This window comes from Symphalangus syndactylus, chromosome 9 (assembly GCF_028878055.3).
Source record: "Symphalangus syndactylus isolate Jambi chromosome 9, NHGRI_mSymSyn1-v2.1_pri, whole genome shotgun sequence".
NCBI classification, from domain to species: Eukaryota; Metazoa; Chordata; class Mammalia; order Primates; family Hylobatidae; genus Symphalangus; species Symphalangus syndactylus.
This window is the reverse complement of record NC_072431.2, coordinates 76,275,116-76,347,204: the sequence shown is the minus strand read 5'-3', so window position 1 is coordinate 76,347,204 and position 72,089 is coordinate 76,275,116. Positions and strand designations below refer to the sequence as shown.

At 36.9% G+C, this 72,089-nt stretch overlaps 1 long non-coding RNA gene and 1 other non-coding gene across 2 annotated transcripts; both read left to right on the top strand.

Moving 5' to 3' along the window:
- Positions 1–23,456: 23,456 nt before the first annotated feature.
- Positions 23,457–42,510, top strand: LOC129489139 (uncharacterized). The gene is made up of 3 exons (XR_008659912.1): positions 23,457–23,577; positions 40,334–40,405; positions 41,566–42,510. It is a non-coding gene; the product is annotated as an uncharacterized lncRNA (long non-coding RNA).
- Positions 42,511–52,660: 10,150 nt separating this feature from the next.
- Positions 52,661–52,764, top strand: LOC129490922 (small nucleolar RNA U13). The gene has a single exon (XR_008660391.1). It is a non-coding gene; the product is annotated as a small nucleolar RNA U13 (small nucleolar RNA).
- Positions 52,765–72,089: the final 19,325 nt, after the last annotated feature.

The following is a 72,089-nucleotide window of genomic DNA, read 5'->3' as shown; positions in this document are numbered from 1 at the left end:
GTTGAAGGTAAAAGCATGTTTTGCACATTTTTTTAAGATTTTCAAAAACAACTTGTTCAAAAGCAAATTTTGTATCAATATGTTTATATTTCTTAAGAACTGCTTGCTTATAATTTGGCAAAGTGGGGAGAAAACACCATCAAATAATTCCACTTGGAGGGAGGAGGTATCCTTTAAACATTCTCACACAAAGCACACATACCGCATAGCTGACCCATGTGCTTCCCTTTCCCCGGAGGAGCGCAGCTTTAATTTTCTCTCACGTTCTAATCTCCTGCCTATGTTGCTGCTAACCAGATTCAACTGGAAGCAAGAAGGGAGAACACAGCATACAGAAGTCAGCCTCCCAGGGCCGGGCTTGGGGTAAAGGATAGAGACCGGAGCAAAATGAACAAAATGAGAACACCCAGTGCGTCTCCTCAGTGTGGGATTCCAGCTGGATTCACATTTTAAGGTCAGATTGCCAATGACGAAGGAAAAAACAAATTCTAGCAAAATATTTTAAGATTTTTATTCTGAGCTAATGTGAGTGACTGTGGCTCAGGTAACACGGTCTTAAGAGATCCTAAGAAAGAGCGCCCAAGTGGTGGGGTTACAGTTTAGTTTTATACATTTCAGGGAGACAGGAATTGCAGGCAAAATCATAAATCAATACATGGAAGTTATACATTGGTTCAACTTGAAAAGGTGGGACATCTTGAAGTGGGAAGTTACAAGTCATAGGTGGGTTTTAGAATTCTTATTTGGCAATTGGTTGAAAGAGTTCAGCTTGTCTAAAGACTTGGGCTCAGTAGAAAGGAATGCGTAAGTTGAGTAAAAGGAGTCTGCTATCTGTCATGTTCTGCCATAGCAGAGTCAGGTTGGAAAGTTGTCCACGATATTCCAAGTCAAAAAACAAACGAACAAACAAACAAACAACAACAATAACAAAAACCTGTTTAATGAGATTTTATGGTATATAAGACATGATTCCCCAGACCCCTTAGAAAGGAATTTGAGCGAGAAAAAATGATCAGAGTTCAGTCCTCACCAAATTGCACTTTACTGGAATAGTTTATTCAGAATTCAAGGGTATGGAAGGACTAACCTCAAGCCACTCTTGCCAGAATTTAATATTGCACTTATAAAACTCTTCACTTACGGTGTCTGCTAACACATCCACGTATCAGCAATGGCACAGGAGGTTCAGGCAGCTCCTGCCACTTGTCCACATGATAGCAACTTCAGCGCGGGGTGGTCACTGATCCTGCCTCACAGAGCATTCCCACTGCATGTGGAAACTGCACTCTGCCTGGTCTGTCTGTGACCCAGGAGGCTTCCATCTTCTCTCAGCATTTCTGCAATTTAGCCTATTTCCAAAGCACTTGTCAGAGCTCTCTTATAAATGGAATTCTGCTTATGAATGTTTCCTAGTTCCAGAGTAAAAGGAGTTTACTGATTCTTGTGATCTTTGTTGCATGTGATTAGTTTGAGGGAACAAAAAGAAGCAGAATTAGTATTTTACTCTATTATTATCTGGGCAATCTACTATATTTTTATGTAGACATAATCTAGGTTTTATTTGCATGAAAAAATTGAAAGAAAAAAGTAATTTGTTACGAATTGTAATCATTTGGATAAAAAAATTTATAATTGACTGAGATCCCGGATTTGTTTTAAGATATACATATCCTATATGTTATGTAAATAAAATAAGTGTTGCAATATAACTGTATATGCTAATATACATGTGTGCATACTGTGTGACAATTATGGAACAAAAAGCCAATAATTATCTACAATATAGAAATACACTTAATTCTGAATTTCTGAAGTTTTTTATTATTTACAACTCAGACTTACGACTTAATTTCTGAATTTTTAGGCAAATTATTGAAAGTATTATACATAATTAGTCATTTAATTTTACTACCTTCCTCTATAAAAGTCAGATTCATTCTTTGACTAAAAACACCAAGCTTTATTCACTATAACAATAATAATAAAATGAAAGTATTGCACATCATAAGGTCTTACCTCTTTTTACATTTTAATGAGTATTTGTGCACCTTAGTGATGACTAGCATTGCTCTGAATCAAGAACCGTATATTCACAGACATTCCAAGTTTGCCTCTTAACAGAAAATTTTAATTAATACAATCCAAAAACAATGTTTGCTTCTAAATATAAAATAATTGAATATTATAATACAAATTTTAGAATCAGTATTATTTTAGAACACACCACGTAATGGATCATCTACATACTTTAGAAAGTACAATTTCCAAGTGCAATGTGCTGTTTGATGTGAAGGTGAATAATCAGGCTTCTCCAGTGGGTAGTCAGGACACATCACCTTCCACCCGGACTGGAGATTTCCAACATTAACTCTGACTGGAAAACTTGGGCTGTGTCATGAAACAACCACAGCTGTTAGTGTCTGGATAACTTGAATTTAAGGTTGATCCAGGCCTTGAGGCAAGGTATCCAAGATTTCCTGAGTAGGGTTTTACTCTCAAGCAAAGCCCTTTCATACCATCGAAAACTATGGACCCTGAATTTATCCATGATCCCAATGCTGTCTTACCCAGGAATGTCATGTTATTTTGAAGCCAGAGAAAATGTCCAGAATCATTTTGCTGCACGGTTTTGCTACTCTTACTCCCTAAATAAGGTTAGATGGAATTACAGATCCTATATCTTATTTAAATTTCTGTGATTCTTTTCTTGTTTATTTTGTATTCTCCTTAACTTTATTTTTTTCTCTCTCTCTTTTCTTTAAACTTTAGGCTTGTTGACAGTATGTGGTGTCATTGACCTCTGCTTTATAATGAAGAGAAAAAATCACAGAAATGGGAGTTTTCTTGAAGATTTCTTGCTTTCAACATTAAAAACATATCCAAGCTTGAATATAAAAGAGCTAATTTAGTTAATCCAATTAACTTCATAATGCAAGTGCAACATATCATTAATGCTATTTCCTCCCATTTGTTTAATGGATTATCTAATTGGTTTAATGTAAAAGAGTGGAACAAAATTAGAGTCAGATGTTAAGGGATTTTATTGAGAAAGCGTGGGATAGAAAAGAAATAACCCAGGATTCTGTAATGATAAAGCTAAGAGGTGAAACAAGTCTGATATTTCATAGATTTTGAACTAGATTTAATTCTAACAGAACTGAGTGGTGCCATTTACAGAAATTGCATGCAAGGCTGGTTCTAATGTGCCAGGTGCTCGTTACACATAGGTTCACAGGGCCTTAAGCCCATCTTTCCTTGAAGCTCAGGATTTAAGCAAATGTAGCTCCAAGTTACGGGGCTAGACATTGCAGCAAACTGGCTGTCTTTGCTCCATTTCCCTTGCTCTTTTGATCTACCATTAAATTAATGCTGAATTTTGAAAACTAGGCTCTTGGGAGTGCTTCTCCCCCCGCACACCAGGGTAATTGAGACATTTCTGCACTCTCTCCCTCAACTCTCTGTTTCTCTCCTTTTCCTCTTTATTTTGTTCATTTTGGAAATGCAAATACATACTTATGCAGTTTAACTTTAAGTTTTCAGAGTACAAAATATTTTAAGTCAAAATAAAAAACACATTTCTATATTCTGACAAAACAGAGAAAACTTTTCCCAAAACTTTGGAGCTAAACTATAATGGTTCATTTTGTTTTGCTTTGTTTTTTTTTGTTTGTTTAATTTTATGGGAAAAAATAATACAGGTGGTTTATTTTCTGGGCCATTACATCCCAAATATGTCCTTTTGCCTATAGCCATTTTTGCTATATATAAAGAAATATGTGAGGCTGGGTAATTTACTTTTAATAAAAGGTTGAATTGGTTCACTGTTCTGCAGGCTGTATAGGAAGTATGGTGCCAGCATCTGCTCCTGGTGAGGACTTCAGGGAACTCACAGTCATCGTGGAAGGTGAAGGGGGAGCAGCCATGTCACATGGAGAGTGAGTGGTGAGGGGGTAGTCCTAGGCTTTTGAACAACCAGATCTCACGTAAACTGAGTGAGAATTCACGTATCACCAAGGATACGGCACTAAACCATTCATGGGAGATCTGTCCCTGTGATGCAGTCACCTCCCCTTAGCAGGCCCCACCTGCAACAATGGGATCACATTTTAACATGAGATTTGGAGGGACACATATCCAAACCGTATCACCTTCTCACACTATTCTTTCTATGGTTTAAATATAATCATTGCATGTAGTGTGTGTCTCTTTTAAAAAAACTATTCAATCAGAAATTATTTGCCTTTAAACAAAGTAATTATGTACTTCTTAATTCTGCTCTTAGTTTGTCTTACATATATTTTACACTTTTACTTTTCCCATCTCTCAGCTTTTGCTAGACTACAACTATTTTTGCCTGCTCTGGATGTTATTTTTTTCTCCTAATGGATACCCTCCATGTTTTACAAATTGTTATCAGTCTTTATTTTTCTAACAATCTCTAAAAATTAGTCCAGGCAAGCAAGAGTAGAAGAATGTAGAATTATTTCCTTCCCTTATTTCATGTGAGTTTTTTTTAGTATTCTGAAATTTGAGTTCCAGATTATTACTTGTGTTTATGTCAGCAATTTGTGCATCATGCTTCTTTCACTTTATAAATATGCTTGACAAATGCATTAAGCATCACACTTATATGATCAAAAGTATGTTTCTTATACTTAAAAAAAAATCAACTCATGTGTTAGCTAATGTATACTGTAACTTGTGGTTCAGATTAAACCTAGATGACCTCTCCCAGGTGTGGTAGAAGGACGGTGCAGGGGTGTTAAAGGCAGTCGTAGTGCCTCACAGATGCCCTGCAACTTTTGGATCAAAACTCCACTTTAGTTGATTGCCAGATTCATCCAATGTAGGACTCATCTGGTCAGTCTAGGTGCAGTGCAGTTCTGTATCATGTCAAACATCAATCCCTCCGAATCTCCCACATGAGGTATTGTATCTGAGCATACTTTGCTAATTGTTTGAGTTGATAATCAGCTTGAAGTAGCCACAAAATACAGCTCTTCTAACACTCACATCTACTCACCTTCTCCCTCTTGCCCTCCTTGCATAACTTCTGCTTGGCTCCAGGCTTCATTTACCCAAGTGTCTTATAAATGCACTTCCTAAGTAATTTATAACAAGTCTTATCCTACAGGAGAAGAAACACACCAGCGGACACTTAAAAGTTTTTACCTTCCGCTTCTCTTTCCAGTCTGGTATGTACAAGAAAAAATTGTAGGATGTATGTCATAACTCATCAACACAACCCTCTACTGCTATACGTAAGAGGTAAGTATGATCAGTGTGTATTTCTTTCTCATTATTAAAATTGTACCTTGTGACTTTCCTATTTTATTATTTTTAAAATTTTTCATTATTACATTATTTACATTATTACTAAACTGAGAAATCTATTTCTGATTCCAAAATTTGTGCATTGTGGTATTCCTATTGAGTCACAATATGATTTAAACTTATACCTTAATGGAAGTTTGGCTGGGAATGTAGAATAATAAATTAAAATTATATATTTTTTCTATGAGTTCTATATAATGTTTTCATTGCCTTATTGCATTTATCCTGTGCCAAGCTAGTTGTTTTTTTGCAAGTGCTTGTTTATTTTCTTTCCTCTCTGAAAGTTTATAGGAGGTTCTCTTGGTTTTCCTTATCCTGTCAAGTGAGAATTTCCTCAATATTCAATTAACATATTCCATCTGAGTACTACATCTATTCTTAGTTCAATGAAGTTTTCTTCCCTGGCTTCTTTGATAGCATCCTTTTCTTTTGTCTTCTTTATATTTTCTCATATGTTCTTACAGTATAGAGTACTGTTATATATCTTGCATGTATCCTATATTTCCCTTCAAATTTTGTCTCCTAATTTTGAACTCTTTCTATTGTTTTAAGGTATGGTAGAATGGCCATGTTTGATATTCTTTATATCTAATCCAATTTTCAGAAATATAATTTTTATTATGTTTTTGAATTTGTGTTCCTAATATGTTAAGATGTTTTTCCCTCTCAGTTTCTTTTTAACAGTGTATTATTGCTTTTAAGTATGATGTCCTCTCAAATTTTTTTCTGAAAATACTATCTAGAAGATAACATGAGGCAACCTACTGCCCTTGGGTATGGTGCTGACATTTTAGTTACAATAATGAAGGTACAATTCATGAAAAACAAATTTGGCTGGAATTAAAATTAAAAACTTCTTCTTGAAGGATGAGAAAAAACATACAAAAGATCAATGAATCTAGTAGTTTGTTGTTTGAAGGAATAATAAGATTAATAGCCCATTAGTTACAATAACAAAGAAAAAAGAGAAGATCCAAATAAACACTATCAGAAATGACAAAGGAGACATTACCACTGACCCCATGGAGATACAAAATATCCCTCAGAAACACCTATTCACACATACTAGAAAACGTAGGAGAAATGGATAAATTCCTGGAAACATACAACCTCCCAAGATTTAATCAGGAAGAAACTGAATTCCTGAATAAACAGTAATGAGCTCTGAAATTGAATCAGTAATAAAAAGCCTACCAACCAAAAAAAGGCCAGAGCCAAATGGATTCACAGCTGAAGTCCACCAGATGTATAAAGCAGAGCTGGTTCCATTCCTACTGAAACTATTTCAAAAACTTGATGAGAAGGAACTCCTTTCTAACTCATTCTATGAGGCCAGCATCATCCCAATACCAAAACCTGGCAGACACACAACAAAAAAATCAAACTTCAGGCCAATATCCCTGATGAATGTAGAAGCGAAAATCCTCAACAAAGTACTATCAAACTGAATCCAACAGCACATCAAAAAGCTAATCTAATGCAATCAAGTAGGCTTTATGCCTGGAATGCAAGTTTGGTTCAACACATGTAAAACATGTTTTTCCCTCTCAGTTTCTCTTTAACAGTGTATTATTGCTCTTAAGTATAATGTCCTCTCAAAAATTTTACATGTGATTCATCACATAAACAGAACTAAAAACAAAACCATATGATTGTCTCAACAGATGCAGAAAAGGCTTTCAATAAAATTCAGCATGCTTCATGTTAAAAGCCCTCAACAAACCAGGCATTAAAGGAACATACCTCAAAATAATAAGATCCATCTATGACAAACCCACAGCCAACCTTATATGGAATAAGCAAAATTTTGAAGCATTTGCCTTGAGAATAAGACAAGGATGCCCCTGATCACCACTCATATTCAACATAGTACTGGAAGTCCTAGCCAGAGCAGACAGGCAAGAGAAAGAAATAAAAGGCATCCAAACAGGAAGAGAGGAAGTTAAACTATTTAGGCTTGGAGAAAATATGATTTTATATCTATAAAACTGCATACTCTGCCTAAAACCTCCTAGAGCTGAATAACTTCAGCAAAGTTTCAGGATATAAAATCAGTACACAAAAATCAGTAGCATTTCTATACAACAACATCCAAGCTGAAAGCCAAATCAAGAACAGAATGCCATTCACAATAGCTACAAAAATAATAAAATACCCAGGAATACAGCTGACCAGGGAGGTGAGAGATATCTACAACAATAATTTCAAAACACTGCTGAAAGAAATTGGACATGATACAAACAAATGAAAAAATATTCCATGCTCAATGACAGAATCAATATTGACAAATGGCCATACTGCCCAAAGTACTTCACAGATTCAGTACTATTCCTGTCAAACTACAAATGACATTCTCCACAGAATTAGAAAAAAAAAACTATTTTAAAATTCATATCAAACATAAAAAGAGCCCAAATACCCAATCCTAAGCAAAAAAAAAAAAAAAAAAAAAAAAAACTGGAGACATCACATCATTCAGCTTCAGATTATACTGTTAATACAGGCTACAGTGACCACAACAGCATAGTATTAGTAAAAAAACAGACACATAGACCAATAGAACACAATAGAGAGCCCAGAAATAAAGCCACATATTTAACAAATATCTGGTATTTGAAAAAGTCAGTACGAACAAGCAATAGAGAAAAAAACTCCCTATTCAATAAATAGTGCTGGTATAACTGGATAGCCATATGCAGAAGATTGAAACTGGGCATCTTCCTTATATCATCTACAAAAATCAACTCAAGATGAATTAAAGGCTTAAATGTAAAACCTAAAACTATTAGGTTGGTGCAAAAGTAATTGCTGGGCTGGGCCTGGTGGCTCACGCTTGTAATCCCAGCACTTTGGGAAGCTGAGGCGGGTGGATCACAAGGTCAGGAGTTCAAGACCAGCCTGGCCAAGATGGTGACATCCCCCTCTCTACTAAAACTACAAAAAGCCACGCGCAGTGGCAGGTACCTGTAATCCCAGCTACTCAGGAGGCTGAGGCAGGAGAATCACTTGAACCCGGGTGGCAGAGGCTGCAATGAGCCGAGATCATGCCACTGCACTTCAGCCTGGGCGACAGAGTGAAATGGCAAAACAGCAGTTACTTTTGCACCAACCTAATACAGAAACACTAGAAGATAACCTAGAAAATACCATTCGGGAAATAGGAACAGGCAAAGATGCCAATAGCAACTGCAAGAAAAATAAAAATTGACAAACGGGATCTTATAAAACTAAAGAGCTTCTGCACAGCAAAAGAAACCATCAACAGAGTAAACAGCCTACAGAATGAGAGAGTTGGCAGTTTCTTACAAAAATTACATACTCTTACTATACAACCCAGCAATCATGCTCCTTGGCATTTACCAAAATTAGCTGAAATTTATGTCCATGCAAAAACCTGCATATGAACGTTTATAGCAGCTTTATTCATATGTACCAAGATACCCTTCAGTAGGTGAATGGATAAAGTGTGGTACATCCAGACAATGGAATATTATTCAATGCTAAGGAGATATGAGCTATGAAGTCATGAAAACACATGGAGGAAACTTAAATACATATTGTTAAGTGAAAGAAGCAAATCTGAAAAGGCTACATACTGTATAATTTCAATTATATGCAACTGTGGAAGAGGCAAAACTATGGCGATATTACAAGGATCAATGGTGTCAGGTGCTGGGTGGGGGTTGTGTAGGTGAAACACGGAGAATTTATAGAGGAATGAAACTATTCTGTATGACACAATGGTGGATACATGTCAAACATTTATCCAGACCTCTAGAATGTGTATTACCAAGAGTGAACCCTAAAGTATGGTACATAATTTAGGCAATTCTGGTGTGTCAGTGTAGGCTCATCAATTCTGACAAATGCCCCACTCTGGTGGGGGATGTTGATAATGGAATAGGCTATGCATAGAGGAGTTAGAGGGATATGGGAAACCTCTGTACCTTCTGCTCAATTTTGTTGTGAACCTAAAACTGGGCTAAAAAACTAAGATCTATAAGAAATAATATTAATAATTTTAAAATAAATGTCATGAAAAGACATGGATGAATCTTAAATGCATATTGCTTAGTGAAACAGCCAGTCTGAAAAGGCTACACACTGTGTGATTACAACTCTATGACATTCTGGAAAACACAAAATTACAGAGACAGTAAATAGATCAGTTGTTTCAAGCGATTTGGGAGGGTGGAGTTAAGTATGTGAAGGACAGGAGATTCTTTGAGATTGTAAAACTATTCTACATGATATCATGATGAATATAATACATTAAGTGTCAAAATCCATAAATATTTTTTGTTTTCTTCACTATCATTTATTTTTATTTATTTATATTTCAATATAGATATATTTAAATATTTTATTTATTTGTATTATTTCATTTTTCATTGTGGTATAAGCACATAACATGAATTCTACACACTTAAAAAATTTGTAAGTACACAGTATAATATTGTTGAATCTAGGCCCAGTGTCATACAGTTCTCCAGAACTTATTCATCTTCATACCCATGGAACATCAACTCCCCATTTCCCCTCTTACCTGTTCCTGGCTACTACCATCCTACTCTGTTTCTATGAGTCTGACTATTTAAGATACCTCATACAAATTAAATCATGCAGTATTTGTCCTTCTGTAACTGGTTTATTTCACTTGAAATGATGTCTTCCAGGTTCATCCATGGCATTGCATATGGCAGAATTTCTTTCTCTTTTTTTTTTTTTGAGACCGAGTCTCCCTCCATCGCCCAGGCTGGAGTGCAGTGGCACGATGTCGGCTCACTGCAAGCTCCACCTCCCGGGTTTAGGCCATTCTCCTGCCTCAGCCTCCCAAGTAGCTGGGACTACAGGTGCCTGCTACCACACCCGGCTAATTTTTTGTATTTTTAGTAGAGACGGGGTTTCACCGTGTTAGCCAAGATGGTCTCGATCTCCTGATCTCGTGATCTGCCCGCCTCGGCCTCCCAAAGTGCTGGGATTACAGGCTCTTTCTCTTTTTAAGACTGAATATTATTCCATTGTATCTGTGTATGACATTTTCTTCCCTCCATTCACACATCAGGGAACATTTATGTTGTTGCCATATCTCGACTATTGTGAATAATTTTGCGGTGAACATGGGAGTGCAGATATCTTTCCAAGATATATGTTTGTATACATCTTCTCAGATATGTATACACACGTACATTTCTTTATTCCGTCAGCTGACAAGGCCTGGAAACAATACCCTGGAGACAGTCTAGTGCCTTGATCTTGGTTTCTAACATATTTCTCCGATAAAAAATATCAGGAATCCTTGGAGAAATGGCTGATTCTAGTACTGTAGTAGGAAAGCCACAAGATGAATCTGGATTACCTTGTTGCGCCAGAAAGTAAAATAGTGCTAACAAACAAACAGAAAAGACCCACAAAGATACAAGCATATCGAAGGAACTGAGAAGCAAACTGAAGAGCTCCAAGGGGCCAAATTTGAAACAATTGGCGCAAGAAAACAAAGTAGTATTTGTAGTATAACGTTAAATATAAAATAAATATCCATATGTCAATATAGATATAAATAAATGGTTAAATAAATAAATAAATAAAAATGGAGAAAGGAGAAATCTTTTTTTATTATACTTTAAGCTTTAGGGTACATGTGCACAAAGTGCAGGTTTGTTACATATATATACATGTGCCATGTTGCTGTGCTGCACCCATTAATTCATCATTTAACATTAGGTATATTTCCTAATGCTATCCTCCCCCCTCCTCCCACTCCACAACAGGCCCTAGTGTGTGATGTTCCCCTTCCTGTGTCCATGTGTTCTCATTGTTCAATTCCCACTTGTGAGTGAGAACATGTGGTGTTTAGTTTTTTGTCCTTGCAATAGTTTGCTGAGAATGATGGATTCCAGCTTCAACCAGGTCCCCAAAAAGGACATGAACTCATCCTTTTTATGGCTGCATAGTATTCCACGGTGTATATGTGCCACATTTTCTTACTCCAGTTTATCCTTGTTGGACATTTGGCTTGTTTCCAAGTCTTTGCTATTGTGAATAGTGCCGCAATAAACATACGTGTGCATGTGTCTTTATAGCAGCATGATTTATAATCCTTTGGGTATATACCCAGTAATGGGATGCCTGGGTCAAATGGTATTCCTAGTTCTAGATCCCTGAGGAATCGCCACACTGACTTCCACAATGGTTGAACTAGTTTACAGTCCCACCAACAGTGTAAAAGTGTTCCTATTTCTCCACACGGTCTCCAGCACCTGTTTTTTCCTGACTTTTTAATGATTGCCATTCTAACTGGTGTGAGATGGTATCTCACTGTGGTTTTGATTTGCATTTCTCTGATGGCCAGTGATGATGAGCATTTTTTGATGTGTCTTTTGGCTACATAAACATCTTCTTTTGAGAAGTGTCTGTTCATATCCTTCACCCACTTGTTGATAAGGTTGTTTGTTTTTTTCTTCAAATTTGTTTGAGTTTATTGTAGATTCTGGATATTAGCCCTTTGTCAGATGAGTGGGTTGCAAAAATTTTCTCCCATTCTGTAGGTTGCCTGTTCACTCTGATGGTAGTTTCTTTTACTGTGCAGAAGCTCTTTAGTTTAATTAGATCCCATTTGTCAATTTTGGCTTTTGTTGCCATTGCTTTTGGTGTTTTAGACATGAAGTCCTTCCCCATGCCTATGTCCTCAATCGTAATGCCTAGGTTTTCTTCTAGGGCTTTTATGGTTTTAGGTCTAACATGTAAGTCATTAATCCATCTTGAATTAATTTTTGTATAAGGTGTAAGGAAGGGATCCAGTTTCAGCTTTCTACATATGGCTAGCCAGTTTTCCCAGCACCATTTATTAAATAGGGAATCCTTTCCCCATTTCTTGTTTTTGTCAGGTTTGTCAAAGATCAGATGGTTGTAGATATGTGGTATTATTTCTGAGGGCTTTTCTCTGTTCCATTGGTCTAATCTCTGTTTTGGTACCAGTACCATGCTGTTTTGGTTACTGTAGCATTGTAGAATAGTTTGAAGTCAGGTAGTGTGATGCCTCCAGCTTTGTTCTTTTGGCTTAGGATTGACTTGGCAATGCGGACTCTTTTTTGGTTCCATATGAACTTTAAAGTAGCTTTTTCCAATCCTGTGAAGAAAGTGATTGGTAGCTTGATGGGGATGGCATTGAATCTATAAATTACCTTGGGCAGTATGGCCATTTTCATGATATTGATTCTTCCTATCCATGAGCATGGAATGTTCTTCCATTTGTTTGTGTTCTCTTTTATTTCGTTGAGCAGTGGTTTGTAGTTCTCCTTGAAGAGGTCTTTCACGTCCCTTGTAAGTTGGATTCCTAGGTATTTTATTCTCTTTGAAGCAATTGTGAATGGGAGTTCACTCATGATTTGGCTCTCTGTTTGTCTGTTATTGGTATATAAGAATGCTTGTGATTTTTGCACATTGATTTTGTATCCAGAGACTTTGCTGAAGTTGCGTATGAGCTTAAGGAGATTTTGGGCTGAGACAGTGGGGTTTTCTAGATATACAATCATGTCCTCTGCACACAGGGACAATTTGACTTCCTCTTTGCCTAATTGAATATCCTTTATTTCTTTCTCCTGCCTGATTGCCCTGGCCAGAACTTCCAACACTATGTTGAATAGGAGTGGTGAGAGAGGGCATCCCTGTCTTGTGCCAGTTTTCAAAGGGAATGCTTCCAGTTTTTGCCCATTCAGTATGATATTGGCTGTGGGTTTGTCATAAGTAGCTCTTATTATGTTGAGATACATCCCATCAATACCTAATTTTTGAAAGTTTTTAGCATGAAAGTTGTTGAATTTTGTTGAAGGCCTTTTCTGCATCTATTGAGATAATCATGTGGTTTTTGTTGTTGGTTCTGTTTATATGTTGGATTGCGTTTATTGATTTGCATATGTTGAACCAGCCTTGCATCCCAGGGATGAAGCCCACTTGATCATGGTGGATAAGCTTTTTGATGTGCTGCTGGATTTGGTTTGCCAGTATTTTATTGAGGAGTTTTGCATCGGTATTCATCAGGGATATTGGTCTAAAATTCTCTTTTTTTGTTGTGTCCCTGCCAGGCTTTGGTATCAGGATGATGCTGGCCTCACAAAATCAGTTAGGGAGGATTCACTCTTTTTCTATTGATTGGAATAGTTTCAGAAGGAATGGTAGCAGCTCCTCCTTGTACCTCTGGTAGAATTCAGCTGTGAATCCATCTGGTCCTGGACTTCTTTTGGTTGGTAAGCTCTTAATTATTGCCACAATTTCAGAACCTGTTATTGGTCTATTCAGAGATTCAACTTCTTCCTGGTTTAGTCTTGGGAGAATGTTATGTGTCAAGGAATTTATCCATTTCTTCTATGTTTCCTAGTTTATTTGCATAGAGATGTTTATAGTATTCTCTGATGGTAGTTTGTATTTCTGTGGGATCAGTGGTGATATCCCCTTTATCATTTTTTATTGTGTCTGTTTGATTCTTCTCTCTTTTCTTCTTTATTAGTCTTGCTAGCAGTCTATCAATTTTGTTGATCTTTTCAAAAAACCAGCTCCTGGATTCATTAATTTTTTGAAGGGTTTTTTGTGTCTCTATTTCCTTCAGTTCTGCTCCGCTCTTAGTTATTTCTAGCCTTCTGCTAGCTTTTGAATGTGTTTACTCTTGCTTCTCTAGTTCTTTTAATTGTGATGTTAGGGTGTCAATTTTAGATCTTTCCTGCTTTCTCTTGTGGGCATTTAGTACTATAAATTTCCCTCTACACATTGCTTTGAATGTGTCCCAGAGATTCTGGTGTGTTGTATCTCTGTTCTCATCAATTTCAAAGAACATCTTTATTTCTGCCTTCATTTTGTTATGTACCCAGTAGTCATTCAGGAGCAGGTTGTTCAGTTTCCATGTAGTTGAGTGGTTTTGAGTGAGTTTCTTAATCCTGAGTTCTAGTTTGATTGCACTGTGGTCTGAGAGACAATTTGTTATAATTTCTTTTCTTTTACATTTGCTGAGGAGTGCTTTACTTCCAACTATGTGGTCAGTTTTGGAATAGGTGTAGTGTGGTGCTGAAAAGAATGTATATTCTCTTGATTTGGAGTGGAGAGTTTTGTAGATATCTATTAGGTCCACTTGGTGCAGAGCTGAGTTCAGTTCCTGGGTATCCTTGTTAACTTTCTGTCTCATTGAGCTGTCTAATGTTGACAGTGGGGTGTTAAAGTCTCCCATTATTATTGTGTGGGAGTATAAATCTCTTTGTAGATCTCTAAGGACTTGCTTTATGAATCTCAGTGCTCCTGTATTGGGTGCATATATATTTAGGATAGTTAGCTCTTCTTGTTGAATTGATCCCTTTACCATTATGTAATGGCCTTCTTTGTCTCTTTTGATCTTTGTAGGTTTAAAGTATGTTTTATCAGAGACTAAGATTGCAACCCCTGCCTTTTTTTGTTTTCCATTTGCTTGGTAGATCTTCCTCCATCCCTTTATTTTGAGCCTATATGTGTCTCTGCACGTGAGATGGGTTTCCTGAATACAGCACACTGATGGGTCTTGACTCTTGATCTAATTTGCCAGTCTGTGTCTTTTAATTGGAGCATTTAGCCCATTTACATTTAAGGTTAATATTGTTATGTGTGAGTTTAATCCTGCCATTATGATGTTAGCTGTTTATTTTGCTCATTAGTTGATGCAGTTTCTTCCTAGCCTTGATGGTCTTTACAATGTGCCATGTTTTTGCAGGGGCTGGTACCAGTTGTTCCCTTCCATGTTTAGTGTTTCCTTCAGAAGCTCTTTTAGGGCAGGCCTGGCAGACAAGCATTTGCTTGTCTGTAAAGGATTTTATTTCTCCTTCACTGATGAAGCTTAGTTTGGCTGGATATGAAATTCTGGGTTGAAAATCCTTTTCTTTAAGAATGTTGAATATTGGCCCCCACTCTCTTCTGGCTTGTAGAGTTTCTGCCGAGAGATCAGCTGCTGGTCTGATGGGCTTCTGTTTGTGGGTAACCCCACCTTTCTCTCTGGCTGCCCTTAACATTTTTTCCTTCATTTCAACTTTGGTGAATCTGACATTTATGTGTCTTGGAGTTGCTCTTCTCGAGGGGTATCTTTGTGGCATTCTCTGTATTTCCTGAATTTGAATGTTGGCCTGCCTTGCTAGATTGGGGAAGGTCTCCTGGATAATATCCTGTAGAGTGTTTTCCAACTTGGTTCCGTTCTCCCCATCACTTTCAGGTACACCAATCAGACATAGATTTGGTCTTTTCACACAGTCCCATATTTCTTGGATGCTTTGTTCATATCTTTTTATTCTTTTTTCTCTAAACTTCTCACTTCGTTTCATTCATTTGATCTTCCATCACTGGTACCCTTTCTTCCAGTTGTTTGAATCAGCTACTGAGGCTTGTGCATTCATCACGTAGTTCTTGTGCCTTGGTTTTCAGCTCCATCAGGTCCTCCAAGGACTTCTCTGCATTGGTTATTCTAGTTAGCCATTCATCTAATCCTTTCTCAAAGTTTTTAACTTCTTTGCCATGGGTTTGAACTTCCTCCTTTAGCTTGGAGAAGTTTGATCATCTGTAGCCTTCTTCTCTCAACTCGTCAAAGTCATTCTCCATCCAGCTTTGTTCCATTGCTGGTCAGGAGCTGCGTTCCTTTGGAGGAGGAGAGGTGCTCTGAATTTTTGGAATTTTCAGTTTTTCTGCTCGTTTTTTCCCCGTCTTTGTGGTTATATCTACCTTTGGTCTTTGATGATGGTGACGTACAGATAGGGTTTTGGTGTGGATGTCCTTTCTGTTTCTTAGTTTTCCTTCTAACAGTCAGTACCCTCAGCTGCAGGTCTGTTGGAGTTTGCTGGAGGTCCACGCCAGACCCTGTTTGCCTGGGTGTCAGCAGCGGAGGCTGCGGAACATCAGATATTGGTGAGCAGCAAATGTTGCTGCCTGATCGTTCCTCTGGAAGTTTTGTCTCAGAGGAGTACCCGGCCGTGTGATGTGTCAGTCTGCCCCTACGGGGGGGTGCCTCCCAGTTAGGCTACTTGGGGTTCAGGGACCCACTTGAGGAGGCAGTCTGTCAGTTCTCAGATCTCCAGCTGTGTGCTGGGAAAACCACTACTCTATTCATAGCTGTCAGATACGGACATTTAAGTCTGCAGAGGATTCTGCTGCCTTTTGTTTGGCTATGCCCTGCCCCCAGAGGTGGAGTCTACAGAGGCAGGCAGGCCTCTTTGAGCTGCGGTGGGCTTCACCCAGATCAAGCTTCCTGGCCACTTTGTTTACCTACTCAAGCCCGAGCAATGGCGGGTGCCCCTCTCCCAGCTTCGCTGCCACCTTGCAGTTTGATCTCAGACTGCTGTGCTAGCAATGAGCTAGGCTCTGTGGGCGTAGGACCCTCTGAGCCAGGTGTGGTATATAATCTCCTGGTGTGCCATTTGCTAAGACTGTCAGAAAAGTGCAATATTAGGGTGGGAGTGACCCAATTTTCCAGGTGCTGTCTGTCACCCCTTTCCTTGGCTAGGAAAGGGAATTCCCTGACCTCTTGCGCTTCCTGGGTGAGGCAATGCCTCGCCCTGCTTTGGCTCAGGCCCAGTGCACTGCACCCACTGTCCTGCACCCACTGTCCAACAATCCCCAGTGACATGCACCTAGTACCTCAGTTGGAAATGTAGAAATCATTCGTCTTCTGCATCGCTCACACTGAGAGCTGTAGACTGGAGCTGTTCCTATTCGGCCATCTTGGCTCCACCCCCTGGAGGAAACTTCTATGCAAAGAAAAATTTCAAATGCATACTCCCTCTTCTTAAGTGTGGGCTGACCATGGTGACTTATTTCAAAGAGTACAATATAGAAAATTAATTGTTTTTTAAATGTTACTATGCAGAGAAGAGAACTGACAAGAACTACTTCAAGCTATGTGATAAAGTTTAGCACCAGCAATCATGAATCATATTGATAAGAGGTATTCTTGATACAATGTGATGAGGATGACATTTTTTCTCTGTTCTTCCTCCAATAAACACATTAGCCCAGTGTAATCATGAGAAAAACATCAGACAAATTTCATTATGGGGACATTCTACAAAATACCTGACCATTATTCCTCAAAACTGTCAAAGTAATCAAATACAAGAAAAGTCTGAGAAATTGTCATAGTCAAGAGAAGCTTAATGCCACATGATAACTAAATGTTATGTGGCATCGTAGGTGGGACCCTATAACAGAAAAAGGACATTATGAAAAAGGCTGAGGAAATCTGAATTAAGGAATTTTAATTAAAATTAAATAGTCCATTAGTTGTGACAAATGTATCATCCTTATATAAGATGTTACTACGGGGGGAAGTTGGTATAGGGTATATGGAAATTCTCTACTATCTTTACAATAATTTTGCAAATCAAACCTTTTTTTAAAAAATTAATAAAAAACAAAAAACAGAGTAACTTGGAGAGTGAGCAATAGGACATACTATTAATGTTGAGTTGTCAAGAAGGTCCTTGATGATAGGGTGGCGTTTGAGCAAAGTGCTTAGAGGAAGCAATGGATGGTTCTTAGTGAAAAAGCACACAAATCTGAGTTACATTTTCAGGAGGTCACTCACACAGCTGATGGGAGGAGGTGACAGAAGGGGTAGGACCACAGGGTTTACAGCAGGGCACCCAGTGAGGAGGTTACTTGGATAATCCAAACAAGAGATCGCATCAGCCTGCACCAAGGTAGTGACTTCAGTGGTAAGAAGAAATTCTCAGATTTTTGGTGTATTTGAGGGTAAAACCAACAGGCTTTGCTTATGTTTTGGATATAGAATGTGAGTGAAAAGAGTCAAGGATGACTCAATAGATAATTGAGCCAAACAATTGGTGAATGGGTGTTGTCTGGCCTGAGATGAGGAGCACGCCCAGAGAAGCTCTTTGGAATGGAGATTATAAGAATATAAAAGGAAGGCTGATTTGCACCGGAAATTGAGGTGCCTTTCTGATCATGAATATAAGGAATGAACCCATAAAGTAAAATATTGATATCTTTGACTAGTTAAATTAAAAACTAATATTTGACCCCCACATTGAAAGGTAAACAAATTGTAAAACATTTGCAACACATTGATAGAAGCAAAATCTTGCATTCCCCCTGTAATCCATGTTTTATGTTTTTTCTTTTTCTTTTATACACTTTGTTTTCTTAGGATTGCACTGTTTCACCCAGTGCTGACAAATGAGATTTCGTACAGAGGCTTGAGACCACAGGCTCTCCTAATTAGCAGCTGCTTGTGAGAGAATCTCAGAACAGACAGGACAGAAAAAAAGAGTTGTTGATTCTGTTGGATGAAATAGGATTTTAAATAAAGCACACTGAAAGAAATAATTTAATAGAGTTTAAAAAATGAAGCATTACATATATAAGAATATTCTTTTTCAGCATGTAATAATCATAAAATACTTATCCTTGAATCTTTAATCTTTAAGGGAATTTTCCCCTTAATCATGATGAGTAATATTCAAATTTATAAATTTGTGTATATATTAGAAGATATATAGATGACAATTTCTCTTCTCTAAGAGAATCTTATCTTTTCTTCTCCTCCATTATGACAAGAAAAGAAATAAATTGATGCTGCCTTGTTTTAAAATAATAGGTATGCATGATGATTGTCACATCATCAGTGACACATAAGGAATTAATAGCTTCAGACACATCGTTCTACTTCAGAACATTCTATTTATAAGGAATAACATTAAAGGATCTGTAACATTACTGGCTTTTTATTGACCTTTGATTCCATAGAGAGTAATCCTAATAACATTTCTATACATATGGAATCTATAATATGGGAGTAATATGTAGACGGGCCAATTAAACCCTTCTGCTCCGATAAAATATTGCTGATACTCTGGTGTCATCCCCTTCTCACTATAATTTGTTTTTAAATTACCTAAAAATCTTTTGAATGAAGGCTGGCTACAATGTTAAAAGAACTGTTTGCAAAGTATATATGTAAATGATAGAGAAAGCCCCAGATGTGTGAGTCTGAGAATTGTATACACCTGCTGTTTTGTTCTTGAGCTCTTTTCCTATTCTACAATACTTTTTAAACACCAACATTGTAAGAGAGAAGATTGAGGTCAGTAGAGCATGAAGAAAAACAAAAGACCACCTAGTTCTCTGGTTGCTATACTTCTAGGACACCTCTATTTTGGCAAAAAGCTCTGTCCACTTGAGCTATCTAATTCACAAGCTCTATATTGGAATCTGCAGCCAAAGCCCAGCGGTGTTTTAAAAAAAGGATCATGTTCTTGTCTTTGTCTTGTGTACATGCATTTTCTTTCTGAGAACAAAGATGATGAAACTCATGTCTTCTTGAGTTGTAAAATGTTTTTTTTTTACATCACTCCTTTCTTTTATGTTAAAAAAAAGCCCTATACATAAATTTACTCTGTGATTCCATTGAAAATACAGTGTATAATCGCTGACTCACCATCACCCACTATTTAAGAGAAGCTCAGTTGAGACATGCTTTTCGAAGACAAGGTTTTGAAAGAAAGTTCAACCCATCTGCATTTGCACTGTATCCTAAAATTTACTTTTTTACATACCTGTCTTTAGAGACCAAAAGCAATATGGGCAATTTGAGAAAACTACATAGACCTTCTGGAAAATTAATTTTATGGAATTACATTTAAACTTGTTTCCAGCACTCCATATTCATGATTTTTAAAAGAAACCACCCAATAAAAACTGCTTGTATCAATAATAAATATGTATAATCATTTTTAGCTTCTTTAGAAAGATTACCTTCTAAGAATTCCTATTGAATTTCTGTCTCTGGCATCATAAATTATATTGTCATAAGGTTGCCCTGTGCCATTTGTTGCTTGCTAGCAAGTTTAGAACCAAATTAATGCCCATTTGGTTAATGGGCTCATTAGGCCTAATTTCTAAATTGACTGTGCCTTTTTGCTTTTAATATACAGTAGACGTCGTTTTTGGTGTTCAGTAGAGGTTGATGAAATGACCAATTTCTTGATGAAATTGTATGCTATTATGTGTAGGTGTGCACATGTGTAAGACAACATGTTAATATATATAAAAATTCTTTAAAATGTTCATGCACTTTGATTCAATAATTTAATATCTCAAGACACAGCCTAAGTATTGAATATGCACAGGATAATTTATGAACCATGATTAATTTCATATTATTGAAAGTTGTTAAAACTGTAAAATAGCATCATAATCCAGTAAGAGGAGAATTCTTAGTTAAATTCTGTGCAAAACTAGCTCTTGTGATATATAAATACAGGGGAAAGTTCTCATGCTATGTTGTTGTATGAATAAAGCTGAATATAGACATGAAATTACAAGGTACTGTGAGAGCCATGTGTATTTTAAAGGGAGAAAAACTGAAAAGCTCTAAACAAAATGTTTTCAGAGGTTCTCTGAGTGAAGGGATTTTGGATAAAAATGTTGGCTTATTATATTTTCTTTATTTTCTAATCTTTCCAAAATAAATGTGTGTTATATTTTATAAACAGAAGTAAGAGTATATTTAAATGATAATTTTGCAGGGACAAAGAAAAAGAAAGAAAGAGAACAAAAGAATAAAACAAGTATTTGGCAGTTATCTCATGTATTGAATGATTACATTGCTACAAAACAGTCATAAATTATTTATGAATTTTTAGTATATTTTACAAATTTCCCACTTGGTAAAACATTTTCTCGGAGCTGCACATAGATTCAAAGTATAAAATCAATCATAATTAGGAAAATAACCAAGAAGAAAAAACATAGGATTGAAACATTACCATTTGGACAACTGACCGGGCAGGGCAAATAAAGCTAAAATATTATGTTTTTGAATTGGAGATTAACAGTTGACTTCAATGATACCAGTGTAAGAATAAGAATCACTTAACTCTGTCTCACTCACCTTCAGAAAGTCAACAAATCTGCACATAAAGTGATTTGTCTGGAGGTTATGGTGGAAGGCAGTGTCCACCAGCCCAGCCTTTACCCTACGACGTGCTCTTGGCCATAGCCACTTCCAGGTTCCAGGAGTCATGAACTCCAGTCTGCAAAACCTGTTCTCAGCATACAGGATGCTATACAAAAGGATATGTGAGAGCCAAGTAACAGAATACACCACATCCTATACTTTAGCCTTAATGGCAAAAAGCAACCACAAATGTACAAACAAAAGCTTATACCTTTCTTGTTAAAACAATGAAGTGCATATCCACTCATGCAAATTCATAACAGTTTTTACACTAATGCCTTTTCTTTTATATCTATTTTCATGTGTTTCATAAATAAATAAGCACAGATGAAAATAGAATAAATATATAAAGCCTCTTTAGAAGTATATAGTACTTTAAAAAAGTGTTTTACAAGGAAGATTCGGAGAATTCACTTTATCACTGGTAAACTCACAAAAAATACAGGAAAGAAGAAAGATAACTAAGGTAAAACAAAAATCTTGTTTTTTATTTTTATTTTAAAACCCATACATTTTGTTGTTTTCCATTTGTAAACAAATGTTTATTATACACATGGTAAAATTACTGTATTACACGTCTCTAAACAGTTATAAATATAATCATAGGTCAATATACAAATTATTTAGACATAAAATTTGCTTTAGTATAACTAGAAACTATATTTATTTATTTTGTACAGAGCGAAGTACAAATAATTAAAATGAGAGCTCTATTACAAGATTGAATGGCAGTTAGAACTCACTTATAATAAACGCAATCTAAAATACTCTTGAGTCACTGACACTTAATATTCCACATAATGCTAAACATTTCAACTGAGGGGTTACTTAAGTTCAACAGTGTAGGAAATACACCCCAAATTAAAAATCACTTCAAGTGTATTTCTGTGTGATGATAACATGCCCAGCTCTGTCATGGGTGTCTGATTAGGTGTCAGCAATATGCTCTCCTGAAAATCGGGGACATCAGTCTGCTATTCTCCAAACCCCACCTGTCAGTGTTCTTTTGGATTATTAAAATTATTGCTCAGTGAAAAGAACAGATTCTACATGTTCTGTTTTTTAACCACAGATTCCTCTAAAACGAGTACACGTGTTTTAGATGGCCTTATAATTATGCATACAACAGAAACTTAGGGAAATGCTCACAAGGCATGACTCTCATAGTCCCTGTCTAAAGTTTCCTGAGGGATGGCAGGATCGATTGTCTGAGACAGCAGAGAGGCAGAAGAAATATTGGATGGCACTTAACTTTTTCACATAGAGCTGGTCTATATAGTTGACATTTAATTTAATTCAGGGGTTCAGAAGAAACATAGGAAAAATTTCAATGAAATAACACGTCTACGCATTCATACTAAATTAATTTGAAGAAAAAAACACACAGAAAACCTGTTTCTCCCCCTACATTCTTACACAGTCAATCACACTCAATGCAACACTTTACCTGGTTACCAAAATGTATGTGAGGGTTTCTCCCACCAGCACAGGCAATGCTTCTGTGAACACCAGCGTGGTGTCCTGTGATTCAGTTCAATTCTGACTCTATCTACCTGGAGGAAGCTCCAGACCCCACAAGTGAGGGCTAAGCCCCAGAAGGTTGCCCCCACTTCAGGTGACAGTCCCAAGCTTGTGACTGACCAGCTATAAACCTGGGTTCCCAGGACCCTTCCTTGGGTTCCATTAATTTGCTAGAGCAACTCAGAGAACTCAGCTAAACACTTACTTACATTTTCCCATTTATCATAAAGGACATTGCAAAGGATTCAGGTGCCAGAGAGACAGATGAGATGCACAGGGCAAGAAATGTGGGGAGAAGCAGAGCTTCCATGCCCTTTTTTGAATTGGAGCCAACCCCAGGCATCTCTATGTGTTCAGCAATCTGGAAGCTTTCTGAACTCAGCCTTTTGGGTTTTTATGGAGGTTTCATTATGCAGTCATAGTTGGTTAAATCATTGTCCACTGATGATCAACTCAACCTTCAGTTCCTCTCCCCTTCCTAGAGATTAGAAGGTGGGGCTGGAAGTTCCAACCCCCTCATTACACAGGTGGTTTGTTCCCTGGGAAGCCAGCCCTCACTCTAAGGCTATCCAGGAGCCCACTGAGAGCCACCCTGTTAGAACAAAAGATGCTTTTGTCACTCAGTACATTACAAAGGAGCTCTGTGTCAGAAACTAGGATTAAAGAACAAATACAGAACAAATGATTCCTCCAGCACCCCTACTGCAAGGATTTTAAGAACTCTATCTCAGGATAAAGACCTGAGGGTAAAGACCACTATATATATTTCTTACTACAGATACCAAGAAAATAACACATTAATGGTAAATTAATACTCAAAAATTATATAAAAATAGCAAAGAACTGTCACTTTAAATATATTAAAGTTAGAAAGGTAGAAATATAAATACTCATATAAAATCTTTAGCCTGAAGCAAAATCTTTTTAAGGTATTTTATATGTAAAAAATACTTTTATTTTATATGTATTTACATATATTTTATATGTGTATGCTATATTTATGTTTGTATATATGTCATTTATGTATCTATTATATTTACATTCATATTTATATGTTTGTTATATATTACATATCTATGTTACATTTTAAATTTAAATTACTTTATTCTGTCATTATGCATATATATACACATATTCAAATACAGAAATACACATACAGATATCTACCTACAAGATTTAAACATTATTTTCCAATTGAAGTTTTACAAGCAGTAGAGTTTAGTAATTGTAAATAAATAAGAAGAATTTTCTTCTACTAAAGTTCATCATTTCCATATAGAAAGGATCAAAATCCTCATTTTTTTCTAAATACAGCTAAGAAAAAATTATTGTTTAATAGCTAAGCATTTCGAAAGTTTGATGTTAAGCCAACTTAGAAGTTACATTAGTACATCAGCTAAGGCTGTAATGAGCTGACTATGCCTGTCTCCTTTGACTGATGGTAGCCATTTGAACAAACAAACAAAGCCTCAAGGCAGCTGTTGAAGTAGACACAGTAACCCATTACATTATTTTAAGGTAAAACCATAGTAAATGTTTCAGACCATAGATTGTTCACATAAGATTTCTCTTCTTTTGTTTTAACCAGAAGAAAATCACATACTTCAAACCATTATGTTAAGAACATAGTTTTCATTAAATCCTGATTTTATTTTGGACCAATTAGCAAGCTGAAAAGCAGGAACCAAAGCTAAGTGCTAATCACTGAAAAATTAATATATGTGAAAATGAATAAATTCTGAAACTAATATTTTAATTGTTAATACAAATAGTTTGTGATTTTATAAGCATATTATGTTGAAATACAAAACAAATTGTTCATTCAAAATCTGCATCACATTGTCAATAGCTGGCTTGTAATGCCAAAAGTGCACCATATTTTTCTTAGTAACTTGACATGAGATTCTATTCCAGGAAACTCTGAGATTCTGCCATTTTAATTACAGGTGCAAGAGCAAATGCTCATTCTCTTGTCCCACCTTAACCTACCTTGAAGCACACATATAAAACCAAATGATTACTTGGGACATTTCAAACTAAACTGCTTTCACTTCAGGCTCTCTCTCAGGAATACCTCATTTACTACTCCATATCTCTAAAATCATTTTAGAAATTGTCTTCGGGGCAATAAGAATAAAAAAGGAATGAAGGCCCATAAGCTGCAGATATTTAACACATAAATATGCTATTTATAAGCAACAAGTTTTTGCACTCCAGAATTTTAAGGTATGTAATGGCTTATGAGGAGAGATACGCATTTAAGCTGAAGGACCCAAATGCTTTAAGGGACATAATACTCCAGAATGTTCTGCTTCAGAGAACACTGTTTCTAAAAATCACTTTCAGGGAAAGGGCCTATTTTGGCTCACTGTTAAATGATTGCATTTCTATCCAGTTCATTCATTTGACATCCACTGGAATTCTCTGTAGAGTCAGAGATTGAAGCAAGCTTCAGTTAATATCTCAGAAGACACATAAGATGTGGATGTCAATTGGGCCCATTCAAATCTACGAATATGACCAGGAATATTTGGAAATTGTCTATCATGCCAAGAAAGATAATAGCTTTCTGAAAGCAAATAGTTTAAATGCTTAGAGTACAACATGGAGGAAATAAAGGAAGTATTTATCTGTGAGAGAGGACACAGTTAATCCACTTAATTTGAATTTGAATTAAAACCACTCTGCAAAGATATTCCAAATTGTTCAGCCAATTGTATAAGCAAAACATTTTTTATTTGTCTTTACTTTTGAAGAAATTAAAAATACTTTGAATTTCAGAACATGAATGACTAAGGAGCCATCGTAATAATATCATAATGACATATGGAATAACTGTCTAAATTGCTTCCTTCAAATGTCCTCTAGCTTTTATTATTTCTTAATTATTAAATATATCAAAATTACAAAATATTTTATCTAGTATATTTTAAGCTTAAAGAATGGTGCTAAAACCAATGTATCCATCTAAAGAAATGATGTCACCAGTTCTTTTAAAACCTGCCCTGCACGCCTTACATCACATCACCTCCCCACCCCCACCCTGAGGCAAATAGCTGCTAGCCTAGGTTCCTCTGAAATACTCCCCTGAATTTCCTTAAAGGTTTTACCACCTATAAATGATTCTCTAAACAATATGTTGTTCAGATTTGCCTGGTTTGACCTTACAATAAAGCAGTCATTTTGTATGTTTTCTTTTCAAGTCGGGATCTTGCTGTGTCACCCAGGCCAGGCTGGAGTGCAGTGGCACAATCAGGACTCCCTGCAGCCTTGACCTCCTGGGCTCAAACAATCTTCCCCAATTTAGCTTCCTGAATAGCTAGGACTACAGGGCATGCCACCATGCCCGGCTAATTTTTTGTATTTTTTTGTAAAGAAGGGATCTTGCTATGTGGCCCATGATGGTCTCGAATTTCTGGGCTCAAGCAATCTGTCTCCCTCAGCCTCCCAAAGTGCTGGGACTACCATGCCCAGCCCTTCTGTGACTTTCTTTTTCTGTTCCCCAGCATTAGATTTCTGAGCTTGTCCAGGCTGATGTCTAGCTTTGATTCACCATTTTCCACTCTGGATATATTATGTCAATAAGCCAAAATTTATTCATCGGTTGTTAGACATTTGAACTGTTTCACCTTGAGGCCATGGCAACCAATGTTGCCACAAATATTCTTTTATATTTCTACTGGGACACAGACATAATAAATGCCTCACACTAAGTACCTAAGGGTGGCATCTTTTATATTCATAAAATTGCTGAGTATTTTTGTTTCTATTCTCTGGAAGAATTTACATAAAATTCTAAGTATTTGCGTGTTGGATGTTTGGTTAAAAAAATCACCTATAAAACCATCTGGGCAGGGTATTTGTTTTGGGAAGAATTTTAACTTTGTTTTCTATTTTGATAATTGTGCTGTTTGAATCTAAAGTTGAGGTTCTTGCAAAGCGGACTCAGTTACATTCCCAGTGGATATGAGGTGTCTGGCCCCTGCTTCTAATGTCCAGCACAGCTGAATTGGGGCAAACCACAACAATTGCAGGGTTGAGGCCCATTTCCCAGCTCATATGTGGAGGATGCATTTCTCATTTGATGTCTCTCCCTTCTCTGGGGCCCCTGGCTGTCATCACTACTGGATAACAAACCTCTTTTCCAGAACCCACATAGAGGCATGCTACCTCAGTATGGGATTGTGAGCAGCCACAGCAATGGCTTGATTTAGCATGTATTATTGATTTCCCATCTAAATGTTTCAGATATTCTCACATTGTAATAAAGGGCAATTTTTTTGTCATATAGCTTTTTCTAAAAATTTCAATTTAATTTTTTCTGCAGTAATGAGTTATTCACAATTTGACTCAATTATTCCTCTGTTAGTGATTTGCTATGTAGTTATTTCTAATGCCTAATAGAGCCAATGAGCCATTGTTAGAGAAATCTGTAGTTTTTAAATGAGATTTTAAAAAAAATCAGTTGTTGATTCTTTTTCCTCATATTTCCTTTTTTTCTGTTTTCCACCTTCTGTTCTGAATACTAAGTATGTTTGCTAAGTTAATCATCACCACATTCTTTGGAGATAGGAACTAATACTACCTTATACAGATATTAAGACTAAGACTCAGAATGGTCAAGGAATTTTTCAAAATCACCTCACTAGTAAGTGGAAGGGTCAGAATTTAATTCTGTGGGCAGAGGTTGTACACAGGACTTTCCTCTGAGGCAGCTGTAAGGATATTCTATTTTCGGTGTATCTATGGGTTTTTCTTTACGGTTGAGCTTCATAGAAGGTTTTTGAGTGATCAGTTATAGATTATGCAGTAAGATTCCTTAATATGACTTTTAAATGAACAAAGGTTTTGATTAAAAATGAAAAGGCAGACTAGGAATAGAGCATAGCAGAATGTCTAGCAATATAATAAACAGCATCTGAGACAATTACTGAACTGGAAGTTAGAGTTGAAGAAATTATGTAGAAGGCAACCAAAATATAAGGAAATAAACATATAAAAGACAGGTGGAAAGGTATAGGAGAGAAAATGAAAAGGTCAAACATACTACTGATCCGAGTTTTAGGAGGAGAGAAAAAGGTTAGGGGTGGAGTGGGATCATAGTCTAAGAGGTAACACGTGAGAATTGTTTAGAATTAATGAGCAAAATGAATCTTTAAATTCAGGAGAGCTAACAAACATCACACCAGGTACATGAAAGAACAGAATAAAACTACAAAACAAGCAAAGCAAAGAAAATCATTTAAAACAGCCAAGAGAACAGAGATTTTCCGTAAAAGAATGGCGATTAGACCAACAATGAGCTTCCCAATATACTAACGGAAGCCAGAGACAGCAAGATAGTATTTTCTGAATTCCTGGAGCACATGGCTGCCAGCTGAGAATTACTCAGTGAGATACCCTAGGGATGTTTTGCACAAGTGCATCGGGGGCATGTACCAGGGTATTTATTGCAGCATGGACTTAAGCAAAGTACTATATCATTTAAAAATGCATTGAAGGTATGTGGTAACAGCTACATATGAAGATAAAGGTAAATGGTTAAATTTGGAGATGACAAATAGGAAAGATTCAAAGACATTGCCAGGGATTCAAGAAATTTAGAACAGTTGGTTCCTTGACAGAAAATGAGGCCATGTCACCAATAGAAGAAAATGAGAAAGAACCTTGAAATAGAGTTTTAAAGGACAAATTTTCAAAGAAAGAAAAGATGATTTCAGAGATTATCTGGAAAGAAAATTTTACTTAGAACGTATGCTACTGAAATTACAACCAAACTGAAAGTTCCAGTTATTTTGTTAGAGAACAAAGTATTCTTTACCATTACTTTGTGACAAGGCCTGAGCATGCTCTAGAGTTTTCAAATTTGATCTTCGTCACCTGATTCTTTTATGCCAATGTTATAGTAAAACTAATATGGCTAGAAATTTATAAGCCAAGAAATAACCATTCTGTTTTTATGTCAGGTATATGTGTGTGTAAATCTATTCACTTTTTTCCACACCACTTCTAAGTACCTAGAGCAAATAGCCACTATCTTTCACAGAAACTACACAGTAGCTTCTTAATTGTTCCTTGTAGTTTCAATCTTGCTTTGTGACAGTTAATCAATCCTCCACATAGCAAACATAATTATGTTATAATATAACTAAGATCATGTCGTACCCCAGGTTAGCACATCTCATAAAATCCAACGCACCAACATCCCATCACCTAAAAGTCCTCGCGGGAACTGAATCGACCTCCTTCTCTAGCTTGCCCTGGGCTCCTTTTCTCTATCTCACAGCTTCTTTCTATTTCAGTGTCTCTCATGAGGCAAAATGCATGGTACTTGACACATTCTCTTACTTCTGCTCACAACACTCTTCATAGCTCTCCATCTGGCTAACTGATGCATCCTTCCAGTCTCATCCTAAATACCCTTCCCTGGAGAGGCCCTCCCTAGCCACCCAATTTAAATTACTTCTAGCTGTTTAACTCTCCTATAACACCTTGCACATTTTCTTGTGTTAAAGGAATATTATAATACAGAGACGTTCTATTTTACATGTTTCATATGTGTATTAGAGCATTATATTCCTAATTCCTCCCTCCCATGCCATGTATCACTACCCTCATTCATTTCACTTACACATAAGCTATAATCATAGAATATATCAGTTATTATTATTTTGAACAAACTGTTGTCTGTTAGCTCAATTGAAAATAAGGAAATAGAAGATTTTATTTTATCTTCACTTATTTCTTCCCTAAAGTTTCCCTTTCTTTATGTAGCTCCAAGTTTCTGATCTGTATAATATTTTTTCTCTCTAAAGAATGTTTTTAAAAACCACTTTTTGCACGGCAGGTCTACTGACAATACATTCCCTCAGTTTTTGTTTGTCTGAGAAAGTTTTTATTTCTCTTTCACTTTTGAAGGGTAATTTTGCATGGTACAGAATTACAGGCTGGTGGTTTTTCCTCAATACTTTGAATTTTTCACTCTCTCTCTTCTTGCTTGCCTGGTTTCTGAGACGTCAGATGTAATTCTTATAATTACTCCTCTATAAATAAGATGTTTTTCCCTCTGGCTTCAGTCAGTATGTTTTCTTTATTTTGGATTTTCCACAGTTTGAATATTATATGCCTGAATATAAGTGTAGGGCTTTTTCCTTCTCTCTTTTTGTACTTTTTTTCTTCTTGGCATTTATCCTACTTGGTATTCTCTCCACTTCCTGAAATTGTGGTTTGGTGTCACATTAATTGGTGAAGTTCTTAGTCATTATTATTTCAAATATTTCTTCTGTTCCTTTTTCTCTTTCTTTCTTCTTGCATTCCCTGTGTTTGTGTGTTACGCCTTTTGTAATTGTCTCAAATCCTTTAATATTCTATTTTTTTTTTCAGTCTTTTTTTTGCTTTGCTTTTCAATTTCGGAAGTTTTTACTGACATATCTTCAAGTATGAAAATTCTCTCCTCAGCCATGTCCAGCCCATTAAAAGCATTTAAAATTTTTCTGTGACAGTGTTTTTGATTCTAGAATTTATTTAATTCTGTCTTAGAATGTCCAACTCTCTGCTTCCATTGCCCATCTGTTCTTGGATGTTGCCTACTTTTTCCAACAAAGCCTTTAACATTATTCTTTCATGTTCCTAATCTTATAATTCCCACACCCCTGCCATATCTGAGTCTGGTTCTGATGCTTGTTCTGCCTTTTCAAGCTGTATGTTTTGCCTTTTAGTATGCCTTGTAATTTTTTGTTGAAAGTATAATGTGAAGTACCTGGTACTGTTTCCTACAGAGATTTCCGCTTTGCTATGCTGTGATTCACATTACTTGTTTGTCTGTTTCTCCACTTTCAGCATAGTGGTTTGTCCTGAGACCTCACTTTTCTGTGGGTCTAAGAAGGGCTGTTGATTTTCAGTTCATTCAGCTTTTCACTTGTTGTTAGGATGGAGTAACAGCTTCCCAGCTTATTCCCAGCCAGGCCAAAGGACAGAATCAAATTTCCTTTTAAGTACACAGTTTATAAACAGTTATATTTGTGACTTTGTTTCTGTTCTTTTTAGCTTTCTAGGATAGACATTCAAAAAATAATCATCCTTACACTTAGCAACTTATTTGTAGTACTATTCTCATTCTCAAGTACATAGTAGAAAATCTGTCAATATTTCAGATTTAAGGAAAAAGAATTAGGTCCTAAATATATTTAGTCACTGCAGCAGATATGTGCTACTATTTTTGTGATCATCATTCTGCTTAAACATTCTCTATTGAGTTACAGCTTTTAAAAACTCCTAACTACTAGTTAAAACTAAGAAACTTTTATTTGTGCTTAAATGCGCTTTGATCTCCAGTGGGTGTTCACATGAATAACAAGTCATTTTTGAAATTCATGTGCCAAATTACTCTCTCTTAGATGGTATTTACTTGTAAGAACACCAGGCAATATGTTGTAGTCATTGCCTTAAGGTTTACAGTGGGTTTGACTTCTATAAACATTAATGAGAATCACTTGGCTGCTTCTATGCATAAAGTACTAGAATCCGGTCCCTAGATTATGTCACTTTTGCATCTGTATGGCTAACGCACGTCATTAAGCCATAATGGTAAACATAACTACTTAGAAGTCATGTTTCACCTTTTCCTCCTGTGGATCCCAAATCAAATTGTGAACAATTAATTGTGGATTACAACACCACTGCAGAGTAATTTTCAATAGGAATATATTAAGAGAGCCTACACCATTTCTGAAGTTTCAACTGATAAGAAGTGACAACTCTTAGAAAGGCAGTCCTTACAAATCCACAATATACAAGGGTAGGAAAAGTAAATACGATCTTCAATATAATTAGACAAAGAAATTGGCAGATATATTTAACTCTTAAAAGTTCTGCCAGGACCCTATGCTTAAAAACTGTGGGGTAATTTAAAGTATTCCAATCAAGTTTGGATTCCATTTTTGTGGCTGATCATCAGCAAGTACATTTTTCCTAAATAAAGAAATAATATTTGTAGAACTTTAAAATATCATCTCTTCTTTCCTGGCTTTCATGTGCTCTGTGATAACTTGATTAGGCCAGGGAAGAAGAAGAGATATTTGAGTGGCCTGGACATGGCATGTAAAAATGACTCAGCCAACAGCTGGAAAGAAGCTGCTGGCCTTCAGGTCAGTATTTACTGGGGTGTGGTGAATTAAAACCAGATGTGCAAGCATGGACAGCTGCAGAGGAAATGCTTCTCAGTGCTATTTGCCAGCTGTGTTCCACAAAGTGGAGATAAAAGTGGTGGCAGTCAGGCAAGATCCCTGTTCTCATGATCCTTACCTTCTAATGGGGAGAGACAGCATATTTGGCCAGTGAGCACTGCTCCAACTCCTTGGACTGAGGGCCACTTTATACTCTTAAAAATTGAGATCTCATCAAAACTTTTGTTTATGTGAGTTATATCCACTGATGTTTACTGTAGTCAGAATTAACACTGTGGCATTTTAAGATTTTATTTATTTATTTCTACATAACAGGAAAGTAATTACACATTAACATGAAAATATTTTTATGAAAAAATAACTCCATTTAAAAAATTAAAACAATGAAAAGAGTGTTTTTGTTTTACATTTTTGCAAATCTTTGTAACATCTACTTTCATTGAAAATGGCTGGATTCTCATATCTGTGTTGGCGTTAAATATTGTTACATGTTGTTTTGGATGAAGTGTATAAAGAAGATCTACCATGGAAAAGGTAGGCATATTTTAATAGCCTTTCAGCTATTCTTTGATATTACACTGAAGGGAGGCAGCTTCATAAAAATGAATTGCAATGTGGGATCTGAAGTCATATCTTTCCAGACTCTGTTATATACAAATCCTTTCATCTGGCACTTTGAATGGATCTTTTACCCATTCATGATTCTGTAATATCATGTATTAGTCATCTGCAAAATAATGAATCACAGGTTTATGAAGATCTTCCAAATGTTGACACATTTGATTACACTATATATAATCGCATTTGTTAGTATCATCTCAAATATCATCAAAAAGACTTTAAATCTTGGGAAGCTGTCAATGGTAGCAGATACAAAGCTTTAATTTTATTATTGGCAACAAAATACCATCAGTTTTATGATAGGCTCATTTTATTCATTCTCAAGAAATAAAGAATCTTGGCTTTATTCAAGCCAAGATAATTTTTTATGAAAAAGTCTCTAGTCCAGCTCACAACTTAATTTCACAAGCACTTTTCCTCGAGAATTCCATCATACTCTGGTATGCTGTGGAAGTACTTAACATAGACTTCCTATTTCATAGAACAGAACATTAATAATACAGGTACTAATAGCTCAAAATACAGTGAAATTAACTTTTTGTGCTTCATCAAGAGACATTCTTTTGTTTTTTTGTTTTTTTTGGTTTTTTTTTGAGACAGAGTCTTGCTCTGTCATCCAGGCTGGAGTGCAGTGGTACAATCTCATCTCACCACAAAGTCCACCTCCCAGGTTCAAGCGATTCTCCTGCCTCAGCCTCCCAAGTAGCTGGGATTACAGGTGCATGCCACCATGCCTGGCTAATTTTTGTATTTTTAGAGTTTGCCATGTTGGTCAGGCTGGTCTCGAACTCCTGACCTCAGGTGATCCACTTGTCTCGGCCTCCCAAAGTGCTGGGATTACAGGCGTGAGCCACCACTCACAGCCAACAGACATTCTTAAGTAAAACTGGTTTTATGTATTTATTTGTTTGTTTTACTGCTAGTATTGCCAATGAAGAGTTCAATGACCTGCTAGTACAGCTTGCTGCCACTGCACTGACATGCACTGAGCCATCGCAGACTGTGATGGCTTAGTATAATTAAAAATTGTTTTCAATTTTTGTAAACCTATAGAAAGTGTTATGAATACATGGGATACACTTTGAGAACGACTGGAGTAAACAAATAAATTATCAAGATAATCACAGATATGATAAGGGATGCAATTATAATAAAATATGATGGGGGATGATTGATCACTGGAATATAACTTACTAAAGAGTTCTTTCTTCACTTCCCCATCAAAGCTAGTAATATGTCGGCTAAGTAACCTGGATGACTATTACTTGTCTTGATTAGTCTTGATTAGAACTCTCCACAATTCAAATTATTTATCAGAATAGTGACTGAAAATTTAGTTTTGTGTGTAAAAAAATTATAAGCTCCATGAATGCATATTTTGTTCTGTTAAACTTTTATTCTTAATAAATCATTCTGGATCTGACTTAAGTTATATATGTGTGCACGTGTGCATTCATGTGTGTGTGTGTGTGTTTGTGTAGAATGAATAAATTATTGAGACCAGAGAGGACATAAATTTGAGAGAAAGAATTGGGCATGATGAGTTCTGTTTCTCCATTACGAACATGAAAGGGGTCTTGGCTGTCTACTTGGCAGATGGCTAATGCAAGGTGGAATATGTGGGGCTGGTCCTTAGCAGGGAATCTGGGCTGGAGATAAAGATGTGGACACTCTCAGCTTATAGCTGCCAATTAAGACTAATCTCACACAAGACTTGCTGATAGTCTGTAAAGGGAAAATGGCCAGGGATAAGATCCTGAGGCACACTGACATTTGGAGAGTAAGTGAGAAACCTAGAGAAAAAAATTGAGAAGTGCTCCCCTACACACCTGCCCTAACCCAAAACTATCACTTTTCCTATACTAATTATTATTTTGCATATTTATCTAATTCTTCAAAGAACAGATTTTAATCTATTTTATTTTACAGGTTTAACAGATTTTAAAATGAGTTTATTTTAATCATCTTTGTATCCTTAGCAACTAGTACAAAATACCCATCAATTTCGATTCATTTTTTGAGTTACTATTTCAATAAATGTAAGTTTATCATTTAAATTTTGGGAGTGTTTTTCACTCAGATTTTCTTTCATTCCTGTTAGGAAACAACCAAGATAAGATTGTTGTTGTAATAGGATTATCTCCAATCATCGGATTGATTAAATGTTCTCTAACCTGTACCTTGCAGTGTTTCTTGAAAAACATCCTTCCTTAGTCCTTGATTTCTGAAAAAAAAAAAATGGATTTTAGTCAGTGAGCATTAGGAGTTGAAGAAAATGAGTTCATCTTTGGCTGACAAGTCAATAGGATTCTGCTGCTTACTTTTTTTTTAATGCCTCTAAAGCTTTCATTCTCAAAATGCATGGGAATAAGCCATTGAGAAAGTGCATCAATAACAAAATCATATAGGGCTGTGTATACACATACTCGGTAAAATCTACCTATGATTTTCGAAAATATTTATTAAATTCCAAAACCTAATTCTCTAAAGGTATAAGGCCAATATTAATAACTTTTATTTGATATCAAGAAACACCTTATATCAAACTTGATAAAGGAGTTACTCTCTGAACTAGGAAAATCAAATCTAATTTTCAGTTACCTAAAATTAAGAAAAAAATAGATCACCATTAGCACTAAGTTTGTGTAAAATACAAAATGTCAAATGTATGAATCAGCCTGATATAATTAAGACCTCTGCTCCATGGAACTATTAAAATAGAAATACACAAACATAAGTCAACAAGCAAATTGTACAATGTAAACTATACATACCCATGTAAACCATACACACCCATGCATACACACGCACTCATAAAACAATGTTCCAGAGAAAAACACAAGCTTCAATAAACAGCAAATCATAAAATTTAGTTTGCTTTTTCAGTAGCAAATGAAAATATATAGAACTTCAGGAAATGAGAAAGCTGGAGGATTCTTGAAGAGGACTTGAGCTGTCTTTTAGGATGAATCATCTCCCAAATTCATGAACACAGAAATACCCCATGGATTTTTACTCACAGTCTGCTGGCCACACAGGGAAGAGGAGATATGAGATCATAGGATAGTAGCAGGTACAAAACTGGTACAGGTTGAATAGCCCAAATCCAAAAATCCCAAGTCTGAAATGTTACAAAATTCTAAACTTTTCGAGTACTGACAAGACGATCTCAAAAAAAGTACTCATTGGAACAATTCAGATTTTGGATTTTTGGATTCAGAATACCCAACCAGGAAGTATAATGCAAACATCCCAAAATAAAAAAAAAATCCAAAATTCAAAATGCTTCTGGTCTTAAGCATTTTGGATAAGAGACAATCTTTCCTTTACATTTAATAATGGCAAATAAAATGTTTCATCTAAATTGCCTAGTATTGTTGTACATTATTTTAAATCTGCCATTTCAGTGTGGCCTAACGTCCTCAAGCCAAGGTTGATAAAAATGCTAAATATTAACTTAAATTACAAAATACATTACAGATAGAGTCAATGTCCACATCATGTCTCTGCAGAAGCGAGCTGTTAACAGGCACTGGTGGGATGCCTTGCCGTTAAGAGGCTATAGTCTGATGTGAGTTGCTTTATTCTCATCCCGCAAACATCCAATCCTCTCCAGACACACGTACTCAGGGCTGTGTCTAGGTTTAGCGGGTCCGCCAAAGCTTACACAATTTAAAGAAAACAGCTTCAAACTGGTCAACAAAATTATAACACATGTTAAAATATGTCGCCTTTTGAAACCTATCTTCTGGCTGCGTGCATTTCCAGCTTTGTGACTCCTCTGCCCCACATCCATCCAGCCCCAGCCCTGCAGGACACATCCTCACTGCCACGCCATCTTCGTTTCCTGACCCCGTGACACCAGCTTACCCTCTCTTAGTCATTTGATCTCCTCTTCAGCTTTGCCTCAAACTTACACAGACAATTCTGGACTTCCAGATATTTGGATTTTAGAGTTTTGCACATTAGAACCCACAGATGCCACCAGCCTACCTTCTGTCTTCTGTTGTGGATTTCACACGACTTCCTGGGGACCTGACGACCAGACTCCCCTCTGATGGAAAGCAACTGACCTCAATTGACTGAGCAGGAATGTCTGCACCTGGCAGGATAGAACATGTGGCCCGAATGCTGAGCACATCCTCTGCATACGTCCTCTGCATGTGGCTTGTGAATAATGCTGTTTGGGATTTGATCTACTTACTGGTTGTTCCATATGAGTATATGCAGTTTTCCTTCTCTGAACCTGATGTCATTACTTCACTGTCATAGCTTTACCTGGCTGGCTGCCTCCTGTCACACTAGCCCATGCACTGGTCACAGAAATACATTTGGGCTGGAAAAAAACCAAGACCTTGAGTGAGCAATTGCTCCATTGGCTAAATCTTGGGCAAGGCTTTCTCCTGGGACTTATTGCTGGAAAATTACACCAAATCTTCTCTACTTAGGTTTGAAAACATTCTTTTGATTTTCATTTTTACCACTATTTAATAAAAATTCTGCCCCAAACCAAAGCAACTCAGTTTTAACAATCTGTTAGTACTGAAAACTCGTATACTTTTAAAATGTCCAAAGTTACCTCTTTTATGAGTCAGGCAATATCAAAAAGTGTGTATCTCAATATAATCAAATATGTTCTTTAAAGAATTTTAGAAAAGTTAGTGGAACAAACAAACAAATGCTGTTTTCAATAACATTGTAATGGAAGTTGAACATTTTTATAGTTTCTTTTTTTCTAATAGTGATTCCATCAATAGCATCCGTGTATATCATCTAACTTAATCTTCACCTCAACTCTGGGACTCAGTGAAGGATGATACAACCTCCAATAACATCATTCTCTTGATATTTCGAGAATAATATTTTGGAGGTATTATCTGTGCAGTTCAACAGCTTTAGCAAAAGATTTATCTCTTTCAGCAGAGCAGAAATTTAGCCTGACAAAAGTGGGGAGGTAGAGAATTGGCGTCGAAAAAGTTTCCCCTTTCCTGTCTCAGTTGAAAGGAAAGGTCACAGAATATGGGTCTGAATGAGACTTACATAGTTTTGAACTTCATGTGGAGCCCCAAACACCACAAGCTGTATACCCTTCAATCAAAATGAAAATTATAGCTCTGAGCTGCATTTCTATCAGAGAAAAGCAAATGTTGTGATTTTTGCACTGAAATCAAATTTAACTGGAATGATTCAATAAAATGATGGTGTCATTTTGAATGTTGCACTCTTTCTTAAAGTTTGATTAGTCTAGACACCTGAGTTGAGAAATGACTGTTGCCTGATACTTCAAAGCACACTTGACAACTTTGATTAAATATTTATGTTAAATGTACATGACTTAAAATGAAATGTGTTCCAATCAAGACACTAGCAAGCAGAACATACGTAACTCGTCAGCGTTAGAGCTCTGGTTTCGGGCAGTTTGATTTGAGGTTCAGCCAACTCCAGAGGTGCAGCTCTCCAACTTCCACTACTTAAATGGGGGTCACAGCAAGTCTGCATTTCACATGGTAGTATCCAAGCAACTCAATATCCAGTAATTCCCTGGAATTGTTGAAAAGAATAAAAAGTAAGCAAGGAGCAGCTTGTTGTATTCTCTCTTCCCTCCTCGTATTACAACCATAAACCCCCATAATTTTAGAGCACTGTCGAGGGCAACTCTCTTAATCTTTTTTTTTTTTTTTTTTGAGACGGAGTCTCACTCTGTCACCCAGGCTGGAGTGCAGTGGCGCGATCTCGGCTCACTGCAAGCTCCGCCTCCCGGGTTCACGCCATTCTCCTGCCTCAGCCTCCGGAGTAGCTGGGACTACAGGCGCCCGCCACCGCGCCCGGCTAATTTTTTGTATTTTTAGTAGAGACGGGGTTTCACCGTGTTAACCAGGATGGTCTCGATCTCCCGACCTTGTGATCCACCCGCCTCGGCCTCCCAAAGTGCTGGGATTACAGGCGTGAGCCACCGCGCCCGGCCGACTCTCTTAATCTTTTAAAACGTTTTAAAAACGTTTGTAATTCCGGTTCTTATTCCTAATTACTTGAGAATTTATATGTGTTTGTTCAATTCAAAACAACCCTATTGCATTTTCTTTTGAAGTAAGCTATCCATAACATATTTGCATTTGCATTTATCTTCTGAGAGAAATAATTAATATCAGCTTAATTGCTGAAGTCAGGAACTTGGACGCCATGTTTAGCTTCCGTTTGTCATTCCTCCCACACTCTAGCTGGTGGAAAGCATCATTAAGCCTAGCTGACGTGCTTTGTATCTGTCATCCTCCAGACAAGCCCAGAACCAAGACTGGCTCTCCATGGCCTTGCGTCACCCTAGGCTGTGGCACCAATTCTAACTCACGCCTCGGCTTGTGTGCATCTCTACACCACCACAATCTAGCCACACATTCCAGAAAGATGTTAAGTAAATCTAATCTGACATTCTGGTTGCTTTGAATCTACATTCATTAATTCTAAAGGCATTGCTTACATTTTATCACGTGATTTTTTTACTTTTTATCTTTGTATCATATTTTACAGAGATAAGTATGCAATTTTTGTTTTGATTATATTTACTGAAAAAATGCATGCTTACTTCACAGAAAATCCAATGACAATTATTTTTAAAAGTGAAACCTGGGCTGGGCACAGTGGCTCACGCCTGTAATACCAGCACTTTGGGAGGCTGAGGCAGGTGAATCACTTGAGGTTAGGAGTTTGAGACCAGCCTGGCCAACATGGTGAAACCCGGTCACTACCAAAAATACAAAAAATTAGCCGGGCGTGGTGGTGGGCACCTGTAGTCCTAGCTACTCAGGAGGCTGAAGCAGGAGAATCGCTTGAACCCAGGAGGCAGAGGTTGCAGTGAGCAAGGTTTTGCCATTGCACTCCAGCCTGGGTGACAAGAACAAAAGTCTGTCTCAAAAAAAAAATTAAATTAAATAAGTAAATAGGTTAATAAATAAATAAATAAAATTTTTTAAAAGTGAAAACTGAATGACCTCTTCCTTGTACTCACTCAAGATTAATCAGTGTTAACAGAGTATTGTCTATCTCCCAGATATTAGAATGTATTCAATGGCTTCCCATTGCTGACAGCATAAATCATACCCTCCTTAGAATTCTTTTTTGGACCTTCCCTCTCTTTTTCCTTGCAAAGTGGAGCACAGACTGGAATGGGAGGAAAATGCACAATGTGTTTGAAATTTTGCCTCTGTTTACTGCACCCATTTATTTCTCAAACTTGACATTAAACAACACTTCCTCTAGCAAACTTTTCCTATTGGCTTCTCTTAGGGCTTTTTGTTTGAAAGAAAAGCAGATACTCAAGCCATCACTAGTTGGGTACTAGCAGTTGCTTTCAGGATATACAAGTTATTTGAAAATAAAGCTTCAATTACGATAGATTTCATGGAAGCTGCAATTAGCATTGAGACAGCATCATCATCCTTTTTCCTGGTGTCTCCATTTTTATCTTATGTCATTTCTGAGGCTCTTTGAAGCCAGGCCCTTTTCAGTAGTTGAAAACCTTTTATTTGCTGCTTTCTCATAATGCTGATTGTTACGTAAGTTTGATTGTCTTGGCCCTGGCTTAAAGTTACAAAGCCTTCTGCCTTTTGCCTTCCTGGTTGTTTACCCAGCTTTCGTATTTCCGAATTGGATATTACTGCAAAAAATACTTTGGGTACAATATATATTTTTTTCCTTTTAGGTCACAAGATGTACATCGCTGGCCCCAGCTGGATTTTCCCAGGGTCAGGTGCCCATTCCCACCTAATCAAAGGTAAGGATGGAGTTGGCTCTCTGTGTGAGCCGGTTGGGGAGGGGATGCAATGGTTAATTTCATGTGTCAACTTGTCCAGGTTATGGTATCAAGTTCTTTGGTCAAATACTAAACCAAATGCTGCTCTGAAGGTATTTTATAAATGCTACAATCAATTGACTTTAAGTAAAATAAAAGTCATCCTTGATAATACAGATGAGCTTCATTCAATCAGTCAAAGACCTTAAGAGAATGATATCTGCCTCCAGACCTTACCACAGAAATCCTGCTGAGTTCCCAGATGCCAGGCTACCTTACAGATGTGGGACTTGCCAGCCCCACAACCGCATAAGCCAATCTGATCCTTAAAATATCTATCTATCATCTATCTATCTATCTATCTATCTATCTATCTATCTATCTATATCATCTATCTATCTATCTATCATCTATCTATCTATCTATCATCTATCTATCTATCTATGTATCATCTATCTATCTATCTGTCTCTATTTGTCTGTCTGTCTATCTATCTATCTGTCTGTCTCTGTGTCTATTTGTCTATCTGTCTATTGTCTTTCTATATCTATCTATCTCTACCTATCTGTGTCTATCTGTCTATATCTATCTATCTATCTCTGTCTGTCTGTCTATCTATCTGTCTCATTGTCTATCTATCTCTCTGTCTGTCTGTAGTCTGGACATCTGTGTCTAGTTGTCTATCTATCTATCTATCTATCTTTCTGTCTATCTATGAAGATCACATCTATCCTACTGCTACTGTTTCTCTGGAGACCTCTGACTGATATGTAAATTAATCTCTATTTCAAGGCAATAGTGGGTTGGCACCATAGAGCATTCCTTTGACAGTGTTCTGTTGTGTTAACAAGGTAATGTTAACTGCCATTACAAAATAACCCAAAAGGTCAGCTCCAACAATGGAGATGAATGCCTTGCACACATAGGGCCACTGCATGTGTTCCTGGTGAGGAGTTGGCTTCCACACACTGTGAGGTGCTCAGGCCTCTCCCATCACAGGGCTTTGCCTTCTCCTAAAGGCTCGGTATCCTTCCATCCGGCTGTTGGGTGAGGAAAGAGAGTGGATGGGTGCCTCTTCCATTAGGCTCCCTGGTGCAGAAGTGAAACACTTCAATTCTCTTCATGTTCCATTGATGTAACAGGTCATGAGTCCTCACACGTTTTCAAGAGTTTGGAAAATGATCTCCCTTGCCAGGTTGCCAATCTTCAAAGGGAGGTCTATACTGTGGAAGAAAAAGAAAAAATTTATGTGCATTTACCCTGTTTAATACACTCATCATATATAGTATTTTTGCAACAGCAACAATAACATTCTTAATTTAGTACATAATTATACATGTCATATACTTAATATACAAAATATTTTCCTTGCTAACCTGTATGATTTCAAATGCCTGGAACAATAAATAATTCATGTCATTACTTGAGAGTATGTAAATTTTAATATGTTAAGATATACTGGCAAAGTTCTAAAAGTTGCAATTTTATGGGAGGCCAAATTATGTACATATTAGTTTGTCTGAAGACTTGAGCCAAAAGGAAACTAACAGACTTTTGAGCTACAATATGGACATAATGTCATGAAGCAGGAACGTTATGCTCCATTGCAGGACACTTCTGCTGACCTGCACCTAGAATACCCTATTCTGTGCCGATGACTCAGATGTAGGAATGATGATGTGCAACGGTTGGCATGCAGAGAACAATGAGAAAAAGAACTGAGTTGTGCAAAGACATGAGGAAAGGACATGAGGCTCTTAATAACAGCTGCCAAGTATTGCAGTCTGGAATCTGGAGCAAAGTGATTCAATTCTGACCACTGCCTGTGAGTAAACGGGATTTTATTTTTCAATACTTTTGTTTAATAGTACCTCCTTCATTACATGTGAACAGCACTCCAGGATAGTAAATCATGAACTGGGAATAAAGCCTGTAATTTTAATTAACATATTTTAAAATGCTTCTAATTTGTATGCATTCGATCAAATTTTCATTTGCATTGAACTATTTTTTCTTTCTCATGTAATGTTTGACATTACCATTTCTTTCTTTAATGAAATACTAATATTTAATAAAATATATTACATTCTTAATGTGACTTGTCAGGAATTTGTCTTCCTTAAATATTTGTGTAATGAAAATGAAACCTCACTGCACGTGGAATCTCAGCCGACAAGTAAAAAGAAGCATTTTTGTATCAGCGTTTTCTTGTTTCCTCTTACAATGTTTCCTTCCTCTCACCTCCATGTGGCCAAAATAAATGACCAGAGTGGCTCATCCTCACTACTGTCTCCCTTGCAGTGCAGCCTCTATAACCATGCTCTGGGCAAGCGGGTACTTATCGGGGGACAGGCTCCAGTAATGGAGCATGCAATGCAAAAACTGGCATTAAAACTATGTTGGGCACGGCGTCTCACACTTGTAATCCCTGCACTTTAGGAGGCAGAGGGGCGGACCACCTGAGGTCAGGAGTTCGAGACCAGCCTGACCAATATGGTGAAATCCCATCTCTACTAAAAATACAAAATCAGCAGGGTGTGGTGGCAGGTGCCTATAATCCCAGCTACTTGGGAGGCTAAGGCAGGAGAATCATTTGAATCTGGGAAGCGGAGTTTGCAGTGAGCCGAGATCGCATCACTGCACTCCAGCCTGGACAACAAGAGCAAAACTCTATCTGAAAAGAAAAACCAAAACCAAAAACAAACAAACAAACAAAAACTACATCACCTGCAGAGATGCTTTCTAAATATTCTTTTTTTTTTTTTTTGGTCAGATATAAAACACATGTATCTGCTCATTTCATTGCAAATAGAGGTTCTAATTGGTCTTGACTCTGTGCTCGATGCCCACAAAGCCATTCTGCACTCTTCTGTGCACAGGCGTCAACTCCTCATTCAGTCAGCCAGCCAGGCATGTGAACAGATAGCTTACCAAACCACCCAAACAACATGCAACACAGTGTCCCCACCAGGAGATCTCTATGAGCAAGGATCATGTTGAATTTTGTTAGTATTCCTTGCACTTTATGGGAGCTCAATTAATGCCTTTTTGCCATAAGTGGTAGTTAATAAATGCACCTAAAATTTCAGTATAGAAAAACTACTATTCTTAGGCTTTTAGTCATGAGCTTCCTCAACAAACCTTCCCTCCCATCAGTGAGTGCTTCCCTTCGATCTACACCTCCCAGTGTCTTGAAAGGAAAAAGAGACTGACTAATTGCCCCCATCCGAAAGTCTCTCCTCATTTCATCTCACTTAACATTTCTGCAGAGTTTGCCAAATGCAACTATTCCTTTTCCCAAAGCAGGATACGGGAGGGGACGTAAAGAGAGATTAGAAAGAAGAAAAATATTATTACCATGTTGGGGGCCTGGATTTATGTGAAATCCAAAGTGAATCAGTCATTACAGGGCTTGGCACATAGTAATTTTTCCAAAAATGTTACCACTATTAGTGTTTTGTGATCATTAAAGATGCCAAAAACGTGTATGCCTCCTTGCTTTTAGCCATGTGGTTGCTAGCGCTTGAGATGTACTTTTGCTTACATTTTACGTATCAAAAATATGCTTCTCTTTAAAGGAACAATTGAAATGTCACTTCCTTTGATTACTTCCTTCATCCCCTTTATGGGGAAAATTATTGGTTTCTTCCTTAACTCTGTTGTTTCCAATGGAAATAATAATGCTAAACCTTCAGCCATGAGAAGTGAGGTATAAAGTCATGGTGATTTACAACATCTGTCTTCTCTCTATACGAGCATTAACTGCAGGAGGCACTAAGTCTGGCAGGGAGGCAGACTTGGTCTCCCAGTTGCTGAAACACAAAATGTTGAGGTAAGATTACAATTTTTATTTTTAAAAAGTCAGAATTTTGCTTTGTTTTTACATTACATGATGCCGTATGTTCAATGCATAAGTAAGAAAAATGCAAAATTTTAATTTTCAATTTTTAATGTCTTTAGATTTATTTTTAATCTCATTGCAATTGTATGTATATGTGTATGTATATGTATTAGGTATGTACATATGAAATACACATTATACATTTGTATTTATTATGCATATGCAATTTATATATACATATACTATATATGAGATATATATACATTCGTGTACTATATACTGTACATATCTTGTACATGTATATTATATGTATATGCTCATGCATATTTGTATGTGCACCAACAGCATATTCTCTACATTTCTGCATGAGCTTTTAAAACCAATTATTATGGGTCGGGGGCGGTGGCTCACGCCTGTAATCCCAACACTGAGAGGCTGAGGTGGACAGATCACGAGGTCAGGAGATTGAGACCATCCTGGCCAAGTTGGTGAAACCCCGTCTCACTAAAAATACAAAAATTAGCTGGGAGTGGTGGCAGGTGCCTGTAATCCCAGCTACTCAGGAGGCTGAGGCAGGAGAAACTGGTTTTCCACGTGGATGTTGTGCAAGTCTCCTTCTGGTTTTTAGTGGCTGGGTTGGTGGTGGGCACACTGGGTGAGAAGGACGACAGGCAGGTCTACCAGCCACCCAGGGATACTCATCTCCGCGTGGTTTCCCAGTGGAAGTCCGTGTATTTGCCAATTAATCTTCTACTGATCCATTGATACATCTTCGTTGAGTCCTGTTCTCTATGCTAAAAAATTAGCACTGAATAAGACAATCTCTTCTTTCGGAGAATTTATTTGAGAATTACGTAAAGTGAGTACTGTGAATAAAAGTAAATACAAACAAGCAAAATAATTTTAGATAGAAGCAAAGGCCATGAAGGAAATGGTTTCATGGACCATTATCACCCCATGGTGATAAGGTGAGAACTAAAATGTATTGCGAACAAGTGTTTTAAATAACATATTTTTAAATATTTTTTTAAAGGCTAATTCTACCTGCTAGGTTACAGCTTATGGTGAAAATTGCATGCAGATAGCAGAAGAGAACTCAAAGAATATCACCAGTACAGAAAGCAAATAGTGTTCACCCTTCTGGGCTGTTGTCAGGATGTCTGGTTAAGTGAAGCCTGTGTCCTCTGGACTGTGGACCACGGAAGACAGGAGGACCTGTGAGTTGCAAATAAAACCCTTGTCCCCCGCCCATTGAATGGGCTCCCTCTTGACCAAAGGGATCCCATAGAGACCTTAAAAACTGAGTTCCCAGCCATGATGGGAAGGGAGGTTGGATACAGCTCATTATAACCCCTCCCTGATGGAGTTTAGACAAAACTGCCCAGAATTAATGTTACAATAGATATTATAAGACAAACAGAATGGATTTCATGTGACAATAAGATACCAAATTATAACCAAGACGTAAGGTGATGCCAGACCAGGGTAAGTCCTGCCTGCAGGCCATCAGTCCGGCTAAACAAGGCATTTTGACCCAGCATCTTGTGGCTGACTCTGACATAGCATCCTAATCTTAGATATTCCTTTCTGCTGACAGTAAGTTTTAGAGAGAGCCTTACTCCTTTAACCAGCTGAAAATTAAAGAATTTCTGAATCCACTTATAACCTGTAAGCCCCCACTTTAAGGTATCCTACCTTTTTAGGCCGAGCTAATGTATACATTCTACCTACTGACTTACATCCTTGCCTGTCACTCCTGCTTCCCTGAAATGTATAAAACCAAACTGTAATCTGACCACCATATTTTAAATATGTGTATTTAAAAGAGGTTTAAAATAAACTTTTCTAAAATATTTTGAAGTATAGCTTTTCTGTTAACAGATCTCACCAACGAGGAAAACTAAGGAGGTAAGCATTGCGATGATGATTCAATTTGCTCAAGTTCCTACAGACAGCTCTGTGTATGTTAAAGCTGACAAAATTCTGTCAGCCCCACCATGGCTTAGTGCAGGCAATAAGCATTTCATTTTGAATTTAAACTTGTACTTAGAAAAATATATGTATTCGGTTGACCATATGAAGTTTCCATTACTGTAGGTCAAAATCGGCCCAATACTGGTCACTTCATGTGACTCAACCTCATGTATTTGCATTTAAATGGCTCCACTGCCTACTCGGAATGGTATCCCCTAGCAAAGGCCGAATCCTTTGGCTTCATAAGTAAGCCCTATATTTCCTAGTTACTCCCACTTTTTGAAGATATCGCTAAATAGGGCTGGAAGAATGCAAAATTTAGAGCTGGAGACCAAAACATAGTTTAAATTGCCCTTCTTTGGAAAGAAGAAAATCTGCATGGAGTTGGCGAGGGAAGAATAGGAAATGAAAGAGATGGGTCTAGAAGGCTCTGACGGCTTTTCCCTGAATCCAGAGGGAGAAAGATGACAGAACTGGTGGCTAAGAAGCTGAAAGGAGCAACTGTGGAGAAGAAAGACTCCTAAAGGAGATGTGAGAGGAGAGGCGCTGTGGTAGTTGTGAGGTTAACCCCCCTCCTTCCACCCTTCGAGATCTGTACTCAGTTCTGCATGATCAGGGATGCTCTTGTGCAGGCTGAGCCTGGTTAGGAGAAATGGAAAGAGAAGGTGGCATGGCCATGTGAGAAACACACATAGAAAGAGGGATTCACTTGCACGGACAGAGTATCTGTCTTTTCCTGCCCCTACCAACGAAATATGGGATCGATAGTTTTGAGAGTGCCTAATTTTTTGCCTCCTGGGACATTCGCATATCAGAGTCAGTACAGTTTTAAGGAAAAAGATACAAGCCCCTTTACTTAACATTTTAAACCAAATGTCTAAACATGCATTAATTAATAAAAAGGGGAATTGACTAGGCTTGTTTTTCATATATCTAGAAAAATAGATAATTAACATTTTGGAATGAACTGGGATTTTATTCGAGTAATTACTTATTCACAATGCATTATACATCCTGGAAGTAATAGCTCCATAAAAGCAGTTCATTTCCGTTTTTCCCTAGCCATGTGACTGGCTGGCTGGTGTTTCCAGTGGGCGTGGGTGTGTCTGGATGCTCATATGTGGAGAAGGCTGCTCATAACTCGGGAGATGCCTCAGCTCCCTCCTCCTTCTTCCCTCTTACTTTCCCTTTCCCTTTCCCTGTGTTTCTCTTCTCCCTCTTTTACACTTAAAGCAGCCACTACTATTCTTCTAACTTCTTGTACAAAGTATCTATGAGCGTTTTGTATCTCTGTGTTTTATTTATTTGTTGCCGGTTCAGAGGAAATGAGAGAACTTTGTTGATGTTCGTGTCTCTGTTTTATCTTCATTTAATCATATTAACCAGTGAAGAGTGTTTGGTTTTTTTTTTTCAGGGCCATTTGATTATGAAAAAAAGTAATGACATGATTTCACCTATTCTGTATTCAGGGCCACATTTACTTCCCCACTTGCATTGCTATTTTTGAAAAAAGTTTGATAATTTTAAATTATTCCTTGTATTGGAGAAATATCAACAATATATAATTTTTTATTCGGCAAACAGCATTTAAGTTTTTATCTAACCAAGAATGTAAGAGATGATTACAAAAATCTTAGTAACTGAAAAGGGATGTGCTATTATATCAGTGATCCTAGGGACAATATTGTGTTTTCAATGGCTATGGTACCTTACTGCATATAAAATGTTATTACTCTTTATTAAAAGTTACAAAGGGTGTGTTCAGTTGAAAGCATTATCAACTATCCTTTGACAAATCTGGTGGATCATACCAGTATTTTGCAGTGTGTCATGCTTGACACAAGGGGCCAAACAGAAGTTAAAATATAAAGATATGTTAATCTCTATTAGTGTAAAGGAGGTGCAAAATAAAACAATTTATTGAATAAGTTAGCCTAAATGAAGTAGTCTGAAAGCAATCCAATAACCCCTGGAATTTATATGTTCCCGATTTATTAAGTAGTTCACAAGGTCTGATATTTAAGAAAATGTAATATAATTATTAGCATTCTGAGATATCTGCATTTTAGTTATTATAAATCAAATGTATTCAGAGTGGTAATCAAATAATTAAAATATGACTGCATAAGTGGGGACTATTTCAGGACTTAAGATACTGGTTTGAAAATGTACATATATGAATACCATAGTCTCTAAAATATAAGACATTGAACTACTAAATCATTCATTCATACATACACACATTGATTCTGTGGAGTGTGTCTAGGTACTAAAGAAGCTATGGTGAGCAAACTGTACATTCTCTGCCTTCATAAGGCTCACAGATTTATTATGGAGACAGTAATTTAATAGTGCTATAAATAGTAATGCTACAAAAGAGAAGTATATGGTGCTGCAAGAACACATAGTGGAACCTCCTACTCATGCCATGCAGCCTACCAGACACCTCCAGCTTAGCTCAAAGAAGGAAACCTTTAAGTTCTATATTTCATATACCCATTACAGTATTCAGTCACTCAAACCTCATTGTTGAGACAACACTGTAACAACCCACAACCCATCAGAAGCAGTGGGAGGATAGTCAGAAGAATCAGAACAAGTCTTCAGCCTTTACTGGCAACTGGGAGGAATTGTAACTGGAATTTCCAGCCACAGTTTTGCCATGATCTCGTAGGCTCCTGGGAATCTTATGAGATGTAGCATTTGTCCACTAATAGTGAGAAAGTTTTCAGATGGATCTTAAATATGACCTAGATCTAAATATATATCACCCCAAATGCCACAAGAATACACAAATTTGAAGAATCTCAGCTGAGACTGTAAGCCTCCGTGATCTTTGTAAATGGAAGTAATAAAAATTGTTTAAGACAAAAGAAGATGCTTGATATCCCTGGAAGGTAGACATATGGACCATGATGAAGACTACCTCCTTGACAAAGAGGAGGGAAGAAGACTGATGGCTGCAGTAACCAGAGGCAGCCGCTGGACCAGTGTTCCTGAGTTGCACACAGGAAAATGCCCTGAAATTCCACTCTAGCACTTTTGTTATCAAGCTTCCCCAACAGAAAGCACTGTTCTGGGAGAACATACCACAACCGTTTTTCTTTATAGAGGACATCTGCCAAAGGTTGACCTTGTCAGAGGCTACATTTTGAAAAATAATTAAGATAGAGAAAGCTTCCTCCACTTATATAGAGATAGCAAGTAAAAAATTCTTGCTAAAATTATAAATTGCTGATCTCTTCTCCTACCAAGTTAAGCCATTAGTGTATTTACCACAGCTTTATATATTTTCCCCCAATTTATCAGATTGTGTGTGTGCAGTGTGTGTGTTCAGGGGGGATCTGTCAGCATACCTTGTTAGTCAAGAAGTTTTACTGTCAACTCAGACAAGTTCCAAACATTGTACAGATTCACAGAGAAGCAAATTGGTTTTCTGGCCCCAGAAGACTCCCTGGGTTGTATTATATGAGTACAGGCAAGGCAAGCTCAGGTTGATCAATTAGTGGGCGATTGCAGGGGCACTTCTGTAGTGCAGACTAAAGCAAGAACCTTCCTAGAATGGCAGGGAGCTTGTGAATCAAGTCTTCCTGGATTAAAAGTCATCACAGACTATAAATTCCCAGGACCAATTCAAATATGTGAATATCATATAATTCATTAGAAATGACTACTGGGTCATGTGGTTTTATGGGTGCCATGTTAGTTAGGAAGGTACAGTTTAAGAGGAAGATGAAAGTATATATCAATTTCTTCATTTATTAATAAAATAAAATTTGCAAAAAGTTACAATATTGTATGTTATATATTAGTCGTTGAGTACCCAATAAAAGAAAATTTTCAAAAAAAATAACTTTTTACAAGTAGAAACAGACTTTATTTGGAAACATGAAATACATACATTTTGTCTCTTACCTGGAAGTATTATCAATATTTAAAGATAGCATTTAAAAATGTTGTGTATGGTACCTACTTTCTCAAAGTAAAGGTGTTTGCAAGAAAAACACTACTTATTAGGCAGGCTCTAAAGAGTAAAAATCAAACAAGTAAACAGATAACACAATTATGCTGAAAAACAAAAGGTATCCAGTAAAAGAGAATAACTAGGTATTGTATTCAGTCTTATTCAGATTAGTGAGTAGATAGTTTTGTTTTCAATTATTCAATGATATAATAAAATAATAATCATGTGTGTTTTACATGCCATTTCCAATAATATGTGTGTTTTACATGCCATTTCCAATAATATGAACATTGACAGAGTTAATATAGAATATAGTTAATATAGTTAATATAGAAACATAAAATATAGTTAATATAGAAATTTCTCTCAAGCTATGCTTACTGGAGATGGAGTAATATGGAGAACAAGTGCATTTATTATACTCACGAGATTAAATTCTTCAAGCCCTAAACCTACCGCAAAAAGCCCTTATGTTTTATTCCTGGTTATAGTTCAAATCAATTAAACTAGTGGATAAATAATTAATGCTTCTTGTAAATAATGCAAGGGATTTATTTGGCTAGTATCACATTTCTTCTATGTGAGTGATTCTCTATATTGTTGCTTACATGCCCAAAATCTAACATCTCAAAAGAACAAAACACTTCTAGAGATGTACCTATTAAAAATAATTCAAGTTATCCTGTCAAATATGTATAAACTTGTATATTTTTCTTCATTAAAGCATTTATTAAGCGAATACCTCTACATATATAAATGAACAGTTTTAAAGACAAATATCTATCTGTAGGAATGTACGTGTAATTGATTTACTTCAAAGAAAACAAAAAATAATTCTGTGCAAATTTGTTATACCTATATTTTAATTTGTGATAAAAAAAAATCCAACTTCATTGATCCCCTAAAAACCACCTCTTTTTTATGTTTTTATCATGTGAAAATTTGATAAAGAAAGTATTACTTGACTACAAATCAGATACACACTTGGATTTAAGAAGGGGAGAATGGAAACAATTGCAATCCAGGGAAAATAAATTGTATAAACAACAACATGGGAGAGCATACAGGTGGATACATTCAGGAGCTGCTGCATAATAACTGTCATGGAGTCTTGGGCTGCCAGTTGATTCCAAAGCCTGTGGAAGGAATGTCCCAGCTTGATCTCCTCGTAGGAGGGCTTGAGTGCTGTCTGCTCACTGGAAAGCATCCAGAGGAGAAGCATTCTTAGGACCCATCAGTCACAAATAAGCTCTGCCTCGGAAACCTGCAGGAGGTGGATTCCATGAAAGAGAGTGACATTAGCTAAAGGAGGTCAGAAGGACCCTAGGTGAGATAAGTGGCTTCAAGCATCTCAGGCCTAGTGTAGGGATCTGATTTCAAAAATAGATAGATAGAGTATATATTATAAAGGCTTTTCCAGGGTAAGTACAATTCCTTCTCCCAGGATTGCAACTGTAGCGACAAAGAAATACATGATTCTTAGTCTTAGTTTGGTTCATTTTTATTTTTATTTATTTATTTATTTTTGAGACAGGATCTTGCTCTGCCACCACCCCATGGTGCCCTTATGCCTCACTGCAGCCTTGACCTCCCAGCTCAAGAGATCCTCCCACCTCAGCCTCTTAAGTAGCTGGGACCAGAGGTGCATGCCACCACAACTGGCTAACTTTTGTAATTTTTGTTGAGCTGGGGATCTTCCATGTTTCCCAGGATAGTCTCAAACTCCTGGGCTCAAGCGATCCGCCTACCTCAGCCTCCAAAGTGCTGGGACTACAAGCATGAGTCACTGCACCTGGCTCTAGTCTGAAAACTAGGGTGTAGACAACCAACTGTGGCTTTCATGTCAACAAAGCTCTTCATTAGTTGAACAGCTAACAACCAACAACACAGTTGGTTGTCTACACAGTAGCCATCTTCTCCTGTCTTCAGCAACTGAACTCTGGTTTTCTTCATCTTCCTCTGGGTACTCATGTCCTTTGTGGAAAGCTGGAATCCTCCCAGAGCCAGGAGCTGCTTACTTATTAGCCTTGGCCAATTCTGAATGTCTCCTTCCTCAGTCTAGGTGTGTGGTCTGTGTGAAACACATTCTGCCTAATAGATACTAAGGAAAGTTTGCTGGAAGGCTCAGAGATGGTTTGTCTCATTTGTGGTAATAGACATAAGATGGGTTTTCTCTATTCTGCCCCTTTGGTAGGTGACCATTAGAAGGGGAAGCAACCATTCCTGGACTATTAAGGGAACACCAAGAGAATTGCAGAGAAAGTAAACAGTCATTGCCCTCTTATTTTCATACTTCCTTTCTGTGATGTAATCAAGTCTTCATTGTTGATGCCACTTTTAATAAGCCATCTGCAGTTTATAGACGAGGCATTCTCGGATGTATATTAGGAGGTCAGATGCAAGATGTAAAGACATTAAAGGCAGGTTGAGACAAGATTATCAAGGAGGCAGAAGTCTGATCCTTTTGTAGTTTATAAGCGTGATGATTGGGTTTTCATGCTCATGTGTGAGAAGTGCCTTCCTCAAACCTTGTTATGCTGTTGGTGCATTACTCATGTGACGAGAAAAAAAAGGAGGCAGAAGTCAGACCAAGGGGTATAGGCTTTCCTTGATCAACAGTGGGGAGTCACTGATGGGGTTTGAGAAGAGGAGGGACATGATCAGCACTGCACTTCAAAGCATTATTTTAAACGTTGTGAGTGGGAAGGATTTAAGACAAAGCTCAGAACATTTTGCCACTTGGAACGCATTGTTGAATATTCATAAAAAACTAGTTTATGGCTCAGCATAAATAATTTTTAAACACAAAGTAAAATACAGTATGTGTTGCCATGGAAGTGACAGAGCCTAGGAAGATAATGACAAGCAGAAAAAAAACTGTGCCATTGTAATTTAAATCACTATAAAGCTTTCTAGAATTTAAGTGTGTTTTCAGTCAGAGTATTTTGAATACACAAGGAAAAGATGATGGTTATTTTATCGTTCTTGCTGAGAAAGGAAAGAACAAAAGAGGGGTGTTTCCTTTTTGCACATGAGACCTATAAAGCTAAACAAAATCAAGTTCATGCAATCAAAAAGCTGACTAGGGTTTGAAAGACTGAATGAGTCAATTAACAGTGAAGCTCCAGTGCAGAGCACAGACTGGTGAGGTGCCATTGTTAGCACTGGCTGCAGTCCCCTCATGATGATAAAAACGGCTAACAGGCATTGTCTCTGATTACATGCTAAGCTCTGCACTGACACACAGGCACGAGGCCTCTCTGTATCCTTCACCATCAATCACATGTGCTAATGGTGATGAAGTGTGATGTGGGTAAAGAAGACATTGCTGAATTCAGAGATATGATAAACACAAGTAAATAAAAAATAAAGCCATAGAAGACATAAATGGTTAATGCCAGAATTTCCAAAAGTATGAATTAATAAAGTGTATGAAAAGATGATGGGTATATAGATATTAATATAAAGGAGATAAGTTTTTCAGAGCTTAAAATTGAAAGAAGTGTTAAGCAATTATTTACGGGGAAATTACTTTATGTAAGAGGGAGAGAGAGGTTATACCAGCAAAAAAAAATTCCTCAAATAAACTGAGTGCACATAACAAATGTTATATTAAGTCAATGCAAGTGAGATTTGAAAGTAGATAGAGAAGAACAAACACACCAAAAAAAAAAAAATCAAACTTCTTCAAACGTATAATTGAAGACAGTAACCTCCCAAAACTATCATGGCAAGAAGCCTCACCTGTCTTAGACTCACCCACTACTATTTCTTGTATGGATGGCAGTGTGGGTGCACTTTGCATATCTCCCTTTATGAAACAGCAATAAGTGAACTCAAGGCATTAAAACTTGGGAAGGAAACTCCATCAGGGATGAGGGCCTTTCTGACTATAGTCAGCCTATTTCTGTAAACCTGAAAGACTGTTCTAGGACAGGGATTCTTTAGGCTCCGCCCCCAGAGGTTCTGATCAGTAGGTCTGAGGCAGAGCCTAAGAATTTTCATTTCAACAAGTTTCCAGGTGATGCTGCTGCTGCTTCTGCACACTGAAAACGATTGCACAGTGTTAGAGGACTCCGAAGCTCCCTGTGTCACCCTCCAAATAACCAGTGGCTGCTCAAACTCCCTCTGGCTTTCACAGTCAAGCTTCTCAAAAGGGCTGTTTAATAACAGAACATCCAGTTCCTTACTCCCATTCCCTCTTCGGGCCACTTGAATTTGGTTTAAGCTTTGGACTTGCATCAGAAGCTCTAGTCAGAGTTACCAAGCTCTCCAACATCTAGTTAACCTCTTGATCTCAAGGTGCCTTGCTGACCACTCGATTTTCTGGCTCTCAGTAAGGCATACTCTTCTTGTTTTGTTTCCTGATGCCAGTGCACTGCTTTTCAGTCTCTTTTGTTGACCCAAGATCTTCACTGGTTATGATGTTGTAGCTATATTTACTTGTAAAAATTTCAAAGAGATGATAGGAATGTCCTGTTTAAGTCTTTAAATGGCTTCTCCCGTCACTTAGGATCCTTTCATTGTACTGCATTCACAGGACCCCTACAGTTAACCACCAATCATTCTTCAGATCAATCTCCCTGTGGAAAGCAGTCCTTGCTCCTTCTAAGAGCACCTTGAACTTTGCATTGGCTTGCTAGGGGTGCCATACAAAAGTGCTACAGATGGATTACTCAAATACAGAAAGTACCCCAGCTCTAGAGGCTGGAAGTCCAAGATCAAAGATGTCAGCAGGTTTGATTTCTCCCAAGGCTTCTTTCCTTGGCTTCCAAATAGCCTTTTCTCTATATGTGAGCATCCCTGGTTTCTCTCAGGATGTCCATATCAATTCTTTTTATGAAGACTTCAATCAGATTGGATTAAGTCCCCTCCAAATAGCACCATTTTAATTTTACCTCTTTAAAGACCCAGTCTCCAAATACAGTCACATTCTGAGGTGTTAGAGGTTAAATTAAGCCTTCAACACATGAATTTTGGGGGAACAGAATACAGTCCATAATACACTTCTGCATTGCAACTTTTATCAGATAGAATTATAATTAAGTTATTGCTGAACTTCCCTGCACTCCCCGCTGGGGTGCTCAACACTGAGCCTGCAGCACCTGCCATGTGTCTGCCCCATGGAAGGTCAAGGTTCACTTGTTTCCCATTGAACGAAAGAATCATGGTCAGAGAAAACCAAGGATACAATGAACTTGGAACCAGTTTTCCCACCACTTGCCTGGAGATTCCCAAATACAGACTCAGCAAACAAAATGCCTGCGATCCACATGGCTTAGCAGTAACCTCGCCTCTCCCCAGAAACTGGGTGGCTAGTCTGATGCAAAGGGCAATGCCCTACCCCTATCAGGGGACAGATGCAATTCCAAGGCAGAAAAATCAAGCAATTCAAGGGAAAGTGTTCAGAATCTAAAAATCCACTTGCTGGGCTATGTGAAGTTGATGACCAAACACAATTCTCTCCCCAGTTCACCTTCTCCAGCAGCTAAATCCAAAAATGCAAATAATCAATATCCAATCTCGTAGTCCAGGTTCTCATTATTGGATCTAATAATGCCAAAGTAAACATGGGTACAAGGAAAATCTATTCCTTCTGTGCTGCTGCATCCTTTCTTCTGCCCTTGGTCAGGCTGAACAAGACACACTTCCTTATGTGCAGGCTGTTGTCCAGCACCAGGTTGTTAGACATTATGTAGCAATCATATAAAATTAATTTAACTTTTTACTTTATGGTTAAACACAATTACTGTTCTTTGGAAAAAAAGAAACTTTACACAAATGCATATAGAGTAAAAAATGTTGTCATTCAGAAAACTGGCCCATGTGTGTCTAATTTTATATGCATACATTAAAATACGCATGCATAGTTTATGCAAACATACACATTAAATGAAAAGGCAAGTACTCTAGTCATTGATTTTTCAGGTGCTTTATCTTTATAGTGATCTTTCTACTTGTGAGAAACCCTTTAGATCTTTTAGGTTTCACTGTTAGATCTATCTCTTTTGTCCATGTAGAACTGGTTTTGGTATATTCTGTAATGTAAAGAATATAATTATTCTTTCTTTTTCTATCTTTTTAAAATTACAAAAACTCTTCCTTTAAACATTTAAAATAAAACATTGCTTATTTAAAAATATCAAGAGATTCGATGAACTTTTGAGTAAAATGAGATGACGATCCATTGTTTCTTCTTTCCTCATACCCTCAACCCACCCCTCAGAGGTCATTACAGGTTACATTTTTCATGTAGATTTACAGACATTCTTCTTTCATACCTCATTAGTAGGCTAGTGTCATAGTCCCATTCAGGCTGCTATATAACAAAGTGTCTTAGATTGAGTAACTTATAAACAATGGAATTCATTGCCCACAGTTCTGGAGGTTGGAAAGTCCAAGATCACGGCCCAGCAGATTTGTGTCAGGTGAGGGTTCTCTGCTTCAGGTGTGGTCCCTGCTAGCTGTGCCTTCACGTGGTGGAAGGAGCCCTTGGGCCTCATTTATAAGGGCACTAGTCCTATTGTTGAGTGTCCTTACGACCTAATCATCTCCCAAAGGCCCCACCTCTTGATACTGTTGCATTAAGAATTAGGTTTCAGCATATAAATTTTAGGTGGACACAAATCAGATCATAGCAGCTAGTTACACCTCTTCTTTTTTAATCAAATTTCAGTAATAGGTAATGCTGTAACTTGCTTTTTCATACTTAACACTTGCTTGGTCATTTCATGTTTCCAATGTAATTTATTTCATTTTTATTTAAAGTTACATAATATTCCAGCATTATAGTGAATTTAACCGTGCAGCCATAGATTGGTATTAAATTTGTTCCTCGTTGTTGTTTTTTTTACTATTATAAATCATATTGCAACAAATATTTCTGTGTGTGCTTCATTTTACACAGAAGCAATGATATATGCTGGACTAAATTCTAAGATTTGAATTATCAATTAAATTTTGAAAAAGGCTTCCAAACTGGCTCCAAAAAATTTGTATCAACCTACATTCCCACCAATAGTGTATGAGAGTAACCTTTTTTCCTACCTCATCTCAATTTAGCATATTTAAAGTTTTCTTTATTTTTTCAGAACTAATGAACAAAATAGTATCAATTGTATACTTTCCAATGTACCAATGTTTTCTTCTTAGAGTTTTGAATTCTTTGTTTTATATTTGTATTACATATTCTTATTTCATCTTATTTAAATTAGGTTTTCAGCTTTAAATTATTTTTCAACTTATTTGAAGTCTTTATATTCATTTGTTCACGTTTTGTTGAAAGTTGAAATCTTTTTCCTGCTTTATTGATGGCAAATACTTTCACCTATATATTGTTGCCTATTTACCTTCATTTAAAATTATTTTCACTTTTTATGTAGTTCAGCTTCTTAATTTCATTCTTTGCTTAAGAAAGTCCCACTGTAAGATATATATACATCCCAACATACTTTTGTCTCGTAGTTTAGAACTTGTAATTTAAGTTTAGACTTTTTATCAAGTTGGACGTGGCTCTCTTTGCCATGTATGAGTCCAGATGGACCTGCAGTCAGGGAGAGGTCACGCCTGCTCACCCAAGGCCTCTCCTCCCCTTCATGAATCCACTCTAGTCAGGTCTACCAGCTTCTCCAAGGATCTCAACATTGCCTAATCCTATGGTTGCATTTTAATTCCCCTCACATTCTGCTTGATAGGTGTCTTTGATATTGGCATCATTCCTTTTTCCTGGAACACTTTTTCACTTAGTGTCTGGAGCAGCACTCTCTCCATTCTGGCCACTGCTCTTAGTCTCCTTGGCTAGTCATTGGCCCAACCTCTAAACATTCACATGCACAGGGCTCAGTCCTGGACCTTTTCTCTGTGTCTACATGCTCTTCCTATGTGAGTTCATCCAGCAAAATATCTGGTCTTGGCATATCCAAAAACATATTTATTTTGCCTTCACATTTGAATTATAGTTTCACCTACATAAATGCATTTTCCTCAAGCCAGTCCAAAGCATAGACTTTGGAATCAGGCTTTCTGAACTTGAATCCTTTTCCACCACTTACCAGCTGTGTCTGTGGGCAAGTTATTTAACATCTTTGCATCTAAACTTCCTTCCCTGAAAAAAAAAAAAGAGGCTAATAATAAATATCTACCTCATTGAGTTGTTAAGAAAATTCAAAGAGAAACATGTACAAAGAAGTTAGAACAAAGACTGGGCTAAATATGTTAGCTATCATTATTATTTGATGACATTATGCTTTAAAATAGCTGGTTCTATTCTGTGCATTGCTACTTTATAAGTAACCTTTCCAAGATTTTCTACTTGGAAAGATTTTAGCATTCTTTCTTGAAACACAGACATTTCACTAGGATGGCTCCAAGTGTGAATCTTTTTTCTCCCAAAATATTTCACCTGGGCATTTGATAAGCCTTTGGATCTAAAAACCTGTCTTTCCTTGGTTCTTGAAATGTTGGCGAAATTGTTAAAAATCAATTCTTTGAATTTTGTTTGTTCTCTACCCCTATGGTTCTTCCTACAGAACTCCTATTATGTAGATATTGAAGCTGCTTGACAGATGTTCCATGCCACTTACCTCACTTTTCTCATGCAGTTTCTTCTCTTTTTCCTTTTACACTCTGTTTTTGAATACCTTTCACCTTAATCATCCAGATCACCAACATGTAAGTACTGCCTTTGAATTATATTCTTTTGGAAATTTTACTTATGATTTCTTAAATAATTTAGGTTGCTTTTTACACATTACTCTGCTCATTCATTATACAGAAAAACATTCATATTTTCCTTAAAGCCTCTGCTTTTCTGTTGTCAAAAATGTACCAGGTAATTAAGGAGATGACTTGATTAAGACTACTGTAATGGACAAAAGTTTCATTAATAAGGAATCTCTCAGAATAAAAGAAAGAAGATCTAGGATTTTGTGGAGACAGATAAATGAGTGAGTCTTGAGAAATGATGAAGGCAGGTCTTATGTCAAAATACAGAGTGGTCTTTTTAGGTTAGCCATCTCTCAGAACACAAGAGGGTGGGAAAATTTCTTAACTTTTGCTGCTGCTTTCCAGGAGCAAATGACTGAGATAACATTGAACACTGTCAACCATACTCATTTTGGTTTTTTGTTTATTTCACACAAGTGAGTTACCATACATTTATGATAATTCTTTCGTCTATGTCCACTGTGTGTACTTGTGTAAAATGAGAAAATGCTTATAACGTCATACCTTTCAGCTATTTTCATCAGTCACACAGATCATCATAGTTGCTGCCACACTTTCCCACACAAATAATATGTCTGGCCAGCATTGATATTTTCATCAGTGTCTTCATTTCTTAACTTTGTCACAGTTTCTCTTGCTGAGCCCATTCCAGTGTTTCTGTAACAGCCTCCAGTGCTGAAAGTACTGCCAAGCTAGCAGCTCAGTGGATCATAGAAATTATGAGATCCTTCTCTTCCTGTTCCTTTTAATTTGAGTGGTCGTATGTTGTTAGTGAAGTGGAATAGAGATAGAACTTTCCAGATGTCTTTTTAAAAATGCATTAAAACACCATATACACGACCCCATTAGTACTGTTCATCAAGCAGGTTGAAGGAGCTCAACTGCATAAATAATAGTCTTAATTTGGTTTCCAGCTTATTTTAGTATTCAAATAAAGACACTCAAAGATTTCAGGGAGTCATCCTGCCTAATTGCCTCCACCCTATCTAGTATCTGAAGGATAGAGATTGTAGACTTCTGTTAATCTCACAGTAGTTCTAAAGGTTGGACTTGTTTAAAACCATGATGACCAGGAGCACATTATATGTTTATATTTACAGGTGGGCATCCCAATAATTAGTTTCTTGGAAGTGAGTTAGGGAAATTACACTGCTTCTCACAGATGAAGAGCCCACCTGGGAGCCTCCAGGATCAGAATACCCATATTGATTTTTTTGGTTGTGGCAATCTAATACTTCTGTTAAAAACAACTTTCAAATCCAGATGAAATGCACAGAGAAAAACTTGTCTGAGGGCATTGGAGAGATATTGAACCCGCCAGCACCTAAAAGCACAAAATTCTAGAACAGGAAACTTCCAGAGAGGTAAGGCAGCATTCCTTCAGGGCATTTGCCAATTCTAGGCCTAGTGAAAAAAAACTGAGATCCAAAAATAAGGAGAAGAACCAGAGAAACCTGAAAAACGTTTACAGTGTTGCAGAGCTAGAGGGAGGGGTTAGAAAAAAACACTGGAGAAGACAGGATTCTAGAAAGAAAGAGGAAGGTCAGAGAACTCAACACTTCACCCACTCCACAATCTCATTTTCATGTCTGAAGCTGCTTGTTACAGAAGGCCAAGAAGTTAAAGAAACAACCTGACATTCTTGAGAACTAAGGAAAAAAGGATTAGCACAATTCAGGATCACCTGAGGGGGATAAATCCCCAGAAATGGGAGAAAATTAGAGAGTGATAGAGTGCTATAAAACCTTGCATTAACTCAGGTTCGAATTGGATTAGGGTAGTTAACTCTATTGTATCTACAAGAAGAAAACACTTTATAAATCTCTACAATTTTTCTAATATAACGCACAGCATTTAGAATACAAGTCGCTCCAATAAATAGGATCAAAGGATCAAAAAAGAAGTATAAAAAACAATTTCAGAAGTGGTCTAGTTTGTGATTGGAGTGTTGAACAAAGATTTTTAAAAGATATGTATTATACATTCAGAAAATAGAAGAAAAGATTTTTTAATTTCTTTAAAAATATATAGCTAACAATCTAATGGAGGAGTAATGTTGCATAAAATATCTCTTGATGAATCTAATAGAAGAAAAATGAAAAAAGACAAATGGTTCAAATATAAAATAAATATAAGTTGATAAAAAGACAAATATATCAGTAATTATATTAAATGAAATGCCCTAGTTTAATTAGAAGACTAATACTGTCAGCTAGATTATTTTCATAACAATGCGCTGCTTCCAAGAAACATACTTTATAAGATTAAAAATGATAAAAGTTTAAGTAAAGATTATAAAATTTAAGTAAGTTTGAAGTAAAGATAAAACTATACCACGCAAGAACTAACAAAAAGAAAGCACACGATGCTTTGCTACTGCTAGTAAATAGATATTTTAATGATAAGAGTCCATGCACAAGGGAGATATTATAATTCTAAACTGATATTAACCCAAAAAAAAGCCTTAATACACACACACACACACAGAGAGAGAGAGAGAGAGAGAGAGAGAATATATAAAACTAGTAGAATGCACCTAAACATTTGTTGTTTAGGAAAAGTTTATTTTTAAATACAATATGAGAAATTAAAGAAAGTTAGAAATCAATTATCAAACTCTGTCTCAAAAACTTAGAAAACAGCAGTAAATTCAATCCAAAGAAAATACAAGGAAGAAAATTGTGTGTAAGCTTTTGTTTTAAAAAAAGAAAACACATAATATAGAAAAATCCAGAAAACCAAACCTGTTTTTTCTTAAGACTAATAGAATGTATAGGCTTATATATAACAAAACTGAATTATTTAAAGCATAAATTATCAATAGCAAGAGTAAAATCAAAACATCATTAGAGATCCACTGACATTATACAATTAATAAGAGACTATTATGAACATTATTTGAGCAAACACAGTTTACAAAACCTGAAATTGGAAGGAATGAAAATATAAATAGACATCTTTATTTAAAGTAATTAAATTTGTAATTAAAGAACTATTCATCTCATGAAGAAATCTATAGGCCCAGATGACCTCATTGGTCCATTCCTTCAAGCATTAAAATTTAAAAAAAATACACAAACTTTTATGACAATGAAAACGAGGGCAGTTCAGCATTCTATGAGGTTGGAACAAACTTGACACAAGAGATTATCGAGGACATAACAGAAAAATTATAGATCAATTTTTGTTATGAACACAGAAGCAAAAATATATGTACATAACATTGGAAATCAAATTTAGCAATATAAATATAAGATAATACATCATGACCAAATGGAGTTTATTCCAGGAATACAAGGTCAGCCAACAGTTGAAATTCAGTTTATTTCCACATGAAAAGTAAAATTTTTTAAAAAAAGAAAAAATACACAATTATTTCAATATATGTAGTAATATTTCTAACATCCATTTATGACTAAAACAAAAACTCTTAGCAAACTGGAACTAAAAGTTGTCCCTTAGTTTGATAAAAATATTTATAAAATGTCTGCACAAATATACTTCATGGTGAAACAGTGAAAGCTTCCCCCTGGAATTAGGAACAATTGAAGGAGGCTCACTATGACTGCTTCTATTCTATTCTGCAGGAAATTGTAGCCAATGCAATAAGACAAAGAAATAGCAGATGTTGCTTACAAAGAAGGAATTAAGCTATTCCTATTTGCAGAGTTTGTGATGGTACATATACAAAATTCAAAAGACACTGAAAATAGGCAATTAAAATTAAATGTAACTAGGTGGCTGGACACAAGATCAACACACAAAAATTAATCAATATATCAATGTATTTATATATATTAGTGACAAACATAAGGAAAAGTTTTCTTCTAGATATCAATTTTAGTAATAGGAAAATATCAGAAATATCTAATGCAAATTTATTTTAACGTATAAGACTATTACTTTAAAATTACAAGACAGTATTAAAAGAAACTTTAAAAAAGCTAAATAAATGAAAGGATATGCCAAATTCATGTTTGAAAGGTGGGTGGCAAGAGTGGCCTGGGCTGAGATGCCCCAAGAATACTGTAAACATATGCTTTGCCCCAAACTTATCTATTAATTCAACTTAACTTTAATTACAATCGCAGCAGGTAGTTTTTGTTGAAGTTGGCAAGCAGATTCTTAAACCTATATGAAACAAAAAAGAGCCAAGGCCACCTAAGACCAATGTGTGGAAGAATAAAAGTAGATATTTTCCAATGCCGTATACTGAAACATCCTAAGGTATAGAATAGATAAATCCATACTAAATTTTTTTTTTTTTTTTTTTTTTTGAGACGGAGTCTTGCTCTGTCGCCCAGGCTGGAGTGCAGTGGCGCAATCTCGGCTCACTGCAAGCTCCGCCTCCCGGGTTCACGCCATTCTCCTGCCTCAGCCTCTCCGAGTAGCTGGGACTACAGGCGCCCGCCACCACGCCCGGCTAATTTTTTGTATTTTTAGTAGAGACGGGGTTTCACCGTGGTCTCGATCTCCTGACCTCGTGATTCGCCCGCCTCGGCCTCCCGAAGTGCTGGGATTACAAGCGTGAGCCACCGCGCCCGGCCTAGAATAGATAAATCCATACTAAATTTTACATCATACTATTGGTGCATTTATAGACAAAAAGACCAATGAAACAGAACAAGGACCCCAAGAACAGAACTTGTATATACATGGTCACTAGATTTATAGCAAAGTGACCCTTCAGTGTAATGGGAAATGATTTTTTTAAAAATGTAACTAGGTCTACTAGATATTAATATGAAAGAAATGAATCTTGATCCTTCATATCATATGCATAATAAAAACTACAAAGAAAATTTAGATCTTCAGATTTAAAAATATAAAGTTTTACAAGGAACGAAGATAATATTTTCATATCTTAGAGTAGACATATATTTTTCAAACAATGCACAAAAAGCACTTACCAGAGATGAAAATCTTGACAAATTGTATTAGACTAAATTTAAGAGCACTCGTTTATCAAAAAAGCACCATTAAGAGAGCAAATCAGAGTGGGCAAGATCTTTGTAATACACATATCTAACCAAGGACTCATATCCATAATATATGCACAAAATATCTACAAAAGAATAAGAAAAGGATATTTAATCGAAAAATGGCAAAAGATTTGAACAGATTTTCACAAAAATGGACATCCATATGAATAATAAACCTAAAAAAATTGTTCAACTTCATTAGTAGTCATTAATAGCCACTAGACAACCATTAGAATGGTTAAAATGAAAAATGCAGATAATACCAAGTGCTGACAAGGATGTGCAGTGACTAGCATGCTTGTGCACTCCTTGTAGGAGTGTGTATTGATGCAACCTCAAATTGATGCAATTTGGTAACAGCCTCTACACCAAGTGTGTGGAAATCCTGTTATCCAGTGGTTTCTCTTCTAGCTGTGTTCTCAACAAAATGCATGTAGCAGTTATTTAAAAGGCCTGCACAAGAATGTTCATAATGACACCACTTATAAAACACCCAAATTTGAAATATCCTAAATGTTCAATGGCAATGGAATGAATAAATGAGTACTGGAATATTCATTCAATAGAATTCTATAACAGAAATACTATAATAGACCATCTATGTCCTGTAGGCCAAATCTGGCCTGCAGCCTATTTTGGTATGGGCCTGAAGCTAAGAATGTGTTTTTAACATTTTGAAAGATTTGTTTAAAAAATACATTTTAATAAGATATTAGACAGAGACTGCACATGGCCTGAAGAGTCTAAAATATTTGCTACCTGACACTTTACAGAGTTGTCAACCCCTACACAGCACTGACATTGAATGAAATATTGCTGTAAACTGTAATCTAAATGAATCTCACTGACTTCATATTGAGGAAAGAAACTAACGACAAAGGTACATACTATATGATATACTCCATTTGTATGTGTTTCAACAGCAGGAGAGACTAATCTAGGAAAGCAGATTGTTGTAACAATGGCTAGCTGTGTGGATAAATCTTGGCTGGAAGGAGGCGCAATGTGGCCTCTGAAGTGAAATGCCCTGATTTTCCATCTGAAGATGGTTACATGGGTGTGTTTCCTACATGGGAATTCAATGAGATCCACAATTGGTTTGTGGACTTTTTGGAGGCCGTTTTAATTAAATCAAAATTTAAAGTAGCCTCCTAGACAAATAATGGAGCCTCAATGTCAGAATGTGGGGAATTCAGCGAGCTGCCCACAGTTACCCCATCACCTGCCTAGCACCCCCTCCTCCAAGTGCTGCCTTCTGAATGTCAGGTTTTTCTGTAGAAGCACACTTTCTTGGAAACCCATCTTCCTGAAGATCTATTTTTGTCTACATAGGATTGCAGTTTCTTCGGTTCCTTTAGGCTTCACAATTAATTTCATTGCATTTGATTTACACTTTTCAAAAATTCTTCTTTGTTATAGTTTTCCATCGGCTCTCATATGTACTTTACAACTTTTATATTTTTCTCTTCTTAGTCTTTATTTTGATAAAATGATTTTCAATCTTTTGTCATCAAGTAAAAGATCTGATATCATTTGAAATATCATATTTAATATATATATATATCTTGTGGTAAGTAGTACTTTATGCTTCACAATTGTTTTATATACATCATGACTCAGAATTCAAATAGAAGAGTAAGTATTTAAGGATTGCCAAAGCAGTTTTGAAAAAAGCAAACTGAAGTGTGTGTGAATGCTGAGAAATAAGGCTCGGACTAGCATAAAGAAAACATGTTAAAAAGTTATTGTAATAAAAACAGTATGTCTGTGGTACAAGTACAGGCAAGTAGAAGAATCAAACAGAGTAAGAGTTCTGGATGAATTAAAGGCAAGAGGTGGGAGGACGAATATTAATGTGTTAAGAAAATTGGCTCGTCTATTTGAAAAGGGAAGTTTTCCTTAAATATAATTCCAAAGGCCAAAGTGTTAAACTTTTAAAAAAACAAAGTAAATAAACTTAGTAACACAAAAATACACCATCTATAAAGTAAAATACACCAAATAGACTGGAGGCTGAGCACAAAGGCTCATACCTGTAATCCCAGCACTTTGGGAAGCCAAGGTGGGTGGATCACTTGAGGTCAGGAGTTTGAGATCAGCCAGGCCAACATGGTGAAACTTCATCTCTACTAAAAACCAATAAAAATTAGCCAGGGATGGTGGTGCATGCCTGCAATCCCAGCTACTTGGGAGGCTGAGGCAGGAGAATCACTTTAACCCAGGAGGCGGAGGTTGCAGTAAGCTGAGATCGCACCACTGCACTCCAGCATGGGTGACAGAGCAAGACTCTATCTCAAAAAAAAAAAAAAAAAAAAAAAGAAAAGAAAAATAGACTGGAAAGAAACTCACAACATAAATATACATATATATGCATATACATATAAATCAGAAAAGACATGTGCTAAGAATATACAAAGAGATGTCAAAAAATCAAATAAGATCCCACATTTCTCTCCTCATGTGCTACAGTCTAAACTCCATGGGATGCATAAGTCCCCGTCTTTGGCCCTTTCTTCCCTCTCTCCCATCCCTAAAACTCTTCCAATGTTCCCTGTGTAATACAGTTTGCACAATCCCCCATATCGTCATCCTGTTTTCTCAATGTTCCGTTCACCTTCTTGATCTAATAGAATCTTATCCCTTCCCTGCTTTACCTTTCAAATATTGGCTGTCTGTTTTTGTTTTCTTTTCTATGACCTTCATGTTGCTAAACCTGTAGGTAAAATAAGTGCCTTTCTTGATTTTTTTTTTCTTTCATTACAGACTGCTTTTCCTTTGTGCTCCAAAAACAAGACATAACAAACCAAATCAAAACAAAACACAGTTTTGGATATAATGTTATCAGATTAAATCACCTCTACCTCTTCACTGTGGCTTTTCCCTGCTGGTTCCAACGGCATCCCCTTCATTTCCCTGGATCACTAGGCCTATTTAACTCTTCATGATTTCAATACTCAATGCTCAGGACTCAGTTCCTTGTCCTTCTCTCCTCCAGTGAGTTTTCTCCCTTTGCTGCCTCAGCCATCCCCCCACGATCTTACCCTAGCTCTTTCCACCACTGTAACCCTCCTTAGCTTTAATTTAATGTATCCCGCTATGCACCCCACCTCCTATTTTTAAAATATTTCTTCCAGTACCTTGAACTCAACAATCTTTCAACCTCATGGGAACTTTTATTCTACTGATTCTACTAACATTTTTCTCAGGCAATTACTCCTTAATGGTCTCACTCCCCTTTCTACCCAATTTAAATTCTATAGCAGGGGTCCCCAACCCTGGGGCTGCTGACTGGGACTGGTCTGTGGCCTGTTAGTAACCGGGCCACACAGCAGGAGGTGAGCAGCTGCGGGAGAGCACTACTGACTGAGCTCCACCTCCTGTCAGATCAGTGGGGCATTAGATTCTCATAGGAGCATGATCCCTGTTGTGAATTGCACAGGCCGGGGATCTAGGTTGCATGCTCCTGATGAGAATTTAATGCCTGGTGATCCAAGGTGGAACAGTTTCATCTCGAAACCATCCCTGACCCCTGGTTCGTGGAAAAATTATCCTCCACGGAACTGGTCCCTGGTGCCAAAGACGTTGGGGATCGCTGTTCTATAGGCAATTGTTAAACTCACTCTTTTTCATAATCACTTGACAAAACTACAACGCTGGCTCACTCTGTTTCTGGGACCACCCCTCACTTGAGCCTGTGTGCTGAATGAGGCTGGAGGAGAGACAACCAAAACTAAGCAGATGTGCACTAGCTCATGACCGTCAACCTCAATTTTCATACATCTTCTATCTGTGTCTTCTCTCTCTCTTATACATCTATTTTAGACTTTCTCCTCTCCCCTGAAATTTTCAACAGCTTCATCCCCCTTCTCACTCTAATATTTCCTGTGGAGAAAATTTAAGGAATCTTAAAAGAATTTCCACACGTCTCATTTTCACATCTACGGCCTGCAGGTACCTCCACCTACATACACTGCCCTTTTGCCTGTTACTACAGAACCACCCATGTTTCTGTCCAAAGCTAATCCCTCCCAGTGGCCATGAGGTTCCCTCTTCACCAGTAAAAAAATCTTTATCGAATCATTCTGTCAGTACACACATATGTTTTTATGTCTCCTTTTAAAAAAATAAAATAAAATAAAAAGTAAAAACACTTCTCTTCATTTCCAAACCAGTTTTTCTCTCTCTTATCCTCTTAAACACACCCTGATATGTCCTTTAACTCGTCACTCCACCAAAACTTCTTTTGTCTAGCTTATAAATGACTTCTATATTGCTAAATCTACTGTCAATTCAAAGACATCACTGAACTTGATCTATCAACAGCATTTTACACAATTTATTTCTTCCTCCTCCTTAATACATTTTCTTTACTTGTCCTCCAAGATCCCACACTTGCCCAGTTTTTCCTACCTCCCAGATTATTCTGCTATTCACTTTCTTCCGCAGCCCCTTCTTCTTCACCCTGAAATCTTCATGTTGCCCCACCCCAGGCTCGGTCTTTGTTCTTCACTTACCAGTCTACACACACATCCTTGGCAGTCCCTTCAACCCTCAGAACTTTATACAGTTTCTCTGTGCCAAATTCCTATCTACAGTCCTGCTCCTGCACTCCCTCCCAAATTCCGGATATATTTCACATGTACTCAACTTATTTGCAGGTTTTATAGACTTTCCAAACCAAATATTTCTGTTACAAAATTATAACTGCTATGAAAAAAAAAGGATTAGAGTCAGGAGGACCTGGAGTGAGATGTGGGGTGCTGGTGGAGATGTGTTACTGTGTTGATTAAGCATATGGCAGTTAACACTCATGAGCCAGTGATGGATTCTTCAAGCAGATTCTGTTCTATTCACCAGAAATACAGCAGTAGAAAGAAGAGGCAAAAACTCTCACTTTCTCGGAATTTACATTCTAGGCCAAAATTTATTTTCAAGTTATATAAAGAATTACTTACAAAATTGATAATAAAATATAAATTGCAGGCAAGGAATAATGGATAATTAAGTATGCTTATGAACTTAAAGGTAAATGAGAGTTTTTTGGGGTGGTTTTTTTTTTTTTTGAGAGCGAGTTTGCTTTGTTACCCAGGCTGGAGTGCAGTGGCGTGATCTCCACTCACTGCCACTTCTGCCTCCCAGGTTCAAGCGATTCTTGTGCCTCAGCCTCCTGAATAGCTGGGATTGCAGGTGTGCACCACAATGCTTGGCTAATGTTTGTATTATTAGTAGAGACAGGGTTTCACCATTTGGCCGGGTTGGTCTCAAACTCCTGACCTCAAGTGATCCGCCTGCCTTGGCCTCCCAAAGTGCTGGGATTACAGGCATGAGCCACTGCACCCAGCCATAAATGAGTTTTCGAAGATACTAGTTTAAGGAAAAAAAAAAAAAAGGACTTTTCAGCAGACTTCTGCAGAGTTTATATTTGTTGCATTAAGAAAGATTGATGCAATTTGATGTTTTCTTAGAGAACTCAACCCCTAAATCTGTAGTATTAACATTAGAAATAAATATGTTTGTGGAAAATGAGCACTTGTTGCTGAAATATTCCTGTTGGTAGGAGCAGAGGCAAAGCCAGACAGGAGCTCCAAGCCCTGGGCACAAGGCAGGGTGCCTGCCACACGCTCTGGGTCTGTGTGGTCCACCTTGACCTGAGCAAGTGACTGTAGTAGACCCTGGGCAAGTCCAAACCACCATGGTCCAAGAGGAGGCACTGCCAACCGATATCCATACAATAGGAGGACACTGAGAACCCGAAGGAGTCCTGCCAAGAGTCCAAGAGCTCCTGGAGATGGGGAGGGGATGGAGACCAGGGATTGGTCTTTTTACAGTCTGTGTGACAAAGAGAAAAATTCCAGAGCAGAGCTACTGAGAGTTTAACTGTATAAGCCCTTGTCTGTGGGTTAGAAAATACTGGCATGAACTAGCTCTCCCTCTGTGGTCACACCAAATACAGCTGTAAATATCTTCTTATCTAGCTCACTATATCATTACAAGAAGAAAACTCCAATATAGTGTTTACCTCTGAATGATGGGTTATTGGGGATTATTTTTATTTTCTTATTTAATGGCTTCTGAATATATCAAATTTCCTATTGCATGTAGATAGTAGTATGTACTGTATTATAATCACAGAAATAAATTTTATATTTAATATTTTTAAATAGCAATAATGCCTTCTTAATTTTTTCCCTAGAATCAAAATCAAGTTCATCAACATTTTTCCCAAAATCAATCTTTAAAAAAAATTCCCATATGAATGAATACCTATATCTTCACATTTTATCTATGATAATTAGTAATTAATTACAGATCATACTCAAATTTATTGTAGAGACAGGTAATTGAGAAATATAAGTAAATATCATTTAAAAAGATTTTTAAATATCATTTTTAAAAAACATCTTTTTTGTTTTCTTATCTGTCTTCAGGTTCAACTTCATTCTAGTTATAGTCCATTTACCCTTTTTTATTTTAAGCTTACTCTACAGGGAAGGGAGCAAAACACAACTTGAATATCATGCTTTCTATTTTTGTAGGACATTATCAATTCATACTCAGATTTAAACCAAAAGGAGATTTTTATTCCCTTTAATTTATTTTCTCAAGCCTTAATTTATCCTGAGATTTGATTTTCCTGATACTATTATTATAGGTCAGCCCCATTCTTTTGAAAATAGAGAAGGATGACTGTACTATTCCACAGAGTTAAAATTACATTATATACTTATTTTGTTTCAAAATTTTAACAAGAAGACTAAATCAAGTGTTTATAAGTAGTCTATAATTACATCCAGATACCAATTGTTTGTCCAGCAGATAAATGCACTTCTAATTAGATATGAAGAAAACTGAAAATACACACCAATCTTTTTTGCATTTACTGAAATTTTCTTCTTTCTATTCAGAGCACATCATTGTTCTGCAAATGAGCATCCATCTGTTATGGTGGGAAGAAAATGTAATCCTTTGCTCTTTAGTTCCTATTTTCCCATTCGGCCATACAAGGTAAGGAAATGAGTTCTAGGCTATACTTTTGATTTATTGCAGAACTGAACACACTTACATAGAGAAAAGTGCTATTTTAATTTTACACACTTCAATAAACACACATACATATGTCTAACCTTAGATGTAGTCATAAAAATGACTGAGGACTCTGGAAATAGAGTGAAAACATATAAAAGTTTCACTTTTAATAGTGTTGTTCAGAACTGTATTGTGCAAAATTAAAGAAAAATTTCTAATATTTTTTAAAGTTCACATTCTTAAATTTAGCCTTCCAAAACTATTTACATATTACATCATATTATGTTTTCTCCATTACTGTACATTCATACTTATCACACTGGAACAATGTGAATATATTCAAAAGATTTTAAGAGCAATTTTAGGATCACAGAAAAAATAAAAAGAAGGTAGGGATACACGCCAAATATTTCCTATGTCCACTCCTGCCTAGCCTTTCTCAATGTTAGCATCCACCACTGCAGTGGAACACTTGTTATAATTGATTTACCTGTCTTCACACATCATTATCACCCAGAGCCACACTTTACACTGGGGTTCCTTCTTGGTGTTGTGCATTCTGTAGGTTTCAAAAAATGTATAACGACATGTATCCATCACTATGGTATCATACAGAGTGATTATGGTATCATACAGGGTGTTTTCACTGTCCTAAACATCCTCTGTGTTGAGCCAATGCATTCCCCCCTGCCCCTCTACCTCTGGAAATCACTGATCTTTTACTGCTTCCATAATTCTGTATTTTCCACTCTGTCATGTAAGTAAAATCATACAGCATATGATGATAAGTAGCCTATTCAGATTGGCTTCTTAGTAATACACATTTAAGTTTCCTCCATGTCTTTTCGTGGTTTAATAGCTTATTGCTTTTTAACACTGAATAACATTCCATTGTCTGGATGTACCACTGTTTATGTCCCGTTTCACCTTCTTAAAGACATCTGCATTACTCTCAAGTTTTGGCAATTATGAGTAGAGCTGCTATAAACATACATATGTAGGTTTTGCATGGACTCCTTTCAGTAAATATCAAGGAGTGTAATTGTTAGCTTAGATAGCAAGAGTATGTTCATAAGAAACTGCCAAAATGTTTTCTAGGGTGGCTATAACACTTTGCATTCCCACCAGCAATAAATGAGAGTTCCTGTTCCACAT